The sequence below is a fragment of the Eublepharis macularius genome, chromosome 3, assembly GCF_028583425.1.
Source record: "Eublepharis macularius isolate TG4126 chromosome 3, MPM_Emac_v1.0, whole genome shotgun sequence".
Taxonomy (NCBI): Eukaryota; Metazoa; Chordata; class Lepidosauria; order Squamata; family Eublepharidae; genus Eublepharis; species Eublepharis macularius.
The window spans coordinates 15,270,320-15,342,408 of NC_072792.1; positions in this window are offsets into that span (position 1 = coordinate 15,270,320).

A 72,089-nucleotide genomic window follows, 5' to 3' on the forward strand; every position below is an offset into this window, starting at 1 on the left:
TGTGCCCACCCCCTTCCCCCTCCCTCCCCTGGGTTGCTGCTCCATGTTTGGAAGGAAGCCTGCTAATCAAGGAAAGCTGGACTTCCATTCATGTTTTGAGGGCGACAGAAGGAGGGCAAACACAGCTCATTTCCCTGACTCCGTTGCCCCGGGAATTAATTACTAGCACCAGAAAGTCTGCAATTGCGAACTGAAACTGGCCCATCCGATCAAGTGCCGAACTAGCAAACTCCCGACGGCTGGATCGGTTGCCATGGGAAGAACCGATCAGCTGAGTCACGATGGTGAAAATGCCAAAATCGGGGCATTTTTGAAATAGTAATTCAGATCGTGCCCATCTCTAGTCACCATGTTAACTGGGAAGCCAAGTTTTAAAAGACAGATCGGAAGGCTCTGTCAATTTCCCCTTTCTACAGACCCAGCAAAGATCACTGCTCAGAGGGTTTGTTTATTTCCTCTTCACCTCTGTCAGTTTCACCTCCCTTTTTAGGAGGCGAAGAGGAAATAAACAAACCCTCTGAGGAGTGATCTTTGATGGCTCTGTAGAGAAGGGAAATTGACAGAGCCTTCCGATCTGTCTTTTAAAACTCAGCTCCTCAGCTAACATTGCAACTTCCTTCATGTGAGCATCCTCGTGTATTTTGTCTCTTGTAGTTTAGCTCTCAGAATCTCCTTCCAAGAAACATAGACCTTGTTTCAACTGAGGTGTTAACTTTGTGTCAGGACAGTGAATGTTTGCACAGTGATTGGTTGAACAGCTACCCTTTTCTCCACTAAGCATTAGCCCTGTTTACAGATAACAGTGAATGCATGAAAAATCTATACACACTTGATGGTTCTCTGAATGTGTGTTGAGTAATTCTTATGTTATGGTCAATGCATGCACAGCTGAATATGTGATACAAGCCCCACATTTGTCTTGGTACTGGTCCTGTGTTTCATTAGTAAAGTGAACATGCATTCGATTGTTACAGATGTACGCACATAAAGTTTTGTGTTTATGTGATAAACTTTTGCAGCAAGAAATAACATTGTACATAGAGATTTACTCTGCCTCCCTTTTAGAATAATAATAATTTTAATGTTTTAATGTGTATTTTAAACCTTATGATGTATTTTTTATAATTTATATTTCAGAAATTTAATGTGTTTCCCATTTCTCTGGGAATGCTGTAACTTCATATCGATGATTCTTAATGATCATTGTCCGTAAACAAAATAAATCAATCAAAAGCAGTATGGATGTATAATGTGCAGATGATACCCAGCTCTATATCTTGCTATACAAATCCCCTGGTGATACTGTGTCACTGCTTGACAGCTGTGGTCAAATGGCTGAAAGCAAACAAATTAAAATTGAACCCAGACAAGACAGATGTGATGCTGGGTAGAAAAGCAGAGATCTTGAAGAATATTGAGCTTCCAACCTTCGATGGGGTCCAGTTGTCTCTAGCTGACTCAATGGCCAGGGGTTGTATTGGATCCTGCACTGCTGATAGAGAAGCAAGTAAATGCAGTGGCAAACAAAGGTCTTCTCTCAATGCAGACCAGCCCCTTACCTTGACACAGCCACCTGATTCGTGCCACAGACTAGACTATTGTAATTCACTCTACATAGGTTGCCCCTCAAAGTCAACTCAAAGATTCCAGCTTGTGCAAAACACTGCAGCTCATTTACTTTCAGGAGCTAGAAGGAGCATGTATATCAGTCCCATTTTGCAGTCACTTCATTGGCTTCCCATCTGTTACCTGGCTCAAGTCAAGATCATGACTATCACATTCAAAGCCCTTTGTGGCCTTGGCTCCATCATATCTGTGCAACCACCTCTCCTCCTATGTTCCACAATGGCAGCTTGCTCATTTGAACATGGCCTTCTGCAGATACACACCTGCCATTGGATTAGATGAACAGCTGCTGAACATGTTTCTCTGTGATGGCCCCCACCTTATGTAATGGCCTGCCTGAGAAAGTTAAGAAAACTCCAACTGTCTCAGATTTCTGCAAACTTTGCAAAACTGAATTATTCAGGAGGGCTTTCTACTTGGATTATAGGGCTATGTCATAAGAAACAGCTCAAAGAGATACCTTAGAAAGGGATAGGGACAGTAGACTATGCTATTGGGTACTATCCACTGATGTAGATACTTTCCTGCCGGGTAGTTCCATGTAGCTGAAGATTTCATATTAATTAATTACACTTTATTTAAGAAAGGTTTTGTTTCTGTGTTCAGCTTTATGCTAATTTTCAAGTTTTTCTGCTCCCATACCCTATTGTATCTGTTTTCATTGAATGTCCTAACTAGCAGTGTGTATAACAGAAAAACACAAGCTGAAAATTCACCTCGATATTCCTTTTTTGTTTTGTTAAAGCAGCTTCCAGAATGCTGAACGAAATCTAGGAAACTAAATTGTAACAGGACCCTCCCACTGAAAAGTTTGTGTTTTGCTTCATTTTTGTACCATGCAGCAGCAGGCAGATTCTGGGCTTGTCTTGCTGGGTGGCATCTTGTTTTCCTGAACAGCATTTACCAATCGGATCATGTTGTTAGTTAACTCTGCTGGCAGAAAGGGGGAATGAGCACAATGTGTGTGAGTGCATACTCTCCCCACCCTATCACTAACCGGGAAATGGCATTGTCCCTGCCAATCAGGTTCTTGCAAGGGACACCTCCCCATCATAGACTCACAGAATCATAGAATCAAAGGGTTGGAAGGGACCTCCAGGGTCATCTAGTCCAACCCCCTGCACAATGCAGGAAAATCACAGATACTTCCCTCCCACACTCCCAGTGACCTCTGCTCCATGCCCAGAAGATGGTAAAACACCATCAGGACTCCTAGCCAAACTGACATGGGGAAGATTGCTATCTGATCCCAAGATTGTGGTTGGTCAGCCTTACTTTGGATATGTAAGAAGGGGCCACGAGAATTAAGCAAAAGATGGCAAAAAACCTCCAGGATCCCTGGCCAACCTGGCCTGGAGAAAATGGCTTCCTGACCCCAAAGTGACAATTGGCATTACCCCCCCCACACACACACACACACAGTGACCCCTGCTTCATGCCCAGAAGCTTTGGAAATGTTTGGAAGGGGAGACTTCGATCAGAAACTGCGATTTGAGAGACACTTCCTTTGAAATAAGTACTATTGAATAACGTCAGACTTACGTTTGTATCGACCTGCAGGGGGTGCATCTTGGTTTGGTTTGTAGTGCTATCCAGGCACTGGTTAGGCTCCCTCCTAACTTGGAATCACTGTTCTGTTCATAGAATCATAGAATCACAGTATTGGAAGGGACTTCTAGGGTCATCTAGTCCCACCCCCTGTGAAATGCAGGAAATTCCCAAATACCACCCCCCCCAAACACACACAGTAACCCTTTCCCCATACCCAGAAGATGGCAAAACTCCATCAGAATCCCTAGCCAAACTGACCTGGGGAAAGTTGCTATCTGATCCCAAGGTTGTGATCGGCTTTACCCTGTGCATGTGAGAAGAGGCCACGAGAACTAAGCACTGATGTAACCCTCCCTGCCCTCCCTCTTATGATCTGCCCAGGTTCACCTGCCATTGTTCAATCAATTAAACTTGGTAAAAGCCCTGGAAGACTTCAATCATATGCTGCAATTCTAAAGAGACTTTCCTGGGAGTAAGTACTGCTAACTAACTTGGATCTCAGTAGGAAAGGTGGGCTAAACATTATTGTTGTTTTTAATAATAATAATATTGTCATTGTGATTAACAACAACAACAAACAACAACAACAATAATGCCGCCCTGACCTGGATAGTCCAGGTGACCCTGATCTCATCAGATCTCAGACGCTAAGCAGGGTTGGCCTTAGTTAGTAATTGGATGGGAGACCTCCAATGAAGACCAGGGTTGCAGAGGCAGGCAATGGCAAACCACCTCTGTTAGTCTCTTGCCATGTAAATCCTATCAGGGGTCGCCATAAGTCAGCTATGACTTGACAGCAATCACCACCACCAATAGCAATAATAGCAATAATACTATTAATAACAATACATTATAATGTGAACAGGGCAATAGTTGAAAGAAGAAGGGGCTCACATGTGTCATTTGCATGAACAAGGTCCGAGGCAAATCCGGTCTCTGTTCCATCCTTCCTCCAGTCACTTGAATTTGAGATCACAAAGGATGTGCTTCCACTATGCCACCATCCCTTGAACTTTCATTTTCAGACCAAATCTTCAACAATTAAAAACATAACAGGCAAACAAAGCTTTAAGAGATCACAAAGCCACATAAAGGAAAGCAAAGACGAAACTCTGGCTGGATGTTGCGTTGCAGATTATGCCGTGCTTTATTGTTTTGCTTTGCCATGTCTGGGTTGCAACTAATTATGGGCTGTTCAAGTGATAGGTTTTTCCCTGAATGTTTCCAAAGACAAGATCAGCACTTTCATATTCTTGTAGAAGCTATCTATTGTTTGGCTTTTCTACAATGGATTCTCCTCTGGTTTTAACCCTCAGTTCAAACCGTTTTCTTTTTATATTCAGGCTCTTTATGTGAGACAGAGTCTTCTAGATATTAAAGATGTTAGATTAATGCACGTCAAAAAAGGTATAAATAAGTAACAACTCATATTGAACTGTGCCAGTTTGGTGGTTTGTGACCGCAGGGAAGAAAAAATGTTTTGTAAAACTATAATTTTAAAAATGAATGTATGCATAGCAAAGCGGACTACGAACTTTTGTTTATGTTTGCTTGAATATCCTAAGAATATCCAGTGGCTGTGATTTATTTTTAAATAAGGCCCAATGAGTTACATTGTTGAAGGAAGTGGGAAGGGCATTATGATCAACCATAGTCAGTATATCAAGAACAAAAACTACAGAAAATCAAAGAGTCATCATCCCCCATATTGTAATGTCAAGAATTGTGAGCACACGTGTCTAAAAAAGGATGTAAAATGGTTTGACCCATTTTCAGAGCTCTGTGTCAGCCAGGTCTGTGACCGGCCTGCCATATTCAATGATTCCCTTTAATGTGGAGGATGGGGAGGGATAGATTGTAGGTCTGCTGTTCTCTTACTATTTTTCCTGTTGCTGTTCTGCACTCAGCTATCTTATCTCAAGGCGCTTGGGAACCGGCCGAATGACCTTGGTGCCTGACTCTCTTCCCCTTCCAGCTTTCCCATGAAAAACTGTGTGCCAAGATTAACAGGCATCTGCTGAAAAAATCGGGGAGGAGAAAGGAGGGTATAACTAGCCCTTTTGGCCCTCCCCTGGTATTCCTGGCAATTACCCTGTACTGTGCTCTAGAATGGTAGAAATCTTTTAATAAAGACCTTTAACTCATGGTCTGGTCTTATGAAGTTAAGCAGTCTACGAGATCCCCTGGCAGAGCCCAACATTCTGGGGTGTTCAAGGGTAGAAAATGCTTCCAGATAGGCTTTGTGTCAAGGAGGCTGAAACACATCAGAGACCTACAAATCTTGAGATTATTGACCACAACATTTGTGTTAATGGAGCCACATCTCTAAGCCCATGAGGGAAGGGATATCAGCTACGTACAAATCTAACAAATAGAGAATAGGCAGGGAGGAGATTTGCATACTAATTCACAATGAAATGTTATGCATTGAAATATTATGGCCAAATAGAAAATCAGAAACAGAGAAAATTAATATTGTGTTAGACAACATGGTACAGCCCGATCTTGTAAGATCTTGAAAGCTAAGCAGTATTGTGCCTCTAGCCCTTTCCAGATGTTCCATCCACATGTATTAGGACCCTGGCAACAGTACGTATCAGGAGAATACACCTCCCCCATTTCTCCTGATACACATAGTTGCCATGTTGTCTGAACAGGGTCAATGCACATACACACACAACCTAACACCCTGGAAAATCCAGTGTTTGCTTTGCAGATACAAAAGCTGTATGTGCTTGCAAAAAATATGATTTGTCCCTGTTTAGGTAACACAATGACTGTGGGTATTAGGGATCTTCACACAGTTGGCAAGCTTCGGGCTCACACGCACATAATGTCTGAAAAGTGCTTTTATGCAGAGGAAATCTGCAAAAACTATACCTGTAGTTTCAATGTTTGATTTTGGTTTAAATCACCTGGACGGCTTAGTATTTTAGGTTCCATACTTGCATATCAAGATATATTCTAGCATTTTTCTCTTCAAAATGTTGCTTGTGTTGTTACGGACAGACTAGCTGTAGGTTAGGTTTTCAAGCTACTCAGGAATACTGGCAAGAATTTGAGGAAAGATCTACCACGAGCACTGGAATGGTATGCAATCCAAAGGACCTGAAAGCTATTCAGTTATTTCAGTAATCAATACTCCAATATAATGTTGTTAAGAATCCAGAAATGTTATTATTATCCTTGCATTTAGAGGATGTTAATAGAAAAGACAGAGTATTATTGTATTATATGATAACAGCAACAAGAACGTTATATGCTCAATATTGGAAGAGAGAAGAAATACCAGAAATTGAAGAATGGACACAAAAATTGTTGTATATGGTGGAAATGGACAAATTAACAAGAAAACTGAGGGATCAAGATCCACAGGGATACTTTGAGGATTGGGGGAAAATGAGAACATATTTAGAGAAAAAATTGGATGTTAAAGGACAATTATGGTCTTTTGAAAGTTATTAAATAAGATAAGATATAGTTTAAATCTTTACCAGTAATAAAAAAGCGACAACTAGGATTTAGAAATAAGATTAGAAAATGGGGGTTGGAGTGCTGTTGGAAGTCAACACAGAAAAGGGGGAGGGGAGGGGGTGGGAAGCATATAACCATGGGAAACAAAGGAAAATGTAACTGTTATAATGTTAATTGTATGTTAACCCATCCAATAAAAATTATATTTAAAAAAAAGTTATTCCAGTAATCAGAATCAGGGTTTTCACCAGAAACCCCACAATGCTACTTCTGGAGTGAAGTATAGGTCTGTTGGGGTTGACTGGTTACCAAATAGTGAAGGGAGCAATGGACTTATGAGATTTTTATTTTATTGATTCCTTCCGTTCGTCCAGGAAGACAAAAACATGGCCTTGTCAGGTGCTGCCTTGAGTTGAGGAGCCTTGAATTTCCTCCTTAGAAGGTTTTCTGTATGACCCGGCATCCACAACTGTGCCACATATGTTAAGTCTTTTAGGGGGCAACCGTAAGGCTCCTAAAGGGCCCTGCTGCTCGCAAACGGCAGGAAAAGTTTATATGATCATTTCCCTGGGGAGATGGCCATTTAAACTGCCCCTTTAATACAACCCAAACGAACCAGTAGACCAGTTCGTGGAAGTTCGTGGAAACGAGCTTCCACGAACCACTGGTTCGCGAACTACGAACCTGCCCAGTTTGTGCATTTTTTTGGGTCGGAATTCAATTCGTGCCCATCTCTAATCCTGAATGCCCAGTCCTTGTCTCTCAAGAGACTGACTCTGCCTAGTCAGTTTCTTGGTTTTCCAAACCTTTCATTCAGGTTTCTGAGCCTGGTTAATTTTTTATTTGTATATTTAATTAAATGTATGTTCTGCTCTCCCCGCAAGTGGGCTCAGAGCGGATCACAGCAGTATCTCTCTGTATACTCTGAAGAAGTGGGCAGTTGTGAACAGGATGCAATTCAACATAGGTAAGTGCACAGTATTACATCTGGGCCACAAAAATGTGAAGCAGAAATACAGGATGGGGGATACACCTCTGTGTAGTAGTGTATGAGAAAGAAATATTGGGGAAAGAGTGGACTGTAAACTAAATATGAGCAGTCAGTGTGATGTGGTGGCAAAAAAGGCAAACTCAGTCTTGGGTTGTATCAAAAGGGCCATTGCATCGAAATTGCAGGAGGTCATAGCCCCTCTCTATACTGCCTTGGTCATGCCGCACCTGGAGTACTGTGTGCAGTTCTGAGGGCCTTACTTTAAAAAGGATATGGACAAAATTGAGAGGGTGCAGAAGAGAGTGATGGGGATGATCAGGGGTCTGGAGACTGAGGGCCAAGCTACACATGACGAATGACACTTGAACAGCAAGTGTATTTCTCCCTGTTCACTTGCCCTCCACTCAATCCACTTGCCGTTCAAGTGTCATTCGTCATGTGTAGCTTGGCCCTGAGCCTGCGAGGAAAAGCTGAGGAGAATGTTTAGTTTGGAGGAGATTGAGGGGGGACATGATTGTTCTCTATAGATATTTGAAAGGCTGTCATTTGGAGGAGGGCAAGAAGCTGTTCCAGTTGGCAGCAGAGGGTAGGACCCGAAGCAATGGGCTTAAATTACATGCAGAAAGGTCCCAGCTGGATATTAGGAAAAACTTTTTCACAGTCAGAGTAGTTCCAAGGTGGAATCAGCTGCCTAGTGAGGTGGTGAGCTCCCCTTCACAGGCGATTTTCAAGAAGAGGCTGGATGAATATTTGTCAGGGATGCTTTAGGCTTATCCTGCATTTGGCAGGGGTTTTCCCTTTCCTGTTTGTGCACTTCTAAGTTTGTAATGTTTGTACTTGTCTTAACAAACTATTGAGTATACTTCTGTGGTGTTATTTGGGGTTTCGGTGTTTCAACCTGAGTCTAATACTTTGGTCTACATGCCATAGCTACCCAAGTAATTTTTTTGTGAAAGTCAATCTGCAAAGTGGTCTACCTTGCAGGGCTGCTTCTTGTTGTTTAACATCCAGTAGGGCTTTGAGATTTATCTTTCAGCCTCAAGCTGAAGGTTAGCCAGAAGGACTGGTTGTGGCGACTGTTACCCGGGAAAGTGAGGATTCACTCCCCAGTTTTAAATTTGATTGATTGATTTGACTTATATTCCACTCTCCCCACGAATGGGCTAAGGTCAGATAACAACCCTATTTAAAACCAACAATAACCTCATAAATCTCCATTCAATTCAATCAAGCATCACCTTAAATGGCAGCTATAATTTTTTAACCCCGGCCTATACGCCACGGGGTGGAGGAAGATTACCAGATGACCAAGATGAACCAACTGGTAGGAACCAGTGCCTTTCCACTCTGTCCTGCTTGTGGATCTTTTCTTTTGTATGTTGGTTATCTGCACTATTTTAATTAAAAGATAAATGTTTTAATATATATATATATATATATATATATATATATATATATATATATATATATATATATATAATGGTTCTGAAATTTTAACAATTAAGGAAAAGAATAAGAAGGAAACAAGATAAATCAAAGTAAAGTAGAGCATCCAGCAACATATCCCTTAATGTAAAGTAGGTAAGCAAAATCTAATCTAATGCCATCACACTCTAAACTAAACACACTGTCTCAAAAGTGTGTGTGGACTAAACAGCTTAATTAAAAGAAAGCACATTTTAAACAACTTAGCCAGACTCAATTTAGATTTAATCTTTTTACAAGAAACTCATCTCCACTCAAAAAATGACAATGAACTGCCAGCAAAATGGATACAACACCAGTTTCATGCCAAAGGCACTTCAAAAGCAAGAGGTGTTGCTATCTTGTTAACCAAAAATATACAATTTACCTATAAGGCATCATCTACAATCATGGCACAGGTTGGAAAAGGGCTTCATAATGTTTGTTCAGTCCATAGTATTTTATGAGTTTAAGTAATAAGTTTAAGTAAAAAGTTTAATAAGATTAACTGTATAAATGACATAATAGAGCTCACAATTGATGTAATAAGGTGGAATATAAGAGATAAAAGAAATAGATAATAGATATCGACAAGTAAAATGATAACTGTCTCATGTTTGTATATATGTGTTAGAAAACAATAAAAATACTATTTTAAAAAAAAAGATTATAGTTACGCAAGGTCACGTTTTTTTTAACTCCAGCCCTTCCTCCAAAGAGCTCAGGGTGGCATATATGAATCTCTCAATCTCAGGGCCAAGCTACACATGACGAATGACACTTGAACAGCAAGTGTATTTCTCCCTGTTCACTTGCCCTCCACTCAATCCACTTGCCGTTCAAGTGTCATTCGTCATGTGTAGCTTGGCCCTCACTTCATCCTCAAAAAAAAACCCTGTGGGGAGGATTTGTTGGAGAGTGTATGACTGTCCCGAAGTCTAGCCCAACACTCTAACCTCTGGTTTTTTTTCCCAATGTGAAATTTCATGCTCTAAATAAAAATATAGGCCTTTAAATTGATATTTTCAAATATCCCTCAGTTCTAGTCTAGCCACTACACATTATGCTCCCAAACTGGAAAAAGCAGGGACATTCAGTCCTAACTGGACTGCATGGCAGATTTGCATGAAAAGCATTTGTGAGATCCATCTCAACAGAGGACTGGTGAAAACAGCAATCATAACTTGGAAACACAGAACAATTCATGACAATGGAGGAAAAACCCAAGAAAAGATATAATTGTGTGTAAATTACAGGGCACATATCTTGTTTATAGAACAGTGAATGTACCATGAGGATTGTAAAAACAGCAAGGAGGAGAAATCTCAAATGCTGTTATTCCATCACAATGGTTGGAGTCAAATCACCCTTTTTTGTGGGGGTAGGATTCATTTTTACAGTTCCCACTGAGTTGATTCGTTCTTTTCAATTCCCTATTCCCCTGGTTTGCCTACCTGCACTGTAGTTTTACAAAACAGGTGTGAGGGTTAACTGTTCAGGGATTTTTGAGGGCTTTTCATTCCACTGTATCTGTTGTTCTTTGCTTGCTGAAACTATATGTAAGCTAGTAGTTCACAATAAGAATTTGAGCTGTAAGTGAGGAAGTCCCTAGTTCAATTCTTGCTTCAGCTTTAAATAAGTCATCCAGCTCCATTCTTGAATATACTCATAATCAGGATATTAACATACTTTACAGAGTTGTTGTGTGGATTACAGAGATTATGGGTTGGACCCAGAGAGCTTCTTCTTCTTCTTCTTCTTCTTCTTCTTTTATTCTTAACTTGTAACATACAAACTATAATAATAACAATATTAAATACTCAAATCGCAACCAAATTGTAATACAGAGATAATCTTATCAATATATATAATTTTAAACTTTCATCCAATCATGAAATGAGAAACAGACCTTTATAACAGTAACCTTCTTGGTATAGTTTCCCAATAGTTGTGTTTACCAGAAACCCCACTTTTCCATCTCCATAATTTCTTGAAATCTCAATTTTGTTAGTAAAAGTTCGTTTTTAGCTAGAAAATCTAAAAAAGTTTCCCATTTTGTATAAAAGTTTGTATTTCTTGTTGGGTTGGCTTGAAGATACAGCTTCTCAGTTATTTTTTTTACATCAGTAGGAAATCCCAAATTTTGTTATACCAGGTGTTAATTGTAGGAATTGACTTTGACTTCCAGTGTGATGCCAGTGATGTTTTAGCTGCATTGAGTAATATTATAATTAGATCTTTTCTGATAGAAGGTATAATCAAGTCCTTCCAGATGCCGAAATTTAAAGGTATTCTGTAGGATGTTATATGCTCAATTTGATCTAATATTTTGTTCCAGAATTCTGTAATATAGCGACATTTCCACCAGCAGTGAAGATAGTCACTTACTTCCCCACATTGTATCCAACATAAAGGGTTAGTCCTAGAATATAGTTTGGATATCTTTTGTGGGGTGAGATACCAAAGGTTAATAATTTTATATGATTGAAGTTCAGCATTAATGATTTGTGAGTTGAACAAACCTGAGGACCATATCTGTTCCCAGTCAGTGATTGGGATGGTGGTTTCACAGTATTTTTGCCATTTTTTGTGTAAGGCATTGTTTACTGTGTCATTGGTACGCATCAATAAAGTATAAATCTTAGAAACTAAGCCTTTGCGTGTGAGTTCTTTCGTGTCAATAATTTGTTCAAAATCTGTTCCCAGAGAGCTTTTTCATCCAGTCCTGCCCAATTCCTCACCTTACTACAGCCACCATATCTGATGGCTTTTGAAGATCCAGGCCCCATGGATCTTTTTTTGTGGTCATAGAGGACCCCGCTTATGTTTTTCACCCACAGAAAAGTAGGTTGGATTCACCCAATGTATACAAAGCTCTCTGAACATTAATAAAAAATACAAATAGATGATAAAATTATTATATGACTTTAAAATATAGGGTAAAGTCACCTCATATATAAATAAAAAGTCACCCCATTAATATAGGGAGTAAAGTAAGAACTACCCAAAACAACTAAAGAAAAATATAAGCTTGTTTAAACAGAGCTGTATGGGAAAATCACACAAAGTTAAGAGTAGAGATGGGCACGAACTGGAAAAAAACTGAACCATGTGTTCATGGTTCATTAATTTTCATGGACCATGAACCATGAACTTTCACAAACCTGCCCCTGGTTCACAAACCAGTTTGTTTGATTCATGAAAATGTCACATCCAGGTCAGAAAATCATCACTTCCGGGTCAGCAGAAGGTCTGCAGGAAGTCCATCCCCTGTTGCCTAGGGAACTGATTGATTGGCACCAGGCTGTCTGCAGTGATGAACCAAAAAACAAACCAAACGAACCAGCCTAAAAGTTCGTGGTAGTTTGTCAGAAATGGGATCTGACGAACCATGGTTCATGAACCACGAACCGGCCTGGTTCATGCTTAATTTTGGTTCATATTTCGGTTCATGCCCATCTCTAGTTAAGAGTGCCAGTTCAATCTAAAGCAAACTGAATTTGGAATTCCTATTCCACAATCTAAGTTCCATGAAGTCTTTTCCTCATTATGTTCCATGAGTGCTGAGCTAGGGTCTTGGAAACCCAGATTCAAATCCTCATGGCTGACCCACAGCTTGCTCAGTGACCTTTGGCCAGTCATTCTTTCCCTTGGCCTAACCTAAATCCCAAAGTAGTCATTGTGAGGGTAAAATGGAGAGGAAAATGGTGTAAGCAGGGCATAAAAATCTAACTAAACAAAGCCTCTGAGGAATTCCATGGGAAACAAAAACAGTTCCTATAATCTTGGTAGGAGTTCCTTGGATGCTCCTTTGTTGACACCAAGGCAGGTTCCCATTCAGGTAAAATAGCTGAGATCTTGGGAAGTAAAAAATAAATGTGAGGAAAAACATTTTTATCATATTAGTGACTTTTCCTGTGGAAACTGATCACATCCATATATCTAAAGAACTTCAACTGTCAATAATGAAGTCTGAGGAATTCCTTGACCACACCATTCGAGCAGAAATGTTTTAAAGGGTCTATCATACTGAGTATTTACAGAAAAAAATAACACTGTGGCAGGCAAGTTGCTCAACAAAGGGAATACCTCAGAAGCTTTTTACAATCACATACTCAAACTTAACTAGCAGCTAATGGGATGGGGTATGAGGCCTTTTAAAATATTAAGGTTCTCAGCAGAATCCAGGAGGCCAGCCACATAGATTACTTTGCATGAAAGCTGATAACCCAGACACAAATTGTCCAATATCAATCCTTGTAAAATGGAACAAATATAATCTAGTTGTTTATCCAACTTTGTACCCTGACCTAATCAGAAGGCCTTGGCTGGATCACAGAAATGCAACTAATCTGATTACCTTTCATAGTCCAAGCTTTCTCCAAGCTCATGCCAGTGTTTTCCATCTCTTATATACCTGACATTGAGAAAGAAAGTTGGGAACAATTTAAAATACCTGGAATACTCTGCTGCGGAAGCTTGCTGCATGACTTTGGGCCATTCACACACATTCATCCTAACCTACTTCACAGGTTTGCTGTTGTAAAGTTAAAATGGAGGAGAGAGAACAACATAAGCCTCTTTGGCTTCCTATTGAGGAAAAAAGTGGGGTATCCTATATATAAAACCTGAGCCATATTGGTGACGACTCACTTTTTATCCTGGTGCAGGGGCATTGAGGGACCTGTGACAGGATAAAAGATGAGTTGACAGTGTCAAAGGCCTCTGAAGAGCTACGAAGCAAGCAGAGAGGCACTGTATAGCCCTACAGCTGCCACGGAGGTGGTGGGAAGGCTGCATCAGGGGGTGGGGCTCTCCACAGTCACTGCGGGGCCTTGGGAGGTCTGCAGCAGGCCTCTGTGACACCTGCAGCAGGCCTCTCAGGGGACACAGAGCTGGTGGAGAGGAGCATCACAACCCCACAGCTGCCGCGAAGGCTGTGAGGCCCCATAGGGCCATTGTAGGGCCTTGGGAGGTCCATGCCAGGCCTCCGTGCCGCCTGAGGCAGGCCTCTGAGGGGCCATGAGCCAGTGGGGAAGCACAGTGTGGGGCCCCCTCCACACTGCCTTCCTGCCACCTCTGCGGCAGCTGTGGCGACTTTGCTCTGCTGCTAGAGCCAATTGTATTTGTTTTCACAACAGACTCTACTGCTAGTAAATGAATAGATTAAATACATTTATGAATAAATAAAATATTCTAAAAACAGCTTGGCGGTTAGGTGAATTTCTGCTTCTTCACACTCTACTTTGAGCCTATGTGGGTAATACAACCAGTGTCTGCATTTCTGTTATATTCTGTTGCATTGCTCTTAGCTTGTCACAAAGCATCTAGGAATTTCAGCTCTGCATGCCTATGATTACTGACAGATCAGATTTTCTACCTGTCGACTGGCACTTGTCACATTATTGTGAAAAGTCATTTGTGCCAATGGAGTCCACTTCTACTCTTCTCTAGCAGTGCACCTGAACCCATCTCTCTCCATCCTTTTTTAACCTTTTCATCAGTATAGAATGAAGAGATAAAAGAGAAGGACCAAGTACTTTCAGGTACCACAAAGCCAATCAATTCTTTCCTTGATGTATGGCTTCCTTATGGATCTAGGGAATGCATCTGGCAAAAAAAGATATCGGCTTATTGTGTGTGTGATGCATGTGAACACATCCTGTGTTTTGTGCAAGCCTTCCCATATACAGTAGTGGTTACATACAAGCCCAGACTCAGAGGTAATCTAAAATAGACAAATAACACGAGGAGGAGCACTTGAAGGGAGTAGCAATATTAGCTAGGAAGCTGAGTTTTAAAAGAGATCGGAAGGCTTTGTCAATTTCCCCTCTCTACAGAGCCAGGGAGATCTCTGCTCAGAAGGTTTGTTTATTTCCTCTTCATCTCTTAGAAGGGGAGGTGAAACTGACAGACCCTTCGGGCGGCAAAGAGGAAATTAACAAACCCTAAATCAGGCTTCCACAACATGGTACCTGTGGGCACCATAGCTCCTGCCAACACCTCTCCTGGTGCCCACTAAGTGTTTTTTAGAAAGTGGGTACGACCAGGTAGGGCTTTTGCTCAGCAGGGCTTCTGATTGGCCATTAGAAATTGGAGATTTTTTAAAAAGTTGCTTCAGCAACTGCAGCCAACACAGCACAAGGATCTTCACTGTGTTATTGTGTAAGTTCATTTTGAAAGGTGTCCTATTAAATAGATCTTCTGCCTGAAATGTGTGAGAGTTACTATACAAATTATGCATAACCTCACTCTGTTACATTTTGTGGTTGACTCCATCTCCTGCAGAAGCCATTTTGTAGCTGCTCCCACCACCCTGTGTCAGAATTCCAAAGGTGCCAGCAGGCTTGAAAAAGTTGGGGAGCCCAGTCTAACAGTGAAACAGAGAGCAGAACCACAAGTGACAAAAGGCACAGATTGGACACTTGTCTGCTTCCCTCAAGTTTTGATGGGAAATGTAGGCAGCTTGGCGGAATGTTGGACAAGTGACAGTTGAAAAGTCCATTGGACAGCAGTCAGAGAGCGAAGCTGCGAGACCAGGATGCCTACATTTCCCATCAAAACTTGAGGGAAGCAGACAAGTGTCCAATCTGTGCCTTTTGTCACTTGTGGTTCTGCTCATAGTTACTGCTATCTAAGCCCAGTTACCTCAGTGGACTTAGAAGGGAGTATCTCTTCTTAGGATTTCACTGTAAGTAGTCCTTTCCTATGTTGAATAACTTTTTGGATCAACAATGTTCTTGCACCTGCATGTTTTGCAAAACCTAATGTAACTTTTTTGGCAGGTGTTTGATTCCTTCACATTTTTAGCTCACATCTGATGGACTTAAATTTTATTTTTTTCCCCATGTCATTTATAGTCCACCTTTCTCACTGAGACTCAAGGCAGATTACACAGTGTGAGATTAGTACAGTCAATATCAAGGATAGACATGGGCATGAACAGAAAAAAAATGAACATTGGTGTTCGTTGTTCGTTGCCATCCATGAATGTACAACGAATATTGACAAACATGATCATGTTCACGAACATGTTCGTTGTTCATTGTTAGTTGTTCGTGGGGGCCAGCAGGCTCTCCTCCAGCCATCAAGATCCCTACTGCACCACTCCCAGAAACCCTACCTGAGCAGGCAGCAGGAAATGTACCAATAATAAACAATAGCTTGGCCCCAGAGCCTGGCAGCAGCCCTGGAACTTGAAGGGGTGGATCCCTTTCCCACCACACACAAAGAAAATTCAAGCTCCAATGCACTCACTCTGTCTGTCTAACAGTAGCTGTCTCTCCCTGAAAGCCGGAGCTGGGAGCCCCCCTCCCCCCTGCTCTTTTCCTCTTGTAACAAATTTGGAGCTCCAGTCCACACTTGGAAGGAAGACCTGCCTATCAAGCTAAATTGGGCTTAGATTCGGGTTTCCAGGGCAACAGCAGGAGTTCAGACAGAGTTCAGACAATCCCTGCCTGAGTTGCCATGAGAATTGATTGCAGGTGCCAGACTGTCCGGCTTGATGAACAGCAATGAACAAGGCTTGCAACGACCACCTGTTCATTTTGAATGGGGCCTCGCGAACATCTTGTTCGCGAACAGCAGATTGGGCTGTTCATGGGTTTTATTTAGTCCGTATTGCAGTTTGTGCTCATTTCTCATCAAGGACATTTCCATAAACAACGCCATAGAGTAAAAGAAACTCAAGTTTACAAACACATAGCATTAGCAAGGATCCAATACAGAATAGAAGAAATGCAGAAACAGAGCATAAGCAATTCTGCAACTGACATTAGACAACATGAAGCACAGGTAGCTCATTGGAGCACATATTTAAAGCAACAGATAGTATGTAAGGCAACATAGTAGTAGGTTGGATTGTTTAACATGTTCACCATGAAATTTATTGCATCTCTACATACGTTCAGGCATGGATGAAAAAAACCCAAAAGTTTGTTGTGTGAATGGTGGGCTGCATCTAGTTTCTGCGCTCACGCTGTATAGGGTGAAGTCTATGACATTCATGGAATTGATCATCACGAGCCTATGATTACTGAACCAAGCAGCTTGGAGGTGCTCAGTGTACTATCTTGTATTATTTGCAGTGACTAAGGGCCAAGCTACAAGTGATGAATGACACTTGAACGGCAAGTGGATTGAGTGGAGCGCAAGTGGAGGGCAATTGAACAGGGAGGAATACACTTGCCATTCAAGTGTCATTCATCACTTGTAGCTTGGCCCTAAGCCTACTATTAATATGTTATCTAATATCCTATGATCTCAAGCAAGGGAGCATAATTTGATACACCAGGACTTTCTTTACAGCACTGTTTTAAGAGAGAAGGAAAGCAAATAAACTGGTAATGAGGTCTCTTGAAGCATGCTCAGTGAAAGAATGGATTTTTTTGTTTTGCTCTGGGCAACCGAGAAGTTGCAAAATTCAGGCTATTTCAGTCTTTTTTATCAGTTTGGTTTGGAACTTAGCATATTTCCCATTGATCATTTTAATTGGGGGCCTCGTTGATCTTCTAGCCAAGAGATGTAAACTTGCACAGTTGTGTTTTGTTTGGGGGAAAGAAAACATAGTTTCAAGTAGCATTCATTTGCTCATTACGGATAGCTACATAATAGTTGATGGCCAAATTGTATCCCTTGTTCAGTTTGCACTCAGGTCAGGTGGCTTTGTCTCTCCTCACCCTCATTTCTATTCTGATCAGGTACAACTTGTCTTTACAAGTGCATTAATTCTCCCCTGTTCTTGACTAGGGCCGTTTCCACACAGCTTAACTTGTTCTGGAAAACAGCGAAATATCGCACGAAATCACACGAGAAGATGCTGTTATCACGCGAGAAGCGATAACAGCGTCTTCTTGCACGATTTCTCATGCAATTTCACTGTTTTTCGGAACAAGGTAAGCTGTGTGGAAATGGCCTAGGCTAGAAGCACTATGGATACATGGTCTAGGCAGTCACTGAGAAGACCAAGCCATTGCATTGTCTTCTCTAGTTGGTGGTTGCGGGTGTAATGTAACAGTTGACATCAAAATAAGCTACTAGTACCAATAGATTCAAATGAGCTACAAGGCAGAACAGATGTCCAGTATCTGGTCTGGTGGGCAGTTGATTCTGATACAAAGAATTAACATTGCAATATTGGTTATCCTCCACATACTCTGGTTCTTTGATAATGAAGGTTCCTTATTAGAATGTTACCTCTTTTAACCTGTGGTCCAAATTAACCTTACCTTCTTCTGACAGATGTACAAAAATGGGCTATCTGCTACATACATTTGAGTAAATAAAGCAATTTATTATCAATCTAATTGACAATGTATTTTACTATTACTGGTATGTTTTGTATATATCTGTAACCTGATTATTTTAATAATTGTTTTAAAAAAACTATACAAAAATAAGTAAATGAAGCTGCTAAAGGACACTCCATTTTCTTTTTTTTAAAAGGCCAGTCCATATTCAACGTTTTTCAGGAATGGTGGTTTGGAGCCAGGCAGCTGATTTCATTGTTGATTCATTGGTTTAGCAGGGAGTCTTCTATAAGAAGCTCAGCCTAAATCAAATGACAAAGTGTACATAAGAGGAGACACAGAGTGGCGTTATAGAGCCAGATGGATCTTTATTGGCTCCTCCTGTCAGCTGATCCTCACTGAAGATGCAATACCCCCTCTGGCCACAATCACTAGTGGCACTGCAGCACATCACAGATCAAGCCAGCACTTCCCTCTGATTGATAGCTACCATGGGAGTTCAGAGAATAAGATGCCTGAACAATGTTATAAGTTTTAAGACTATGACATTATACATTGTGTGACATTAACTGTAAAATATAACCCCTTTGAAATGGCATAATACCTGTTTGGCACCATCAATTGTGAGCAGTGCATGTGTCTTTAAATAACCCAGTTTCTTCACAATAGAATATCAACAGAGAAAAAAATACAACTCAAACTTCTGTGTGCATTCTGGTCACTCGAATGAGTATCCCAGTCATTACTGCTGTGCTCTGCACAGTTTTTGGGTTTTAAAATTAGATACATTTTGCAAAGTATAACAGCCTGTGCGGTGAACATGCAAGACGCACAGGTGTGTCTCCACCTTCTGTCCCTGGACAACCTTTATTTCCAAACCCAGCTCAGCAGCTTTTTAAAACAAGTTAAAAACCAGAGGAATTTAGGGGGATGGGGAGGTCTTTCCGTCCTCAGTGATTCTTCATGGGTCACCCATTTGTCTGTTCTTCTAATAGCAAACATGTTGACTTATGCTTATCAGTAGAGCAGCACAATAGATCCACACACAGACGGGGTGTGTGTACCCTCAGAAGATTGCCTGGATACACAAAAAAAATATTAATTTGTAAAGAAATAAAAAGAAGAAAGCCCCCCCCCCCCCCCCGCAATTTGCCTCGTTTAAACTTACTCATGAGGTATGGAACCTTGAGAAGTCCCAGTCTCTATCCACCCCCCTCTTCTCTAGTCACCCTTAGGACTCCTCCTTAAAGTCCACCTCAGGCCATTCTCCCCAAGGACTTTGGTGCTTCCTGTCATGTATGCCAGCATACCTGCCAATATTGTGTTATGCATTTTGTGTGATCATAACTGTTTGCTAAGGTTGTATTCTGTATAAATCATCTGAGAGTGTGTAAACCGCTAACTTACAATGCACTGAGCCACGAGGGGGGGGGGGGCTGTCTGTTATCTATCAAAAGTATTAACTTTCATTTCTGTAGCAAGTATCCTTGGAAGCAAGCTGCGGGCAGCGAGCAATGTATCTTTCCTCAGAGACAACGCTGATTTCATTCTGTACTCTATCTAGCCTAAACTAATCAGTTCCCATGTAACTCTTTGGGGTTTCATGCCAGAATGTCAACGGACCCAAAGGGTGGGAAGTTTCCCTATAATTAGTAGTGTCCATTTTGAATAGTCACTTCTGCCAATTGCCACCTTTGTGTGAACACCCTGAACTGTATGGCTCTCTAATTAAGTTGCTTCAACTGGAATGCCTGTGTGTTAACTGTAGAGAACTTGAAGGGACCTAACTGCCAAAGACTGACACTTCCTCTCTGAATAATTTGGCCCTAATGAATGACCCAGTCACCAGACAATGAGCAATGGACTGGCCTCAGCTAGTTCCTCACCTTAATTTAGGGCTGGGCGAGTTGTGCAGGTTTTCAAAGAGTTGTGTCTGGGTTCCCTGTAGCCATACAGCCCCTGTGTGGAATGGCTATTATGAAATAAAGGCGAGCCCAAACAGCCTCAGAATGTCTCCACAGGTCAAAATAGCAGGTGAGGGAGGTCCCCCCCCCCGTTTTTTTCTGTTCCATGTGGAGTGTTCTGTGTACGTGGAGCATTAAAAAAGGGGAGGAATAGTGGTTAAGTGGATGGGTTGAGAATCAGCGCTTTGCCAGTTTGAATCCCATTGTCACCATAAGCTCAGCAGATGGCCTTGGGTAAGCCACTCCTCACAGCTGCAGCTCCCCTGCTATATTGTGGGGATTATAACAATAACATTAACATTAACTTTGTTCACTGCTCTCAGTGGGGCACTCATCTGTGCAGAAGACCAGAGTATAGACACACTTATTATTATTTAACTTGTAGAACTTGCTGCCATAGGAGGTGGTGGTGTCCACTCCTAGGCTGAAGATTAGACAAATTCATGAAGAAAAGTTCTGTTCTTAGCCATGATGGCTGAAGGAGACCTTCATATTCAGAGGCAGTAGGCATCTGAATGCCAATTGCTGTGGGGTCAAGTAGACAGAAGAGGTTTCAGCCTCTGCGACTCTTGGGCCTTGTGGTTGACCACAGAGGGGGAAAAGGGTGCCGAACTAGGTGCCTGTTGCTAATTCCATTGAAATTTACCTTATTTTCTTCAAAAGTCCCAAACTAGATTTTCACAAAATTAGGTGGTAGGAGAAACAGTGAATAGCAAGCAAATCAGCCAAAACTCTTAAGCTGGGTCAAGAGGTCAGAAAACATTCCTCATTTCTCAATAGGAGGCCTTAGTATCGTGGACTTTCCTGTTACTTAAGTCTAAAGTCGACCCTCAGCATTTCAGTTTTGCAAAGAAGAAACACATGGAGAAGGGAAACTGAACAATAAGACCTGTCAAGTTGCATTTTGTGTCAAGAGGTATGCTTGGTGATGACACCTGGGCTTAAGTGCTGTCTGCTCGCATCAGTCGGATCGTGCTCTGCTTGAGAATCAGATTAACTGCTGAGGTCAGAATTGCATTTGTAAGCTCCAACAGACATCTGCCATAGGTACAGAGATGTCTCTTCCAAACAAAAGCAGCCCCAACAGAGGAAGTTAATTTTTTCCTTTTTTTTTTTAAAGAAAGCAAACAAAAAACAGCTCTGGGAGCATAATCACCTAAGAATTGCTTAGCTGGATCAGACCGAGATTTAGCTTGTCAATCTTGCAGTCTTCAAATCCCAACATCAGCTAGCAAGACACATTGTTATTTTTTAACACGGCACTTTGGTGAACCATGCTTGCAATCAAGGCCCTTCCTTCACCCTGCATGGCCCTCATGCTATTGGATTGCATTGTTTTACGCTGTAAAGGGCTATCCAGAAACTCTGGCTGGTACAAAGCCAGTCCTGATTCGAGCCTCTCCAAAATGAAGATAATAACATAATAATATAATAACATTCGATGTATATACCACCCTTCTGGATGACTTAACACCCACTTAGAGTGGTTTACAAAGTATGTCATTATTATCCCCATGACAACAATCACCCTGTGAGGTGGATGGGGCTGAGAGAGCTCCGAGAAGCTGTGACTGATCCAAGGTCACCCAGCTGGCTTCAAGTGGAGGAGTATGGAATCCAACCTGGTTGTCCAGGGCTGAATCCACATTACCTCTGTGCGTCCCGGTGTTGCACTAAACGTTTGCTAAACACCCGGAAGTATAGCGTCTTTCTAGCAAGATTCAGAAATCGCGCTTGAAAGACGCTAGACTTCCGGGTGTTTCGCGAACATTTAGTGCAACATCGGGACGCGCGGAGGTAATGTGGATTCAGCCCAGATTAGAGTCCTGCCACTCTTAACCACTACAGCAAACTGGCTCTCGGAGACAAAATAAACCTGTTAAAATAAATAAAATAAAAGATGCTGCAGACCTGAGCCTGCATGTAGGTTGTGAATGTTTATAGTTCAAGTGATCTCAGAATACCTCTGACAAACTACATATATGTAAGTAGTTTCAGGTGGGTAGCCATGCTGGTTTGTATTAAAAGAGCAAGTTTTGAGAGTCTTTAAGGTGCTACTGGACCCAAATTTTGTTCTTCTACATATATATAAGTTTACCAGATCCCAGGTGGGCCCTAGAGATCTTCTGGAGCTACAACTGATCTCTAGAAAACAGATATCAATTATCTAGAGAAAATGGTTGCTTCGGATAGTGGATTTTAAGGCAATATATCCCACTGAGCTCCTCCTCTTTCCCAAACCAAACCCTTCCCAGGCTCCACCCCCAAATCTCCAGGAATTTTTCAGCCCAGAATTGGCAACTCTACACACATGTGAGAGTGTCAGAGGCTTTTCAGAGCTTGTAGTGTCCTAGCTTGGAAAAGGCTATCTTTGCCTGCCTCACCCCCGTAACTCTTTTTCATGGCACCCTGGGAGATTTGTGAGGTGGGTGGTTGAAGACACATTGCGCAACACTGCAACATCTCTTCCTGTCATGGTACCTGGAAGTGAGGTCACAGCATCATGTAAACTCTAGGAAATTCCCAAATCTCTATGTTTTTTTACTCCTTTTGCTCCCACTTCTCCACCAAGCAGGTGGGCAACCTGGGCTCCAGAAACTCTCAGAGTTTCTCTCTCTATTGGTTGTTACAAATGTGAACTGTATATGTTGAAACTTTCTCACTCCTGCAGTTTCTGGCCATTTGAACCTCTCAGCTTTCGCAGTCAGCTTTCCTTTTCCATAGATATTTATTTTAATTTTGTCAGTCAGTCAGTCAGTCATGGCCCACGAGCCAAACAGAAGCAGGAAAAAACACGATTATCTTATCAATTTCATGTAATTGTATGCCACTTTTTTGCCTCCAGTCAATCATCTGATAGTTCTACAATCCATTAAAATTTCAGCTGTTAGGTGGGTTGCCAACAGACCTGGAGAAAAAAATGTCCTTTTAATAGAAACTTAATGTATAGAAATGGGAAGCTGAAGCTATATGCAATGAAGATAATAATGTCACAGGGAAAATAACATCCAATTAAGACTCTATTAAAGGGAGCAGACACTTTTGTCTCCATGAGGTTGGCAGCCACAGTCCTGATTCCTCTGTCATTCTCCATTCGAATGCGCTTTTCCTAGTCCTACTACCTATTCCTTTCCTAGGCCCCTAGTTTCTCTCTTTGCCTTACCCCCCACCCCCCGTTTTCCTCTCTATTACCTGATAACATCAGAATCAATGGTCCTGTGATATCAGGGCAGCTTAGCCAATTGAGACTTTATCATTGCCATTATTCCCTCACCTAGAAAGCCCAAGTGAGCCTGATCTCATCAGATCTCAGAAGCTAAACAGGGTCAGCCTTGGTTAGTAATTGGATGGGAGACCTCCAACGAAGACGAAGGTTGCAGAGGCAGGCAATGGCTACCCACCTCAGTTAGTCCCCTGCCATGAAAACCCCACCAGGGCTCACCATAAGTCAACTTTGACTCGAGGGCACTCTCCACCACCCCCATTGCCGTTATAGAACACCTGGATATGTTACTGCGGAGAAATGTCTTACAACCCAGGATTTGTGTCAAGGTAACGATGATTGTGCCTGCACACTATATGCACTCAGAGTGCCTTCCCTTAGATCAACAGCTAAGAATGGAAAAGCTAGGGAAAGGAGTCAGCTTCATGGGCACAGGGCAACTCAGGGACATAAATATGTAGGTGTCTTTTGCCAGAGGACAACAAAGGGTTCCAGCAGATATCTTGGCCAGAGAGTCTCGCAAGAGAAGGGTTAGAGAAAAGATTATAAAATCTCTGGCTAGGGAGAAGAAGCTCTTCTCTTCAGGTCTACTCCATTAAAATCTTAAACTCTGTCTAGTTAACATGAGGGGTTAAACCATGGACACCACTTTGGACATGTGTTGCTGAACAAAGGGAAGAAGCCCCCGACCCAAGAGAATAAGGTAATGAAGAATTTCTAGATGCGCGAACTCCACGGAAGAGGAGCCTCTCCTGAATTTGCCACTATTAGGGAACATACTCAAGTATGGAAAGAGGATTTGCAGCTTTTCATTTTTATTCTTGCTCATGTTACTGTGTAAATAGACCGTGTGTGTGTGCTGCTTTTACAACTTTATTAAACTTTTACAACCTGAATCCTGGTAGCCTGATTTCTGGACATTTGCCATGTCTAATTTAGTCACATTTATTCAAGAGAAGAAAGGGGAGGGGTGGCTATAACCCTTAATCCCAGAACATGCAGGCATGCAAGCAAATCACCCACAAATGCAAAGCAGGAGATGAGAGAAAGAGGCGGTGCCTCTAAGTGGCACTGTGGTAAAGAGTGCTGAAGTGCTAGTTCTTCAGCAAGAGATACTCTTTAAGACAAAAAAGTTGGCAGCGGAGAGACCCAGAGAGAAGTAGATAACTGGGGGGGGGGGCGGCGGGAGGAAGGAAAGCACATTGTTCCAAACTCCCATATGGGATGAACCGTGGCTACCAAAAGCAGGGCCTCCTCACAGTTTTCAATCCAGATGTGTGAATCGTTTCTTCCTCTCCTACTTATCCAACGTATTTATTTCTCCTCGCTGCTGCAGAACGCCACAACGTATTTTCATCATTCTGAAAGTTTCCTATATAATTAAATATTGAATCCAGCTTCTCAAGTTCTTCTATATTTCTGCCTCTCATTTACATTTCAGTAGTTCAGAGGAGGATTTTTACTTTGTTCTTAATTAATTGTTGTGGAATCTGCTCAGCAGGGAAGCCAAAAAAAGCTTTCACGCGCCAAGTCAGAAAAGCAAATTTTGAAGCTGTTTGTATGATATCAGCAATGCTGTCTCGTTTCATTTCTGGGCCTGCAACTATTCAAAGCTCCTGGGTGCCCTCCTTCTTCCCTGGAAATGCATCGATTCCTGTATCGTCTACATATGGAGACTTTTATTTTTGAAGATGCCATTTGCTATTTTTTTTCAATCAGGTAAACTGGCATAGCAGACGTGGCTCGAAGGTGGTGGCAGCAGCGAGAGTGTCAGAAACCAGGCACGGCTTTAGTCAAGCTCAAGTTTGCTTTGTTGCCGTCTCTCACAGCAGCATACAGATCACGCAAAGCCCCTTTAATTCTTGGCCTTCCCCACTGCCAGAAACTTTATTGACAGAGGCAGCTTCATCCTCTAAACACTGGGAGGGGGGGAGTGCACTAAGAGCCAAGCTACAGGTGATGCCTTACACAGGTTGGACACTTGTCAGCTTCCCTCAAGTTTTGAGGGGAAATGTAGGCATCCTGGTCTTGCAACTGTAATGGAGAGCCAAGCTGTAAAACCAGGACGCTTACACTTCCCATCAAAACTTGAGGGAAGCTGACAAGCGTCCAACCTGTGTAAGGCATCACTTGTAGCTTGGCTCTTAGGCATACGGGGCTTCATAACAGCAGAGGCTTTGAAAGACCGGGCTTCTCAATTTGACTGAGCAGCTTGGTGGTTGAAGAACTACACCAAATAGTCATTTGCTAGCTAAAGAATTCCAGTCAAGGCATTTAGTACATCTGAACAAGAAGTGGTGTGTTAAAAAGGAACAAGGAGAAAAACCGCAAGCAGGACTTCCGCTCGCTAGAAGATGCAGATATTACCAGGACTAGATTTTCATATGTTTATGTTAAAGTTTTCTTCTTCTTCCTTATCTAGTTTATCCATAGCATGATCCACACAGGTAAGCCGGTGTAGATGAGCTGCCACTGAAGTGTGCTGCTCCCAATGTAGTCCCAACACTATTCACAGCACAACAATCAGAACTTCGCATTGGCATGGCGGCGGAATAACTTGCCATGTGAATCAGCCTCCACATAGCATAGCTTCTTGCAGTCATGAATTGGACCTAAATCTTGAAGGCCAGCAACATTCTTCAAGCAGGTTTCACAAATGAAAGATGCAAGTGGAATGTGAAGCAAATTTGGAGGCCCTTCCTCAGCCAAAACCCAAATTCCATTTGAGAGATGAAAGAAATTTGGGGGTTACTTTTCAGGTTTCGAGGTTTTTTTGAGAAGTCAGATGAAGTCCCAGTAAGTCATCCAACCTTTCTCAGAGAGATTTTACACATTCTAGTCTGGAGTCCATGGGGTGGGCTGGAGTATACATTTACTTATTTATGTACTGCATTGCAGTGATCCAATCTAAACCTAACTAGTGCTAGCGCCACAGTCAGGCCCTGCGCCACCGTTCAGGCCATGAGGTGGGGGCTGTGGGAACTGTGGGGCTGGAGGGGGCACCAGAGGGGCCCCGGGGGGGGGAGGCGTGTGTCCCAGCCCCGCACTGCCACCACCACCACCAGCCAGCCCTGTGCCGCCGCTGCCGCTGCCACCGCCCGCTCCCAGGCAGGCACAGCAGACATGGGTCAGGGACGACAGGCGACCGGGGCAGCATGCGGTGCGCGGGTGGCCTCCTCGCTCTGCCCCAGCCACCCACTGGTGCACTGCGTGATGATGTCATCATGCAGTCCAGGGGCGTGCATGCGAGGCTGGCCTCCAGCGCCACAAACCCTGGTGTCGGGGCTGGCCACAGTGGCAGCATCTTTTCTGCCCAGAAAAGGCCACAGTTGGCTAACCAGTCATAACTGGTATAAGGCACTCCTGGCCACATCTCCTGTATGAAGATACAAAGATCTCTTTAATTGCACCCCAGGAAATTAGGCATCTTGAGGAACAGAGGGCCATAAAGCTCTCAAATTGCCAAGTGAGGAGAGAGGAGGTTCCAACCATTTGCTTCACTGTCAAACTGCGCCAGAAGGATGTATGTATGTATGTATGTATGTCATGTTTGACTCTGAATGTGACCTTTGATGTGCCATTTGTGAATCCCATTCATGAACCTCCTTCATGAAAGGACTGGAGGAAGTACTCTGGGACCCACAAGGGTTTTCTTTCCAGGAATGGTGGGGGAGGAAAATCCTTCCATAAGGCGGAGGAGTTCATTTAGGACAAGGAGTGGGCAAGATGGGGGGCACTTTGCCTGCACTTCCTACTCTTGCAAAAATGTGTACCCATCCCACAGCTTGGATGAGATGCCAAGGAAACAACTGAGAGCCAGTTTGGTGTAGTGGTTAAGAGTGGCAGGACTCTAATCTGGAGAGCTGGGTTTGATTCCCCACTCCTCCGCTTGAGGCCAGCTGGGGGACCTTGGGCTAGTCACAGTTCTCTGGAGCTCTCTCAGCCCCACCCACCTCACAGGGTGTTTTGTTGTGGGGATGATAATGACATGCTTTGTAAACCGCTCTGAGAGGGCATTAAGTTGTCCTGAAGGGTGGTATATAAATCAAATGTTGTTGTTGTTGTTATATAATGAATCTGTCATGTCCTCCCTGCCCAGCTGACCGGAGAGACTTTTGCTCTCTTTCTCTCTCTCTGGTACAGTGGCTCCACCTGGGAAGCCGTGCTCAAATTTCTCTCCCAGCCACCTTGTAAAGTAGGACATTGGAGTTTCCTCTTGCTTGCCACTACCCCTGCCTTCCCCCCCTCATATCTTGGGAGTCCCTCCTTGTGCCAGAGAAGTTGCCCAGGGGAACAACTGCCCCCAAGGAGGATTGTGGTAGCCCTGGCTTTATTTACTTTATTTGCTACAGCCACAACTCTAGAGTAAAATGCAGACAAAGTCTAATGGTTGCAGCCTCATGAAAATAAAGCGAGAATAAGTACTAGTTAAAAGCAACACACAGTTTCTGGACATCAGCCCTGACAGGAACTGGTGGGTGGGAGCCACACACGTGCGCATGCATGCACACACACAAACACAGAAAGGAAGAGCAGCCTTCGAGGGGGCATCCCGCATGGAATCTTGGACAAGTTGCCCAATCCCCACTCAAGGTTCTGGACACTGAAATCTCAGGAACTCCTTTTGCCCACCCTAAAGGTGACTGCCAGTCAAATGGTGCATCTGTTTTGGGGCAGGGACGGCATGGAACTTCCCTTCTGAGAATGCAAGCTATCCCCCAGGCTGCCCCACCAGCATATCCAGGAGCCAGGCACCATAAAAATGGCACCAGACTCTTCCCTTCACAGCAGACTCTCTAATCAGGGCCAAGCTACAAGTGACGAATGACACTTGAACGGCAAGTGTATTTCTCCCTGTTCACTTGCCCTCCACTCAATCCACTTGCCGTTCAAGTGTCATTCGTCACTTGTAGCTTGGCCCTCAGACTACTTAGAATGTTTCATCATCCTTTGATTAATCCTGTCTAGCCTTTGGGTTATTCCCTACATTTCTGTGCTCTTTAGCACACCTAGGTGTAGAACAAGACAGATATTTTTCTTTTTAAGAAGAAGGCTGTGTCAAAGTTTCCTCTCCACATGCCTAGTTGTTCGTTCGTGTTCACTACTCTTCGTGTGCTCAGAGGCTCATCAGTGCCAAACTGCTGGTGAAAGGGAAGACTGAAAATCAGTTTGGTGACGGCAGGGCCAAAGGGCAGCTAGCCAGGGAGAGGGGAAAATGTAACCAAAAGGATAAAGACCAGGTTTATCCCCCAGAGGTTGTTCCCCCATGAAGTATACCCATTATTTTAAATTACTGTACCTACCTGTAACTAGTACACAGATTTAAGATGGCTCTTTCTTGTATCTTGATGGCATCCTTCAGAGAATAACCTAATCATTCTTTCAGGTGGATAGGGCATGTAAATAGCTCATTCCCATTTCTGGTTGTTGAACTTGTACCCTACTGTAATTCTTGAAACATAAAATGACAGTGCTGTACATCTTCTACAGCATTCCTAATTTTATAATCAGAAAGCCTGCTGCTGCAGCCCCCAATGTTATTTTTATACTTTTACTTGTGAAACAGAACCGCTCGCATGCACAAAAGCAAATAAACTGTTGCATTTCTCCTCGGTGTTGTAAAAAAAAAAAACTGGGGCCATCTGTAGCTCATCCTTTTCTTGGTCAATAATAGATGAACGAAGCCCTGAATACTGAATGGATAATCCATCAAAGACAACCAAGGGCATAATGCTTTCTCAAAGCAATTTCACAATCAAGGCAGAAATTGCACTCATTTGACCGCCTACCTTGTTTTATTTCCCGAAGCCGAAGTTGTCACATACAACAGTGTTAGTCTCCTGAGGGACGTGGTTGCTGTAATCCTGGCTCCTTAATTAGAAGAATGGGAGAGTAAGAATTAATGACATTTCATGTGACATTGAGCAAATTTCAGGAAGGCTGGTGCACTCTCTTCCATGAAGCCTAAAATCATGCAGTAATTGGAACAAGGCAAGCAAAAATGAAAACACAATCTTGATTTCATTTAAAGGAACAGAATTTTTAACCAAACATAGTCTCGAGAAAATTGAATTTACTGCCCTGGCAGCAAAAGCTAATAGGGTCAAGTGGAGAAATGGAAAATTGTATTGTGACACTGTGCATAGTGGCTTTCTTATCTGTCAAATTAACCAATATACAGCTTGGTGTTTTGCAGTCAAAACCAGAAATCTCAACTCTTCAACTTACTCAAGAAGTCTGCAGAACTCCCTGGCTGAGTTCAAGCATCACGTAAAATCAAGTCATAATTGATCTAACTGTAGTTGGTGTGATTATAGTGAGCCATTACACTAACCATGGTTGGAGTTCATCAAACCAGGATCTAAAACGATGGCTTGAAGTTGGTTTATTAACCATGCTTAGACTTAAGTATGTTTCATGTCAATATCGATTTTCTGGCTTACTCCCTTTGCCAACCTTCTTAGGGTGGAAATACACATTGCGAAGTACCTAGGGACATTCAAGTAAAGCTCATTTCATGTGTCTGCCTTCCAACTTTCCATGCACTCTCTCACACAGTCACACTGCAATTCGCTCCACGTGAATACATTCACACGTTCAATATCAGTTCCTCTTCAACTGCTAAAAGTATCCCTGTTTTCCCCACCTCTTACCACCATTCATTGAAATGCAGATCTTGACACTTTCTCACATCTTAAAGAAAGGCAAATTGGCAAGTCAACGGAGCCTACAGTACTTGTTTTTGCAGCAAAAATAGAGCTGAATGCAATCACACAAAGGGAGCTTCCATGAAAGAAGCATGCACCTGCACCAAGCAAAAACAGCCTGCATGTGAATTGAGGACCACACATAAAATCCTGCATTTGAGCATCCCCAGGTCTATTTTCATTCTCAATGACAGACTGAAAGCAATGAAACAAGCATTTTGTCAAAACAAAGCAGGATATGAGTGACCATCTGCAAGCTGAATCCTGGTTTCACAAATTCACCATAGTTAAGCCAAGCTTTTGTCTTCCATCAGAACTGAGTCCCTATCTCTTGAGCTTCAAGTCCCTCCTGCACTACACTGCTGAAATTACAGTTCTCTGTAAAGAATAATCAGTATGTATTAGGGGCAAAAGAGATGTTTGTAAAGAACACGTGGAGACAGGGCAATGTTTTTCTCCCACTTTCACAGTATTAGAAACTCTAGCAGAAGTTGTGGTCACTAGTGGACTGACGAAGGAACACATTTCCTTCATACAATGCATAAATAATGTTCAATATTCGTTAGCGCAAAAATGTACCTGTGGCTTCACTAAATGGTATAAATAAACTCGGGGAGCCAATGTGGTATACTGGTGTCAGACGACTACAATTTGGAGGAATGGGATTTGCTTCACTGTAAAATTCATGGGGTGACCTTAGGACTGTCTCTCTCTCTTAGCCTTACCTTCCTCACTGTGTGTCAGACAGGCAAGCCGGCCTGCCTGCCATACCTGTGAATGTGTATTTACTGGGGAGGGGGAGGGGTAGTAGTGTAGCGGCTTTCTGGCTTCACTGTGTCTTTGCTACACTTTGTTTGGGTTGAACAGTGTTACCAGTACAGCTGAGACTGAGAGCAAAGCTACAAGTGACTTTCTTCACATGGAGAACACTAGATTTTTCTCGCAAGGTTGCCTGGGAAGTGAAGTCTGAGTGGTCCTTCCCCTCTCTGTTAGAATTGCTGCCTGAAGAGCCACAAGAGGGCTTCGTTTGGGGGTGGGCAGCTGCTACTTTCTCCCAGGGCATCATGCAGGCTGCCTGCTCCCAGGGAGCTGCTCTGGAGAAAGCCGCTGCATTGGTGAAGCTTCAGCCACAGCAACAGTGGAAGGATCTGCTGCAGATTCTTCCGCTGTCGCTGCGGCTGAAGCTTCACCGATGCGGCCACTTCTAGAGCAGCTTCCCAGGAGCAGGCAGCCTGCAGGACGCCCTGGGAGAAAGTAGCAGCTGCCCGCCCCCAAACGAAGCCCTCTTGTGGCTCTTCAGGCAGCGATTCTAACAGAGAGGGGAAGGACCACTCGGACTTCACTTCCCAGATAACCTTGTGAGAAAAATCTAGTGTTTTCCACGTGAAGAAAGTCACTTGTAGTCACACTCTGAGTGTCTGGGAACCAACCGACCTTGAGAAACTGGGCTCTGCATCTTTTCTAGGACTTTCATGTTTCGCAACTCTGCGCCAACTTGAACTGGGGAGAGGAGTCTGAAGGAATAACTTTTCTGGGAGGACTTTGCTTTGGCATTCCAGGCAATTACTATGGCCAGTGTACTTCTAGGGAGCAAATCTCTCATACAGACTCATACAGCTGTGTCTGATAAAGCAGAGAGTCTGAGAGAATCCCCTAGCCAGGCCTGACACTGTGAGGATAAAATAAGGAAAGAATAACTGTGTATTCCACTCTGAACCCCTCAGAACAAAGACAGGATAAAAATAGACAAGCAGAGAGATAAAGATATTAGCTAATCCATAACGGCTAGCAGGATCATCAATGTTTAGAGGCAGTATATCTTTGAATGAAGACAATGGAATACAGCTGTGGCTTTCATGCCTTCTTTTGTTGAGCTTTTCAGAGATGTGTAGCTAGTCCCATTCGAAACAGATTTGTCTAAACCAGCAAAAATTTTATTCTCTTTTATTTTATTTATCTCTTTTTAAAAATATTAGTTACTAAATTTATACCTTACAAAAGATTGGAGGGGGGGTGAGAATATTTACAACTAGATTGCAAGGTAGAAATCACTCCATCCAATCAGGTTGATGAATTTCTCTAGATATTTAAAATCCAAGTCTTCAAGTCAGCTTGTATTTCATTTTTATAAATCTTGCTGTTCTTTTAATAATGAGCAGGGAAAAAAGGTAAATATTCTGGTTCCAGTCCAACCGGCCATCATGCACTTACATTTCCCTAGTCGGGACCTGAAAACCATATCCAAGAGCATACTCAACCCAGGTCAGTTTGTATTAAGGTACGGATTATTGGAAGTGGACTGGGGAGAGGAAGATGTGTATCTTGTTAAGCAAGTCGAGGGCTGCACAACTGCTTCAGTTCTACATAATGTAAGAAATTCATATGCAGGCTTCCTGTCAACAACATAAAATAGAGTTGCCAGGCCTGAGTTGGCGTCCCCCAGGAAATTTGGGGGCAAAACAATGCATCACTGATGTGGAGACATCACTTCCAAGTGATCGCCACAAAGTGGCATCATCACCACCCCTGTTGCACTGCTCTAGGAATTTTCCCAATCTCTATGGTAAAGACAATAGAAACTGGGGAAATTCCTACAGCATCATGAATATGGCAAATGGAAATGATGTCACTATATCTGTGATGTAACACCCCCCCCCCCCATTTTCTACAACTGTGATAGCAAAGGAGATCCGGAAGGGACTGGAGGTTTCTCCCACAACTGGCTAACTTTTAAGTCTTCTATAAAACCAATAGGAGTTTTTTTTTTAAATTATATACACACACAAGTTAGGAGGAAGGATTTAACTTTTAAGAAGTGAGGTGCAGAGACTCCAAGTTTGCCCCCCTAGTTGGAATGAGAGACAGACACCAAACTTTGGGTTTAAAAATTGGGCTGCTTTTTTAAATGACAACAGCAAACAACAACTGCGGCAAGGGCCTAACTAGCGGTACAGGTCAGGCCCTGGGGTCACTCCTGGACCCCGCCCTGTCCTGTCTGGGCGAGCACCCGCTGCCCCGGGTGCGAGCCATCCATCAAATGGCTGGGACCCTGCCTGGCCAGGCGGAGTGGTTCACCCCTGTAAAGCTCCCCCACCCGGGCATACGGCAGCGGGGGGAGACTGGCTTGCCCAGGGGTTCCCCACCCAGGGCGTCTGACCTCGCAGCTGGGCCGTACAGCAGCCAGCCGCTCCTGAAAGACCCCAGTTCCCCACCAATGGGGAGGTGCCAAGGGTGCTCACCGGTGCACTACAGATTTTCCCTGACTGAAATCCTGCTCCCGGGACACAACTCAAACCCCCCACCAAGTAACCCCACCTGTCTCCCAGTGCGAGATAGGCAAAAAAACTCCCCCCCCCCAAATGCCAATCTGGGAAAGGGAGATAAAAAATTCCTACCTGGCCCCAACATTGGCGACCGGCTAGTCCCACACTGAAATAGGGTGAGGAAGGTGGGCCGAGCACGAGGTCAGACTGCACTTTGGAGGGGCGGAGCGGCAGGCAAATCCTGTAGAGCTCTGCCCTCCAGCAGCTAAGCCCACTGCCTCCATCCTGCCAGGGAGGCAAATGGCTGCCACCAGCCTAAGTGGTTTCATCCACTGGCTGGGATGGCAGGATAAGAGGAGGGAAACAATTTTTCAATCTGAGCAGTCAAAGCCTGTTCTTCCTCATTCCTCTCATTAACATTTTTTTTCTCCTCTATGAAATCCTCTTTCAATCACCTAGATGTGGCACAATATTTCCAGGATCCAAAAAACCTTGCATCTAGTTCCTAAGGCTTAGGGGAGACTTTGAAATTTTATCATTCAAATATGTGATCCTCCACTGGCATTCTGAAATGGTACGGTGCCAGAAGATCTGTACCATTTCCCCCCCCCCCCTTTGAAAGAGCTGATAGCTCTCATACTGGATTTATACAAAACATAATACAGGATGAATTGTCGGAAGGTTATTGTCAGTCTGTGGTCAGCTTCACAATTCCTTCGCTTCTGAGTTCACTCCCATACATGCAGGCATTTTGTTTCAGCCTTAATAAATATTTTAATGCAACTGTTTGTGATATCTTTTATTGATTGTGGCAGATCAGGCCAGAAATAAAGATGCAGAACATGATCATCTCAGCAAATGGGTTAGAACAGTCCAGAGAGGCTCCTTTGAGATTCCTTTTTCCACCTGCAAATAACATAACAGAAGGACCTTAATGGCTGATCATAATGAACACAAACCAAGAAGGAAATGACAGTCTCCTTTTCTGGTCTCCAGAGCATGCAGAAACCACAAAAAAAACATTTGACTGTCTTCGCACCGAATTGATCGGTCTGCACAGAATGAAAATGAAAATGGACAAAGCGGAATCTACCAAGAACCCTCTTCCTCTCTGTCATTCCTTCTTTTTCTCTTGCATGCCCACTTATATAATATGGCTTTAGGGTTTGGGGAGCCCACAGGCAAGATGCCTTCAGTGGGTCCCTTCGAGCTGGAAGATATGGGAAAAGGCAAGCCATGAATTCTACATCCTTCCTCAGTGTTATGTGCAAAGTCAATTAATCGATTCAATTACCTTTATTGGCATACAATAAAAGGGAAAGAAGAAATTGATTAGATAAATAAAAACAATATGACAGAGAATAAGGGATCCCCACTGGTCAGACCCCACAGTAATATCACACTAAGTAAAAAGGAAAATGTACAATAAATACTAGGTATTATAAACTCGTGCTCTTATCTTGCAAACATGTGCTAGGAACTTGGCAACAGAAGCAGTGGTTTCGAGGGACTTGTCAGTTAGCAAGAAATTAGTTTCATTAGCTATCATGGTCTTTGCTGAAAGCAAAAGGGGGTGGATCAGGTAGGAACGCAGAAAGAAGTACTGAGGACAGCGAAGGAGGATATGTTGCAGAGTCAGGTTCATTGTAGGAGCAAGTACAAATTCTTTCTTTATAGGGAATACCTTTGTATCTACCTGTTGAGCCAGCCGAGGGAAAGAGGTTGAACCTGGCTAACATGAAGGCTTTGCGATGGGAGGGAATTACCAGATTGGAGAGATACTGAGCCATGGAATCATGTGAAAGAGGAAGGCCAAAAGAACATGGGGAACGTACTCCAGAGCAGCCAGCATTGATTACTTGGGCTTCGATGTCCCAAATTCTCCTTCAGATTACCCAGAAAATGGCCATTTCCCCAGAATTGGCCAAAGAATCCAGGTCAATACCAAGGGATTTGATTTTAGACATTATGGAAAGTGACCATTTCGAGATATGGGGATCTGCAGGAAGGAGAGTGATAAGACTGTTGGGGAGGGGGGTGACTGAAATGAAGGTGAAGCCAGTACTTAATAACAGCAATCCACGCCCGAGATTCAATAAGATGAAGACCCAATTCAGCACGAAGAGTATAGTATGCTACAGAATTGGGGAAGCCAAGGATCTTGCAAAGAAAGATAGCATTAATACACTCCACCTCATGGTTAAAGTTCAGAATCCACACAGGAATCCCATCTAGCAGGCATGAGATGACAGTAGCCTGAAAAATCCGGAGAGCAGCCGGAATGAATTGGTTGCCTCTTTGGTGGAAAAAGCGTGATATAGCTGCGATCTTATTCCTGGCCAAAATAAGAGAGTGGTCCCAATGGCCAGCAGCCAAATAAGGCCAGCAGCTGATTGTCATACAAACAAATAAGTGCAAAGTCAGAATTTTGGTGCTGTGGAGATTGTCTCCTTCATAGGACACCGATATTCCTCCTATTTACGCACCCAGCATCAGAATTTGATTGTCCCCAACCCCAATTTCCCACCTCCAAAGAATTGAGGAGTCAGTTCCAAAGAATTGAGGAGTCAGTTTGGTGTAGTGGTTAAGAGTGGTAGGACTCTGATCTGGAGAGCCAGGTTTGATTCCCCACTCCTCCGTTTGAAGCCAGATGGGTGACTTTGGGTCAGTCAAAGCTCTTCCAGAGCTCTCTCAGCCCCATCAATCAAATGTTGTTGCTGTTGTTGTTGTTGTTGAGGAGTAGGGATAAAAAAGGCCTCCACATAGTGATGCTCCAGAATTTTCCTCTGGTCTCATAGTAAAGATCAGAGAGACTAGGGAAGGCTGACTAAAGCATCACCGGTGTCAGTCCCTGGCAGGGGGGTCCCTCAAGCCCGTCTGTAGTGAACACATGTTGGTTCCATAAGAAGTAGCTTTATTAGAATCAGTCAAGCAAGCCTTTATTGGCATATATAACATATAAAATTTTAAATACAGAGACTCCATACAAAATGAGATTAAAATACAGATAGGAGCAGGGCAACAGTGCAGCGAAACCAGTACAGAATATTACTTGTCAGGGCGTACAGCCATGGCACTGTAGAGAAACTTTGCTACTATTTCAGTTATTTCCTCATCTGGGTTGTCAAGCAGAAACTGAACCTTAAAATCATCAGAAAACTCTGGAAGTTGGGCTAATATAGGATGTAGAAGTTCCCGGCATGACACCAGATAAAAAGGGCACTGGAGAAGAACATGGGAGACAGTTTCAACACAGTCCATCAAACAAGGACAACACCTGCTATAATAAGGAATTCCATGAAATCTGCCAGATAAAATGGCGGAAGGGAGAACATTAAATCTGGCCAGAGAAAAGGCTCTACGTAAATTGAGTTATTAGAATCCATATAGTTTAGGTCTGCACTCCATCACGGAGTTTGACAGAAGTGGCAATTCAAATCAGGCAATCCCTGTTATACTCCATTTTCCTGCGCTTCAGACAACAGTTAGAGTTTTGGCATGCAAGCTTACACAAGTTCAGTGAGAATCAACTTAGTTATGACTATGAATCAGATAGACAAAAACTTATTCCCAGCATTTGGGGTTAGTAGCTGAAACTGGCATTTAGACACTTCAAGGTGGATAGTAAAAGGTGGATAGTAAAACGTGGATCGTAAGACAGAAAACACGTTTTTGAGAAAACATCTTACATTGCCAAAATAGGCCTGGCTTGCAACACATTCTGGGTACATAATGGAGGAACTGTGGCACACCACTGACTCCTTGGGATTACAACGATCTTCTGCATGTGCCACTACGGACCTGTTTCAGATTTCATGCATTCTAATGCTTAGTTTTCTACTGTTATTAAGTACAATCTGTCATATTGAATGAATATTAATTTGCCCCAATCCAATGCAAATGCAGTTATCGTATCATCAACTCTCATGTTTTGTTAGCACAAATGAGCACAAATATGATCCAACACTAATTTAATTTGAAGGGAACTTGTGGAGGGAGGTTCAGAAGCTGTCAGAGCTGAATTCTCTGCTTTAGCATTGTGTGTACAGGATTGGCTTTTTGATTGAACTGTCATCAAGTTTACCAAGGAGCTTTCGAAAAGATAAATAGCATTTCTACATGAGATGAAGGAATGAAATCAGCATTTGCTATTCTACCACACTGAAAACTTTTCCTACTTCGTTAAAGACCAAAACTTTTCAAAGGCTGTAGCTAATTAAGATCGTAACCAGACTTTTAAATTAAACAGCTGAATTCCCATTCAGTTTCAGAAAAATTACAATTCTGGGAAGAATCAGTGGAAATCTGCAATGCTTTCCTTAAATTAGAGGAAATATTTTGGTGTTTTTCAGTGTCACAGAATAAGCAAATGTCAGAAGTGTGTGTCTAGTTCTGTGAGTCAAACTGAGAATCTGATTTTTTTTCCCTCAAATGCCATGTGTAGGGATGTCCCCTGGAAGTCCGCTAGTGGGAGGAAATAGGAGGGGAAAACAAATGTGTGCTGGGTTTGCACTGGCACACACATGTCATTTGCAGTGAAAACCAGAAATGACATAATGAATGCTCTAGCATTTTGCAAAAACTCTGTGGTAGCTACCATGACTTAAATTTGCTGGTGCAAACACACCAGACCGCACCCTCTACTTCCTCCCAGGGGGTTGGTGCCTCAGCATTTTAAAAATAGTTTGTGAAACAGCATGGAGATCTGCCATTCAAAGGGCAAAACACTAAATTATACTGGACATGACAAAACCTAGGGACCATCTAAAGGAGGATTTGGGGGGAGGGGGGAATCACAACTATAATGTGTTCTAACAATATTTGTTCTCAAGAAATATTAATAGTTTTATGCCAAGCCATTTACTGCGCTCTGTTGCAAAATTTGTTCCAAATCCCAATGAACATTTCCACTGATCTTCATGCAAATAATTCAGGAGAGGAGCAGAAAATACTTATTTGTGCTATTTTTGTACTGTCCTTCCTCCAAATTACTTACAGCATCATTTTATTCTATATAAAAAAAAGTTCTGATGTATGTGATAATAGCACATACATCAAATCGTGCTGATCTTAATGATGAGACTGAATTAAAGCTGAAAGGACATCCAGTTGCTGATGTGAACAGATGCAAAAGGAAAGTCCAGTGATGTACGACACACATAATAGGAACACGGGATATGAGAAGTATGAATCAGGGTAAATTGGAAATTGTAAAATGAGAAATAGAATATTTAAATATTGTCATCTTGGGTGTGAATGAACTAAAGCAGAATGGATTACGGCATTGTCAGTCAGAACGTTACAAATTATTTTACTCCAGAAATGACGAACTCAAGAGAAAAGGTACTGAGGTGAGAAGCAGATGCAATCAGGAGCCATAACTTGAAGACTGAGGGCCAAGCTACACATGACGAAAGACACTTGCCTGGCAAGTGGATTGAGTGGAGGGCAAGTGAACAGGGAGAAATACACTTGCCGTTCAAGTGTCATTTGTCACTTGTAGCTTGGCCCTGACTGAATAATACAAATTAGACTTCATGGAAAGCCTAACCATCATTCAAGTATCTACCCCAACTACAGATGCTGAAGAGGAAGAAATTGAAAACGTATATGCAAGTGTCCAGGAAGAAACTGATCATGCACCTAAACAAGATGCACTGACGATCATCTGTGAATAGAATGCAAGGGTAGGAAGCAAAGCAGAATATTGTTGGAAAATTTGGACTGGGATAATGAAGTGAAACAGGAGAGCAACTCATAGAAATTTGTGAAGCCAACAATTTGTTCACTGCAAACACATGCTTCAGGCAACCCAACAGATGATGGTGTATGTGGACATCACCAGATGGCAAATATAGAAATCAAATAGATTACATAATTGGAAGGAGAAGAGGCTGTATCCTGTCTGTTAAAATAAGGCCAGCAGCTGATTGTCATACAAACAAATAGCTGATAACAAAAATTAGAATAAAGCTGAAAAGAAATACAGAAAGAATTAGAGTGCCGAAATATAATCTGAATAAGATTCATGGAGGATTTAAAGACCATGTAAAGAACAGATTTGGACTATTAAGTTCAAAAGAACTGTGGGCTGAAACCAGAGAAATTATTATTAAGGAAGAATGCACAAAAACTATTCTTGTAGCAAGAAAAGAAAAGAAAAGAAAAGAAAAGAAAAGAAAAGAAAAGAAAAGAAAAGAAAAGAAAAGAAAAGAAAAGAAAAGAAAAGAAAAGAAAAGAAAAGAAAAGAAAAGAAAAGAAAAGAAAAAGTCTTAGTAGGTGACTGATGAAATTTTTGAAATTGCTAAAGATAAATGAAAAAACAGAAGTAAAAGGTGACAAATTGAATCAGAATTCTGAACACAACATTTCGGTAATTTACGTGCAGAAATGAAGAGAGCTATTATAATAACCAGTTCAAAGAAATAGAAGAGAACAACAACAACAACAACAACAACAACAACAACAACAACAAAAGGAAGCACAAGAGGTCTGCAGCAGGATCCAGGATGCTTGTTGGTTTGTTTATTAAAACATTTTTACCCTGCTTTCAAGAAATCAACAGGGAAGAAATCAAAGGGAAATTCAAACCTTAGAAACAGATGCTGAAAGATCAGTTTGGAAATACAGGACAAAATAAAGATGGAAACAATACCCTGATGAACCATACAGAAGAGATGAAAAGATGACCGATCCCTACAGAGAAGAATCTTTTGATGAAGAACGTGCAATTTTAGAAAGTGAAGTGAAAGCTGCACTCAAAACAATTGGGAGAAACAAATCATCGGAAGCAGATGGGATATCAATAGAGCTGTTTCAAGCTACAGAAACTGAATCCATCAAAATCTTAACAAGAATATGCCAGCTAATATGGGAAACAGAACTATGGCCCATGAGGTGGAAAAGTTCAATCTATGTACCAATTACGAAAAAAGGAGCCATCAAAGATGGGAGCAACTATCGGACCACTGCATTAATTTCCCACGTAAGCAGTGACACTGAGGTTTTTACAACGAAGACATGCATACTTTATATGGAAAAAGGAATACCAGATGTTCAAACTGGATTCAGAAAAGGAAGAGGCACTAGCTATGGACTGTTTCAAAAGAAATGGGCATGCCACAACATTTGATTGTTTTGTTGTGTACTCAGGGCAAGAGGCTACTGTTAGGACAGAATATCAGGAAACAGAAAGCTTTCCAATTGGCAAAGTATCAGACAAGGATGTATATTATCTCTCTCTGTTCCATCCATACGCAGAACATATCATAAGGAAAGCTGGATGAGATTTAGATGAAAGTGGAGTGAAAATAGGTGGAAGTTACATTAGTAATTTGTGATATGCAGATGATGCTACATTACTGGCAGAAAACAGAGAAGACTTTCAATGACTTCTAATGAAGGTTAAAGGAAAAAGTGTCAAAGCAGGATTACAGCTGAACGTAACAAGTCAAATTGACTATCGAGGGATTACACAATTTTAAGGTTGACAATGAAGAAACTGAAATTATTAAAGATTTTCTATTCCTTGGTTCAGTCATCAGCCAAATGGGAGCCTGCAACCAAGAAATCAGAAGGTGATTTAGACTTGGAAGGGCAGCCCACGAAGCAACGTGAAAAGATCCTTAAGGCTAAGCGTGTGTTACTGGGGATCAAGATCAAGACGAGAAAGAAGGCTAGTAGGGGGAAAAAATGATTTCTTTGAAATGTAGTGCTAGAAGAGGGTTTTATGGATTCCATGGACTGCCAAAAAGACAGATAAATGGTTCATGAATACAGCTAGAACTACAGGAGAACAGTTGCTGGATATGGCTAAGAATGTTATAGATGATGCCTTTACACACACAAACAGGGCTAGCCCAACCCATAACTATACATGCCACAAAGGGAGGCATAGAATAGAACAACCTTGCAGTGGGGCACAAAACAAAGGAGTAACATAGTTGTATGGCCTTGTGCGGATTAGAAGAGCTGTCTAACTCATACCAGTATATACAGCATATTAAGGCCCAGGAACAGAAGGCATCTGAGAATGGCAGGAATGTCTAACTTCACAGAAATTGGTAATATTACTCAAGGTCAGATGTATTGGTAAAAGGGGCAAACAATTTTCATTTTGTATGAGAAACCTGTAATCGCTAATTTTACATAGTGTTTGTTAAGATAAGAGGTAGCAAGAATTAACTAACTATTGTCATATGTTTTAAGAAGATGCTTCAAATATGGATAACCTTGTTTGAAATATGAAGTCATCATAAGTAGACATGGGCACAAACCAAACAAATTTAATGAACCAGCGGTCCGTGGTTCAGTGCTGCCAATGAACCCGAACTAACGAACCGAAATGAACATTTCCCACTGATGAACTGGTTCGAGGTTCATGGTTCATGGGTGTCAGAATGGCCCCCATTGGACATAGAGAGCCCATATTCCCAGGGAGTGTTTAGCAGACTCTCCTCCAGCCAGCATCCAAGTTTGGTCAAGATTGCAGTAGGGATCTTGGAGTTATACCCTCTCCAATCCAAGGCCCCCAGGAAACTCCCATTCGATACAATTAGAGCCACCAGTTGACGTTGGCCCAGTGTACAAGGGGTTGGCCGTCAGAACTGCCTATCAGGGTTTGCAGGGATGAGATTGGAGTGCCCATGGCTACAGAACACCCCCTCCCCCGTCCCTCCCCCAGGTGTCTTCTCCCATGTAACCAATTGTAACCAATTTGCAGCTCCATCGTTGGAAGGAAGACCTGTCAATCAAGGTAAGCTGGGCTTCGATTCGGGTTTCCAGGGCAACAGAAGGAGTGCAGACAGAGTTCAGGCATTCCCCCAGCTCCGTTTCCAAGGGAATTGATTGATAGTGCCTGACTGTCTGGCTTCATGAACCACGGGTGAACTCAATGAACTGCCTTTCAACTAATGCTAGTTGGTTGGCCATGGGCCCTCACAAACCACCGGTTCACAAACAGACGATCAGGTGGTTCGTGGGTTTTTTGGTTCGTAATGCAGTTCGTGCCCATGTCTAATCATCCATGTCTAATCATAAGACAAGAAGTTAGCTAAGAATGTGAGTCTTTGAATTTGGACAGATGGCTGTTGTAAGGAGATGGTTCTGAAGCCAAATAAAGATGACAAGCTAAATTGATTGAGTGCTTCTTCCCAGATGGAGCTTCTTGCTTGTGACTTTTGAATCTTTGGGTAAAACCCTGAGAGGTAGGTTAGGCTGAGAACGTGCAGCTGGATCAAAGTCACCCAGTGAGTTTCCACAGCAGAGTGGTGATTCAAACCTACTCTGAAACTCTACCCACTCTACTCCACTGCCTTTTGTTGGGGGAGTGGGGCTGCTGTTGACCAATACTGAGCAGCCAGGCCTGGGTAAGCCATGCAGGTCTGGTGGTATCAAGTCTTCCCGTCTTTGCTTCATGACCTGGCCCTAATGAATTCTCCCTTAAAGGCCAAAACACCCCTGTCCCTTCTCTCTGCCTTTAAGTGACAGGAATCAAGTTTGGAATACTAGCTAAACTGCTATGGTGGCCCAATAATAGCCACTGCAGGCATCTGGTTAAACTACCAGAGTTCCTTTTATCATTTCTTTTTTAAAAAAACAAAAACAAAACAGTATTATGACAGACCCCTCTTCATTCCCCCACTCTGAGGCAGATTTTCCCACCAATATCCAAGTTTGCCTGCCTTGGCTGAACAGCCCCAAGCGGTATGTCTCTATTGTTCTTTTGTGTCCCACCTTAATAAGCAGTTATAATTTTGGCCTTTTAGCCCAGTTCATAAACTTGATGGGGGGAAAGCAGGAGCCCTCTTCCTCTGTGTTTGAAATAGCACTGGAGACTGTATAACATTCAAAATATTGAACAGGCAGGGATGGAATAAGAACAGACAGGAAATGAAAGAGCTGTAGTAAAATATTTGGTAGAACAGACTACTCTTTAAGTAACAGGCAAAATAATTTTCTTGCAGCTTAGTTTCTATGTTCTTAATTCTTGACCGTGAGAGGTGTTCTGTTTAACACTTTGGCTACAGTAACAAAGTTTCTTCACAGAGTTCCCTTTTATCAACTCAGGTTTCCTTACATTAGTTCCAAACTATTTTCCTTCACAATCGACCTGGGGTCCTCCTCACAGCCAACCCCCCCCCCCTAGAAACTGGACAGGTATTAATCTTCTTCACCTAAGACAATATAATCCTTCTTCACTTGGCTCCACTTACTACTCAATCACTCTTTGCCAAAAATACACCCCCAGTTCTATTGTGGTTGTGTAAATGAGTTTCAGCTTGTGTTGGCTTTTATATTTGAAATTCTTAACTATAATTCTCCCTCAAAACAATGATGTTACAGTTAGGGCAAAAATCTCATTCCTGAGGGGAACCTGCCTGACCTTCCCTGTCAGACTCTCTCATACACTCCCTCAAAATCCTGTCAGCAACCAGCTCTCATCCTGGAGGCTGGATCTAACTGGTCAATCAGAGGGGAGGGAACAACCTATCAATCAAGCTCATATTCCAGACAATTTTAACTCCTTTCCTTCCCTTCCCGTGCAATCCTAAGGGGAGTTACTCTAATCTAAGCTAATTGAAATCAATGGGCTTAACCTGATGTAACTCTTCTTAGGATTGCACTATTGGGGAACCTTTTTTAAAGTGCATTCTTTAAGTATCCACAGATCAGGGCAACTTTGCTATTAGTATATAAGATAGAAATAAACACACACACGCACACAAACTTGAACTTACAAAAAAGACATTTTACTTGTTTGTCTCCATAGTATTGCCACCCATTCCCCACTCTTGGCTTCAAAAAACACATTGACCAAGTGTTCTAAACTTATTTACAATCTGCCACATCGCCACTGGGGAACTGTCATTCAAGCCATGGAATACTGTGCATATACAATATGACGAATGTCATCGACTTCTCAGCTGAAACAGCAGTACGTACAATTGAGATTTAGCTGGTTTTAAAAATTATGCACAATCTACTGATGATGGCTTGATATGTACATCATTTAAACAAAAGAGAAACCCAGCAGGGCTGCACCAATCTGTCGTTCATACACGCCAGTAAATGGAGTAAGAATGGAAATGATCTATGGCAATTTTATCAGGTTGGTTGGCATCAACAGAGCAGGCCATAAAATGGATGAGGTGGATCCAACCAGCTTTCCACTCAATCTCACCCCACTGCCTTCTTTACTATAGTCCCTGTGTCATATGTCTTTTATACATGGAGATCTCACAATCTACAGCATAACTTTTTAGGGTAATTGAAGGGGAGCTTTCGTCCCTTTTCCATCACAGAAGTGCCAGTTTGGTGTAGTGGTTTAAGAGTGGCAGGATTCTAATCTGGAGAGCCAGGTTTGATTCCCCACTTCTCTGCTTGAAGCCAGCTGGGTGACCTTGGGTCAGTCACAGCTCTCTCAGATCTCTCTCAGCCCCACCTACCTCACAGGGTGATTGTCACAAGGATTATTTATTTATTTATTTTATTCGATTTGTGTCCCACCCTCCCCACAAATGGGCTCAGGGTGGCTAACAACATTAAAAAAAATACATTAAAATCACAAAAAACATAAAATCAACAATTTTTAAAAAATCATTAAAATAGTCCAGGAGCAGGCTATTTAGACAAATATTGGGAGTCCATATATGGGCATAGCAGATGGCCGAGGGCAGCCCCAGAAGAAGTGGTGGTCTTAGATGGAAGAAGGAGGACACCCGCTGGCACTCAGCCAAAGGCCCAGTGGAACATCTCTGTTTTACAGGCCCTGCAAAACTGTAACAGGTCCTGCAGGGCCCGAATCTCCAGTGGGAGAGTGTTCCACCAGGCCGGGGCCAGGGCAGAAAAATCCCTGCCCCTGATTGAGGCCAGACGGATGTCCTGGTTGAGGCCAGACAGATAATAGTAACACACTTTGTAAAGTGCTCTGAGTGGGTATAAGTTGTCCTGAAGAGCAGTATATAAAGCGAACGTTATTTTTGATGGATCCACTGGTTTCAAGAAGCAAGGTCATTCTAATGAACTCCATAGAGTCAGGGGCTATCAACACTCACCTGATGGGATGAATGAGGTTAACTAAAACAACATCCCATAGGGTCCATTTCAGACTATTGAAGCTAAAAAAGCATGGAATGGGGGCAGGACAAAGACAAATTGCCACAACTATAATTGCTAATTAAAAGTTTGTTTGGTCATGCTGACATCTTTCTTAGCCTCTATAAAGACTATAGCTTAACAACTAAGTAGTCTGTGTTACCATCTGTTACAGCTGTTGCACATACTTTTTTCTATTTAGCTTGCATATTTCTGAGTTTTGCACATAAACATCCCTTTTTACCCAAATCAGTGTCCATGAGGGCTGGCACGTGAAGACTGTCCTTTACATGTGTAGATTTTGGGATAGAATTATTTGAGTCCCCCACCTCTTTGTGGCTAACCTGAAATGGAAGTTGGTGATGGAATGTTGAAGGATTGACAGTTGGAGTAAACTGATGACTAAGGGGGAGTTGGAGTCTGGCTTCTGACCAGAGAGGGTCAGCCAGGGAGTAGAGATGGGCATGGTTCACAAACTGGTTCATTTGGTTCGTGAAAACGTAACATCCAGGTCAGAAAATCATCACTTCCGGGTCAGCAGAAAGTCAATTCTGGGCCAGCAGAGGTTCACTTCCAGGTCAGCAGAAAGTCTGCAGTAAGTTCATCCCCTGTTGCCTAGGAAACCAATTGATTGGCACCAGGCTGTCTACAGTGACAAACCAAAAAATGAACCAAACGAACCAGCCTAAAGTTTGTGGTGGTTCATCAGAAATGGGATCTGATTAACTGTGGTTTGCGAACCACAAACTGTCTTGGTTCGTGCTTAATTTTGGTTCATATTTCGGTTTGTGCCCATCTCTGTGTGAGGAATGAAGGGGAAGGTGTGCCCTTTAAGGAAAAAATCATTACGTTTGAAGTAATGTCTGAAGTTGTCTGAGTAAGCTGTGCCATAATTGCGGCTTAACTGCCAGTCAGATTGTCACCGTACATTTGTCCAGCAATGCACAGGGTGCTCATTTGCTCTTTTTGTGTTGATAGCTTTATATTTTAATACAGTTTACACAAGGAACGATAGGAAACTTGGTAATTAACTCATCCAAAACCATGCCAATTGGAGTCTGACAAGTTTATTTACATTGAAGTGAAACTGCTCATAAATGTGAACTGGTACAGTCTAAAACCCTTGCTTGAAGAAATTAATACTAAGGAACAATTTAATATACAATCTGCCACACTGCACAAGTGTTTTTAATACATACAAGCTAGAAGAAATGTAAAGGCATTCTTTTAATTTATAAGCTATATTTACAATGTGCCTTTTTTAAAATGGTAAGAAGAGCATATTGAGCACTTCTGCTCACATTTCAGTATGATGGAGGCCAGTGGCAACTCTCGCTTTCTGCCCCTGTGTAACTTATTGTAGCAATGTAAATGTTCCAAAGTGTCAGTCTGCACTATAGCACTAGATGTTTAATCTTGTAGCAAATAATATAGTTTGGCATTTCTGTAGTGCAGAACAGCGTCCACAGTAGAACATCTTTACTACAGATTTCTTTAAAATAACCTGAATACTGCCAACATCAGATTTCCTACATGACCTCCAAGAGGAACATGTTCCTAAACCATTCTTTTTAAATATTGTCTATCTACATAGGTAAACTATTGATACAATTGACTCAGGGTTGTATTTTTGTAAGTATCGTCTATTGAAATGTTGATCTTAATGGTATGTCTGAAAGCTTGTATATGCTGTTAGTCATAGGGCCAAGCTACACATGACAAATGACACTTGAACGGAAAGTGGATTGAGTGGAGGGCAAGTGAACAGGGAGAAATACACTTGCTGTTCAAGTGTCATTCGTCATGTGTAGCTTGGCCCTCAGTTTGTTCATCATAAAGAAATACTTCTTTACATGGAGGGGATGTAAGCCAGGTGAGGATGTTATGGGGGAAGGCTATTTGGCTGTAAGATTGGCCTGCCGGTAATGGAGAAGGGAGAAGCTAAGAGATGGGAGAGGGCAGAAAGATACAGATGGTCAATTTAAGAAAGAGAGGCAGAATGGAAGAGGGAAGATCATCCTCTTCCTGCCTGGATGAGGTCCAATGTTTTCATGCTCACGGAAATGGAAGACTTGGAAGCAGAACCAACTACAAAAATGGCGGGCTTGACAAGTAACATGTTAACCTCCATGTGGGACCTGGAGTTATAACTGATCTTCAGACTGCAGACATCAGTTCCTCTAGTGAAAATGGCTGCTTTGGAGGGTGGGCTGTATGTCATCCAATCTACTTAGACCCCACTTCTCCCCAAACCTCACTTTCTCCAGGCTCCACATCCACCCTAGATCTGGCAATTTTATTGGCAAAGCCTTTTATGAACCCGGTTTTACCTAGGTGTGAAAAGGGAAGCAGAACTAGTGGGTGAAACGGATGCCTAGAGAAATGGATGCCTACAACGATTTTCTTTTTTTCTTCTTAAAATGTGTTTACGTTTTTATTTATTTGTACAAAACAAAACAAAAATCATGTGAGCAAGTCTCTATATAAGTCTCTATAAAATGTCTCAAAACATCTAAAAATAAGTATGTATGCAATTTGACCATACCTCTGGGCAGCGCCAGCTGCTCAAGGAGGGGTCGTGCATTGCTCCCCTGGATGGAGGGAGAGCAGTGCACATTCCCGGGCATCCGGGTTTGTGCTGGGGGCAGAGGTAGCAGCCTTGTCAGGTGGCTCCGCTTACCCAGCCTCAGTCGGTGTAACTGGGCCCACCCTCCTCCCCCTGTTCTTGGTGCAGGATTTGCCAGTTGCTGTATTCAGGGCCAGGTAGGATTTTTTTTCCCCTTTTTTCCCAATTCAAGCTGGGATGAGGGTTTTTTCGCCTACCTTGCACCAGGTCATGGGTTGAGGGAATTGGCTTAGGGTGGTGCCTGTTAGTGGTGTCACTGGCGGGATAGAGTTTGTGAGAGGCAGCAGGCTGGTGAGCACCCTTGGCACTTCCCTATTTGAAGGGAAGAGGGGTCTGCTAGGAGCGGCTGGTACTGCTTGTGACGGCTGCCAGCGCATGGGCAGACTGCCTGGGGAACCCCTTCCCTCACTGCTGTATGGCTGAGGCTTAGGAGCTTGATAAGGGGGAACCAATTTGCCTGGCTCGCCGGGTTTTCTAGCCATCCCCAGTAATGGCTCGCACCCAGGGCTTCGGGGCTGACCCAGGTAGGTCAAGGCGGAGGTCCAGGGGTGACCCTGTGGCTTGACCTGTACTGCTTTCCCCTTGCCGCAGTCATAGCCTAATGATTAATGTTGAGGTTAATTTAATAAAAGTGGCCCTTAGATCCAACACCTGTATCTGTCTCTTCATTCCGACTAGGGGGGCAATTGCAGTCTATACACAATATGTTCAACTGTTGGTAAGTCTATAAGGTCATCACTTCAGTGAGTTATAGGAAATGGGCTTTTGTCTTTCCAAAGCTGTTATTTAAACCTTTTAATGACTGTAAGGCCATGGAGGGTCCATTTCCATTGACCACCATTTTTGTTCCACGGGACAAGAAAATAGTACATAAACATCCTCAAAAATAAATGACTATTCAAATACAAAATTAATATGAGCAATGATTTTCTCCCCAAAGGACCTAATAACTGGACATGCCCAAATCATGTGCTTAAGAGATGCATCATGTAGCAATGCCAAAAACTGGACACTGTACTTATTCCTTTACTTAAAAGGTGCTGTCGTATCCAATTATACCCTAAACTTAAATTTTTGCCGAATGCATCACTGGTTAAGATCCACAGAAGCAACAAGTAAAAGACTTAAAAGTCTTGTCTGATTGCTCTGGGATATGCTCTGAAATTAATAACATTAAACTGATGAATAATGATGTTAATAGTACATTGAGGAAAATGTCGAAGGAATAGCAGAAGGTGAGGCAAGAAGAAGCATGGGGTGGGGAGTTTAGATCTTGATTCCCTCCCCCTCCCAAAGACCCCTCGCTGCCTTACACTGAATCACAGATCTAAGTATTTTCTACTCAGGGCCAAGCTAGACGTGCAGGTTTCTGCGGTTAAAAAGTAAATGGACATTCTAGCTCACTGTTCCATTCATCATCGATACTCTGCATATTGCGTTTTTTACCCAACATCAAATATTTATAAACAAATATTGTAGGTTTCATTTTCTGTGTTGATTCAATACAAGTTTCCAGGCGTGAGAGAGATTCTGAAACACTCAAAGCTGCAGGACCTTATTTGAACATCAACAAATGTTGCAATTGTAAATACTGCCTTTCAGCAGAAGCTGGCAAATCATATCTAGACCTCAGCTGAGAACACGGCAAAAAGTCCTCATCGTAGCCTATCAATTGATCTAAAACCTTAAAGCAAGTCACATCAATCAACTGCATCAGTTACAATCAACAAAACAATTAAAAATCAAATACAATCCAAATAAAACATACAAACAATACAAAATACCACACTAATCCCAGCTGTAGATTATATAAACCTACATATAAACATCACCTTTACTGGTAATACTGGGTCTATGGCTGAGATGTCAGCCATCTGTCTTTCTTGAATGCCTGTGCCCTTTCCATGCCCACTATATCATGCCACCTGGATGTGATTTGCAGATCCATCACACTTCATTAGAGCCTTTTTGGTTTTGATGGTAGACACCTTTAATTATTGGTTGTTATGTGATTTATTCTGGTTTTAAAGCATATTTGAACGTGTATGATTTATTGTTGTGACCCATCCTCGCCTGCTTGTGAGGAGGGTGGGATATAAATGGAATAAAATAAATAAAAATAAAGTAAAAATCCCCCTGTCTATCCAAACCATCCATAAGAAAGATATCGTCCTGATTTTTAAATCTGGATTGGCCCATAATGAAAATAGGACAAACGGATATTGTTGTGATATTATGCACCACACTTCTATAACAGCAGAATTTGCAGGAGGAAAAGGATCCTAACACATTCCATTTAAAGAGTGGCTTCAAAGAATCCTCCAAGTGAGCCCAAAATGGATAATCTAACTGAGAGGTCCCAATAATTTTTACTTCTGGTGATTCCTAGAGCTACCCTTTCTTGTTCTGGGTTGTGCCCAGAAGTGACATAATGACATCAGCAACATTGCTTTTTTTTCTTCTGCCGCTTGTCATGAGTCAGCCACGGCTGAGTGATAGTGAGGACTCCTCAGGGGAAGAGGAGCTCCGTGCAGCCGGTCTTGAACAGTCAGAAGCTAAGGGACTCCTCAGAGGAAGGGGAGCTAACAGAAGCTGACCAGCAGGGATCGGCCAGCACCACCAACATCTGAGGCAGGACCAGCTCCCTCTAGCTCTGATCCAGCAGGGGAAACCCAGTTAGCCGACCCCAGCCCACCAGGTTCACCTCCATCCTTTGAGTGCTGTAGATGGAAGCTGAGAACTGCGGGAAAGGAGGCAAAGCGCATGCCTCCTGGCCAGATGCCAGCTGCTTGTTGAGAGTGATGAGGAGTGAGCACAGGATAGCTTCCGAGCAGCTGGCTGCAAGCCCAGCCTCTCTATAAAAGCCTGCCACAGACAGCCAGGAGGCATGGAAGCAACATGTCAGAATCCTGTTCCTGCTGCCACCATGCTGCTGAAACTTGTCCTGTCTTTGCTTTGCCGTGTGACCACTGGACCATGCCTTAACTCTGCTTCTGGATAGCCCTTGCTCTGACTGGCAACTGATCTATGGACCTCTTGACTTGGCTTTCGGATTCTGGACTTCAGACTTGAAACTCTCACCTGGCTTGGAACTTGTGCACCAACCTCGGACTGGACTCAGACTGTCCTGCCTGTGCTTACCTGGCCCATGATGACACCATTGCTCGAAGCAGTAGCATTCAATTGATCAATCGATCATTCGTTCATTCGTTCGTTCGTTCGTTCGTTCGTTCGTTCGTTCGATCGATCGATCGATCGATCGATCGATCGATTGATCGATCGATCGATCAATCATTTATAGTTCGCCTTTCTCACTGAGACTCAAGGCAGATTACATAGTGTGAGATTACTGCAATCACTATAAAGGACATTCCCATAAAGTATCAAGGACATTTCCATAAATAATGCCACGGGTAAATAAATACTAGTTTACAAAGATGTATCATTAGAAAGGATCCAATACAGAATTGAAGAAATGCTGAAACAGAATATAATCAGTTCTAGGACTGACATTAGACAACATGAAGCACAGGTACCATATAGGAGTACATTTAGGAGACTTCTCGCCATAGTGAAAAGCTTAGGAGCAAAATATACTTGTCTGGTAACATCCCAAGTCCGTGCAATTCATAGCACTGCAACAATTCCACCTTCCCACTCCTAGTTTCTAAATATATGTTTCTGCTGTGTGATGTTTCACTTCTTGCATTAGCCCAATAAAGTTTATGCTTCTATAAATCAGTGCATCCATTTTGTTTTTATAAAAACTAGTGCTCAAGGAAAATGTTGATGCTGTTGTGATTGAAGCAAGTGTTTCAGTTCCAGTCACAAAACAGTTAAACTGTTTGTGTTACTTACTTAATTAGTAAACTTACTTTGCATGTAACCATTAGGACTTCGAGTGAAGATTCCCGCCACAGAAAGGGGAGCCTCTATGAATAATGATGTAGAATTAGGATTTCCTGTTGGGCAACTTGTTAATTGGGGAGGCAATTAAGTGATGCTATATACTGAAGTTTTATTACTCTTTGTTCACTCTCTTTTTTACTCTCTCAGAGCAGAACCACAAGTGACAAAAGGCACAGGTTGGACACTTGTCTGCTTCCCTCAAGTTTTGATGGGAAATGTAGGCATCCTGGTCTCGCAGCTTCGCTCTCCGACTGCTGTCCAATGGACTTTTCAACTGTCACTTGTCCAACATTCCGCCAAGCTGCCTACATTTCCCGCCAAAACTTGAGGGAAGCTGACAAGTGGCCAATCTGTGCCTTTTGTCACTTGTAGTTCCGCTCTTACTCTCTTGTGTACCATGTCTATCTAGTCTTATCTAGCAAGATGCAGTCTATTAGCAATTTATTATTTTCTTCCAAAGTAACCCTAATTTTATCCTCTTAGTATTTTTACAGAGCTACACTGGAGTCTGTGTCAACTCTCATTACTTCCAATGCACAATTCTGCATAATCTCTGCTAATTTTCCTACAGATACTACCACTTGTTCCTGGGGAAACACTTGTGCTGAAGAAGGAGGAGGTGGACAGCAGGAAAGTTTTGTAATAATTTCACAGCACCCAATTACAAAACAGTTCAGAAATTTATTGGGAAAGAGGGCATGACTGGTCTGAGCCCTGCTAGGCCATAACAAGCCAGAGCCAACAACCAACATATAATACATGAAAGTGAAACGAAAGCAAAGGGATCTTTTTTGCTCCTGTTTCTCCACTGAATGAGGATGGGGGCTGGATTGTGAGGAGGCAGGAAGTTGCTCACCATTTGCCAGCCTCCAGGTAGTAGCTGGAGATCTCCCAGGATTGTAACTGATCTCCAGGCCACAGAGATGAGTTCACCTGGAGAAAATGGCTGTTTTTGGGGTGGATTCTATGGAATTATACCATGCTGAGGTCTTTACCTCTCCAAACCCAGCCTTCTCCTGGTTTCACCCCCCAAATCTCCAGGAATTTTCCAACTTGGAGCTGGCAACCCTACTCATCATAGTAGACACCGTGCTGTGAACTGGTAATTAACAATACAACGTTGACTTGTAACAGGACTTGATAATTGAATATAACGTGTGCATGGGCAGATATACAACCACAAAATAAAAACCATTCACAATATACAGGAATTATTCTTCCCACAATATCAGTCCTCAATCTTAAGTAATTCTGGTTGTTGTGGATTTTCCGGGCTGTATAGCTGTGGTCTTGGCATTGTAGTTCCTGACATTTCGCCAGCAGCTGTGACTGGCATTTTCAGAGGTATAGAACCAAAAGACAGAGATTTCTCAGTGTGTGTGGAAAAGATGTTGGCAGGTAATTTATATCTACTCAGGAACTTGGGGTTGGGCTGAGTCATCCTTTAAGAGTTTCCCAGGGTGTGGAATGCTAATAGAGGGAGGTAATTCTGTTGATGAACATACAACCTACGCACATCTGGTTGTGGCATGTGGTTCAATGCCTTCCTCAGAGTCATGTTTCACAAGTTGCTGTGTAACAAATAGCATAATCTACAGGAATAGTCTTTATATACTTGTATACAAAACACATATTTTACAAAAGATAACTCACCCTGCACACAGCAAACATACGACTTACAAGCCTGCCTTTGAATTGAATTAGAGCATCCCACTTCTTTCCTTTCACGCTTATCCTTTCAGAAATTTATTGGGAAAGAGGGAATGACTGGTCTGGGCCCTACTAGGCCATAACAAGCCAGAGCCAACAACCAACATATAATATGTGAAAGTGAAACTAAAGTGCAGGCTTTTGCCTCAAGGGATCATTTTTGCTCCGGTTTCTCCACTGAAAGGGGTTGGAGGCTGGATTGTGAGGAGGCAGAAAGTTGCTCACCATAGTAGACAGGTAAACCTAATCCCCAGCTTCTAGCATTGGTAAGAAAACTTTCAGTATATATAAAACAAGTGATTCATACCAATTGTTTTAGCTAATATAAGTCAGACCTTCAAGACATGTCACATTTTTATTTTCCTTCCCAAATTGGTAAAAGAAGATTAAGTTCTAGGATGGAAATTAAAGCAAGAGTTGTTTGCACACTGACTGATTGTGGTTATGATTCCCTAATAAAATAACGAAGTATTGAAATAAAGTTGCTAATTAATAACATAAAAAATACCTGTTCTGCTATTAAACCAAAGTAAACAAGCAACCAGATGCTTTACTCGTGTGCCAATTAACATTTGGAACGATTTTTCTTTCCAGATGAGTATTCCAGAATAAAAATTAATTACTTCAGGGCCTGGATCCCATTCTATTTTAGACTGTGCCAGTTTTCCTAGCGTCATCAATTGGAATATTGTCAAGATTCCGTGAATGCTGTGGAGAGTCGCAGGGTACATATGCATCATGTGTCTGTAATGTATTTGTGCATAGGACTACAACAGGATGCGGGGGGGGGGCTCTGCCTGTGTTTTAATTTTATTTATTTATTACGTTTATAGTCCCCCTTTCTCAAGAAGATTTAAGGTGGACTCCTGTTTGCCCGCCAAGCATCTGATAAAGCCACAGGAATCCCACCCTCAAAACATGGTTAGGACTGAAAGCATCAGTTGTGAGTGTGTTTATCCACTGATGGTGATGTCCTGAACAATGTTTAAACCCCTCATCCCTCTACTTTGTAGCAAAGTCCAGCAGGGTATAGTGGCTGAATATTAGGGCTGCCACTCAGTGAAAGAAATCCTGCTTGATTGTCAAATTTAGGATGGATTCAGGTTAATGTGATTGATTCATCCATTCTATTTGCATATGCTTTTCACAGGCATTTGCATTCCATAAATTCATGTTTTTGAGCCCAAAAGAAAAATGATAAATCTAAAAATTGGCACTGTGGTCAAGAGCCAAGGGAAGATTTAAGCATGGGGGCACTGATCCCTCAGAGCCCCCATGCTTACTGTTACGGCTGTTGAGAGACGTGAAATCTGCTTGCTGATCACAGCAAAGTGGCATCTTGCATAGCATTTTGAGAGAGAGCCAGTTTGGTGTAGTGGTCAAGACTGGCAGGATTCTAATCTGGAGAGCCAGGTTTGATTCCCCACTCCTCTGCTTGAAGCCAGCTGGGTGACCTTGGGCCAGTAACAGCCCTCTCAGACTTCTCTCAGCCTTACCTACCTCACAGGGTGTCTGTTGTGGGTAGAGGAAGGGAAGGCAATTGTAAGCTTCTCTGACAGCTAAACTACAAGAGATGAATTACACAAAGACACTCATGTGAAGCTTGAAGTCAGCTGGGTGATTTTGGGTCAATCAGAGCTCTCTCAGCCCCACTTACCTAACAAGGTGTCTGTTGTGAGGAGAGGAAAGGAAGGTGGTGGCTAGACATGGGTACGAGCTGCCTTATGAACCAAAAAAACCCCACGAACCGCCTGATCGTCTGTTCGCAAACTGACAGTTCATGAGGGTCCACAGCCAATGAACCAGTGTTCATTGGGAGCCCGGTTCATTGTGTTCGCCCGCAGTTCATGAAGCCAGACAGTCAGGCACCATCAATCAATTCCCTTGGAAATGGAGCTGGGGGAATGCCTGAACTCTATCTGTGCTCCTTCTGTCACCCTGGAAACCTGAACTGAAGCCCAGCTTACCTTGATCAGCAGGTCTTCCTTCCAACCACGGAGCTGCAAATTCGTTACAATTGGTTACATGGGAGAAGACACCCGGGGGGGGAGGGAGGGGGAAGGGAGGTGTTCTGTAGCCATGGGCACTCCAATCTCATCCCTGCAAACCCTGATAGGCAGTTCTGACGGCCAACCCATTGTATACTGGGCCAACGTCAACTGGTGGCTCTAATTGTATCAAATGGGATTTTCCTGGGGGCCTCGGATTGGAGAGGGTATAACTCCAAGATCCCTCTTGCAATCTTGACCAAACTTGGTTGTTGGCTGGAGGAGAGCCTGCTAAACACTCCCAGGGAATATAGGCTCTCTAAGCCCAACAGGGGCTGTTCTGACACCCACGAACCATGAAACTCGAACCAATTCATCAGCGGGAAATGTTTGTTTTGGTTCATTAGTTCAGGTTCGTCAGCGGCACCGAACCACGAACCACTGGTTCATTATTTTTTTGGGGTTCATGCCCATGTCTAGTGGTGGCTCTGAGACTCCTTCAAGTATTGAAGGGCAGGGTATAAAACAACTCCTCTTCATTTGCAGTTCTAGAGAGGACTCTTTCAATGCCTCGGCCCTGAATTATTCTTCACTAGATGATACCTCCTGGTGTTTTCTTCTCCTTCCTCTCTTGGTTTACCACCCATGGTTTTGTCCTTGACAGTGGTAAAGTTGCAACTCATTTCCTTTTTTCCTGTCACACGATCCTATTGTCACACCTGCCATCTTACATTATTTCCTGTCATTTGTTTGCAGCTTCCTGGTCCCCATGCTGCTACCCGGGGGGGGGGTTAATAGTGTGTCCCAAGTCTGTGTCCCAAGTTAATAGTGTGTCCCAAGAACAGGAAGAACAGGAAGAAAAGCAACCACAGTCCAGTGGCCCATTCAACAAATACTTGCAGTTCACTGCTGTCGCAACAAATTACGGAAACTTTTTTCATAGGCTGCTGGATTCTTTGTTGCTTTTCTTCTTCTTCTTCAGTCCTCCAAGAAACTGAAGGCAGCAATGCCAGAAACTTACCTTACTGAGGAGAGGGTCCTTGCCAGTGACACCTTGACCTCACTCTCATGCATGCAGAAATTATATTAGTATATTGCCAGGGATGCTCTAGTATTTTTCAAAATCTCTATGATTTTACCCCAGATTCTTTGTGGAGTGCTAGGATGCCCCTTGTTACTTCCAGTTTAAACCAGAAGTCATGTCAGCATACGAGACCTTCTTTCACCTAGCAGTGACTCTTCATCTGAAGACCCCATTCAGCATTTTGTGGTAATTCTTTCTGATTTATAGATGGGGAAACTGAGTCCAGCACTAACTGGGCTGAGATAGAAACTGAGATAGAAACTGTCTGTGTTCTGAACCCAAAGGCCAACATTCCATCTACTAAAGCTATACCTTCTCCATGTATTTTTAATTACTTTTAATCAGGGCTTATTTCGAGGGGGAACGCGCCAGAATGCAGTTCCAGCAGTTCCCCAAAGAGGTCACATGGCAGGTGGCCCCACCCACCTGACTCTCGGCCATTTTGGACCCATTTCAGCCTGGATTGGGGCCAAAACGGCCAGGATCGGGCCTCTGACAGGTGGTGGATCACTCTCGCACTCATCAGCAGCCCGATCCTGACAATTTTGGGCCCCCTTTCAGCCATTTTCAGCCCCTTTTTGCCATTTTGGGCCCAATTTCGGCCCTGAATGGCCAGGATTGGGTCCAAAACAGCCAGAATAGGTGATATCAGGGGGTGTGGCACATGCAAATAAGTTATACTAATGACACACTTCCAGTGATGGCAAGAGGCGTAGTATATGCTAATAAATTATGCTAATGAGTTCCTCCAGCTCTTTTTCTACGATATGACCCCTGCTTTTAATTGTTTCTGATGTTATCAGAATTATCAGAATTATCAATTAATCCTATTGTTGTCAATGGTGGGTGTTGTCATTCAAACAGGGCCCAAATCACAGGCTTAGCGGTGAAGGGGTGGGCTACAGATTATAACTAGCCAATCTGTTAGGCAAATTGGGATTTATTTCTTAATAAACATGGCCAGAACCAGGTTGTACTTATTCGTATCTGCGGGCTGGGGGGAGCACTCTTTGCTGTCTGCTTATACTGTGTTTCATATTTGAAGTATTGTTTACCATCTAAAATATTGATTGTTGATGTAAATAATATCGTCCCTTTCAGTGCATAACAAGCCTTTCAAATGAGGCTTACATTCAAAACCACAGATATTATTCATACAACTTGAAAAATTTATTTTTCTTTGTTTCTTTTTTGTCTTCCTACAGGCTCTGACACATTCATTAAATAATGTCCCCAATCTTAACTCATTTGGGCATGTCCCTAATTCTTTCTAGCTGTCATAGTATTTATCAAAATGTATAGATTAAATATATGTTCAGTGTAATGTTGGTTGGATCATTTATTCATGTTAAGTGGTGGCCGTTGCAGCTGAATTTAGCATCTGTGGTTACATTTACGGCACAGAAGCAAAGTGATTACTGTATTATGAGGCAACCACACTTGGGGGTATTACAAAACATGAAATACAACTGAATTGAGGAAGTTCTCCTAATTTTCCAGGGCTGCGATTGTCTCACAGGAGTTTGCAGTTTGCAGTTACCAGATGTTTCACAATATCAGTGACTCTGGAATAGCATCACTGTTGTAACAAGAAGCTTTTACAGCAGAGGAAAAAGACTAGCATTTTCTCTGCTGGAAGGAGATGAAATTGGCAATTTAGAACAGCGGTTTTAACTGAGCAATGTGGTTTACATCGATTAATCTAACTCATTAGAATATTAACTAACCAATCACAGCAAAGGCCTAGAATACTTCTAATGTATGCCATATGTCTGTAGCTTAATAAAATGTTTTCTTTCATTTAAGGAACAGCAGAGGCCGTAGAAGAACCCAGGGACCTTTGCCTAAACAAAAAGAGCAGCTCTGTATACCTGGAGATGGCTCTGTTCTTCAGATAGTGGCTGCTTTCACACACGTTGGATAATGCACTTTCAATGCTCTTTGATGATAATTTGGAACTGGGTTTTCATGCGTGAAACACAAACAGTCTTTCCACACACATTGGATAATGTACTTCCAATCCTCTTTATAGATCATTTGGAATGGATTTTTTTGTGTGCCGAACAAAAATTCCACCTCAAACAACTGATAAAGTGCATTGAAAGTGCATTATCCAACGTGTGTGGAATCAGCCAAAATCCACTTCTAAAGAATTGCTAAAGTGCATTGAAAGTGCATTATTCAACGTGTGTGGAAATATCAGAAGGATATTTTACTGCATAAACCACTTAGTTTTAACAATATGAGCCTCAGTGTTATGAGACATTGTAAAATGACATGGCATACATCTAGGGATGCCAGTCCCCCAGTGGGCAGGGGTCCTGCCTCTCCCAGCCTCTGCCTCCCACTGCCACTAACCAGGCCCTGGAGAATGGGCCCAAGAGTACTGCCCACTGGCGTGATGATATCACTCCCGGAAGTGACATCATCACATGGCACCAGGGGTACTTGTGCACTTTGTGCGTATGCAAGGAGTCTAAAAAGGTAAGTGCCATTACCCTCACTCACCAGGTTAGGAAATCTGTCAACCCTACATACACCAGTATGTACAAACTCAGAGAGAGAGAGAGAAGATTGCAATGTAAAATAATGTTGCCAATATCCAAAGGCAGCTTGGAGATTGTCTGGAATTATACCTGATCTCCAACCTCCTGAGATCATTTCACTTGGAGGAAATGGCTCCTTTGGATGATGAAGTCTATGAGACCATGCTAGGGTTGCCTAGCAAGCGAGCAGGGCTAGGGGAGAAGACGTGAGGAGCGCATGCAATGTCTGCAACATTTCCAATATTGCTACAACAAAAGGCAGCTCTAAGAATTGCTTCAAAATTTTATGGTGAAACCATAGAGTTTCTGGGGATTCCTAGAGGTAGAAGATGGATGATGTTGCTGCTGTTGTTGTTTAATTCAGAGAGTGGTGGGCAATTGGACTGGTCAGCAGGAGACCTCCCACTGTGGCAAACCTATAATATACCCTGCTGAGGTCTCTCCCCAAACCCTGCCCTCCCCAAGCTCTACCCCAAAATATTCAGGAATTGGCAACCTTAATGTATAATATTTCTGCCTCTTACAGCCTACCGTTGTCCTTGTGAGAGAAACCATGGGCATTTTTTTAAACCCACACCTTCATATGAAATAAAAATGGTAGGCTCAGTTGGGGTCAGATAAAAATGGTCTGCAGCTACATTTACAACAAGCAGCAGTTTCCGTCCTTCCGTCCTGCATCCACCAGTATCCTAGCTTAGACCAGCCTCTCTCTTTCTCTTTTCTATCCTGAGTGGAGTTCCAAAATAAAAGGACCTTTTTTTTTTAACTAAAGTAAATAGGCTCTGCGTAAGTTTATTATCTCACCAGCAGGCAGTTCCATGCCTAGCTGCACTGACTGAACGATTCTCCTAACTCTGTCAAGGGGACTAAGAAAATTCACATTTCAAATCTGGAAAAGAGAAAACCATAGACACTCAAAATGGTATCAGGCCACTGTTTGAATTCTCAGGAGATGCTGGCATAAACTCTCTAGCCTGGGAACTTCTTTCTTTCTTTCTTTCTTTCTTTCTTTCTTTCTTTCTTTCTTTCTTTCTTTCTTTCTTTCTTTCTTTCTTTCTTTCTTTCTTTCTTTCTTTCTTTCCTTCCTTCCTTCCTTCCTTCCTTCCTTCCTTCCTTCCTTCCTTCCTTCCTTCCTTCCTTCCTTCCTTCCTTTTTCTTGCTTTCTCCTGAATAGGGACCCAAAGCACCTTACATTTTTTTCCATTCCTCCTCCATTTTATCCCCACAACAACAAACCTATGTGGTTGGTTAGGCTTAGGGTGTGTGACTGGTCTAAGGTCACCCAGCAAGCTTCCATGGCAGAGGGATTCAAAACTGAGTTTTCCCGATTTTAATCCAACACTTTCATTTGCACAGTGGCTCTCTTGTCTTCCTTTCGTTTATTGGTTCTGGGAGAGTGGGGAACAAACTGTTTCCACTCGTGTTTCTCAGGCCCCTGCTAGGTCCTTCAGAAGTTGTAGGTCTGAGCTCCTTGGCCTGGGAAGTTCCCCCCACTCCATTCTTTAAGGCTGTGCAATTCTGGACCAGAAGAATATGAATGCCTGGTAACTTGGTTGATCATCTGAGACCCTGTTCTATGTGCCCTTCAGAAGCAAGGTCACTAAAGCTAGGGTTATTGTGTAATGAGGGGAAAGCTCTCTGTGTATGTAACACATGTTTGTAGTTTTAACATTCAGGGCAGGAGTCATTCCTTTCTCTGATATATTTAGACTCTCCCAAAGACCAGGTTTTCCTGCAGTGGAGAGGCTTAAGACTGCCTGTATATTATGCCGTCTCAGCCTTTTGACCTTTTCAACAGTAAAGTGCTTCTTTTTCTCTTGTAAGAATCTCTGGCGTACAAACCTGTCTGCACCTTTGGGCTTTTCACTACTTTAGACCTAATACCAGATTATAGAGGAGATAAGGGTAGGTGCTTCATGGTTATTCATGTTGTGTACATGCTCAGAGACATACATTATTTCACACAGGTGAGTTGAAGTCATGTGACTTGCAATAAACCTAAAGAACACATTCCAGGCTGACTAAAACTAGCATTTATCTTTTTCCTGCTCCTGCTCTACTCATAGCCCCACCCACACCTGATTCAAATCTCCCATTGCAGACAAGGAGCCACATTGAAAACAGGGTAAAGCTCATTCGTGTTCTCACTCTTGACTATGGATGTCAAAGAGAAGAGAAACACATGAGAAAGAAGCAAAAGGCCCAGAAAGAAAAGGTGATAGGGCAGAACACAAGAGTTATCTTTGGTCAGGAAGGGGTTAACTGATTCTGCTCCGTCTGACTTGCAGCTTCCCCTCCACATTCCTTCCCAAGCAATCAGAAGAAAAGAAAATCAAACCTTTCCCCTTATATCTCTGCACCAAAAAAGGGATCAGATATTTACTTTAAAAAAAATGAAAGCTTGGGATTCAAGAAAGGACCACAGCATATTTCTGAGGGGATATCGCCTCCAAATATCCCCCCTTGCTAGGAACTGGCTTCATTTGTGATCCACTCTCTTCTTTAATGAATTAGCATAACGTTCTTATATGCCTTGAATTCCCTCAGTTGCCTCCTCTCACATACTAGTAGTACAAGTTTCCTCCTGTGTCAGTGTGGGATTCCAGGGATTTCTTTTCTCATGGTTTTAGGATTTTCTCTGTGCCTGCTTCTAGCCCCACAGTAAGATTCAAAATGAGGTTCAGTCAGAGATATTAAATAAATTGTCAATGAGTGGAACATGCTTATTTATAACAGAACAGGCACTCTGTAAAATGACTTAGAACCAAGCTACACAACCCACTCTACATATATATGTTTTTTAACTACTTGAGTCTGGATTTCCAGACACAAGGGGAGGAGGGACTCCTATCTTCCCCCCACAAACACACACACCTTTTTCCTGAGCAGAAAACACTCTGGTAGGGCATTATTTGCATAACTTTGGAGCGGCTGGTTACACTACTAACTCCCCACTGGAGATGTTTTGGCTCAAGCAAAAGGCAGGGGGAGGCAGGAGTCCATCCCCTCACTCTTCTATCCTAAGCCAAATTTGGCACCTGCAAGCTTTAAAAGAGACATTTCTCACAGCTGCTGTGTGGCAGTGGGAAAAGCGAGGCAGGATGGGGGAACATGGACTCATGTCATTTAAAAGGTAGTTTGGCCCTTCAAGTAACACAAATACTTTGTTAGCCCTGTTCTGGATCAAATTGTGTGATAGACAGAGCCAATTTATAATGAAAAGCGTGCACATGTTGTAACGGACGTAAAGGAAAAGCAGAACAGAGCAAACATGCACGACTTTCAAATAGAAATAAAACACGGTAAACATGGCAACAGAAATCTAATCCTGTAGCTTTGAACACACTCCATGCGATGGAGAAAATGGATAGAGGGAGATTTTGCTCACTCTCCCATAATGATAGAACTTGGAAGTATCCTGTGAAATTGTTGGGAAACAGATTCAGGAGAGGCAAAAGAAAATACTTTATTCAATGAGTCTGAAATGTGGTCGGGAATGAGAGGGGAACAAGCACTGACAATGGATGTTTTTACACGCTTTAAAATAGTGCAATACTCATGGAAGGATGCCAGCTTCCTCGCATAATTTTTGACACCATCCATTTAAAATATGCCATGATTGCACCATCATCACTAGGGGTATGCACCAAAAAAAGATTCACATTTCCTGCTTGGGGTTTACTTAAGAGGGAAAAAACCCCGAAGCCCGAAGTGGCAAGCCACTTTGGCTTTGGGTATTTTAACTGCTTTGGGATTATTCGGTAAGATTCGGCCAGTGTTTCCAATGGGATGCACCATTCCCGGCTACCTGGGGATCTGAGGGGGGGGCATTTTCTTACAAAATAATTCCAAATGATCAGGAGACCCTCTACTAACCTTCCTCTAATGTCCACCCACGTTTCAGGGAGATTGAACATCAAGGGGCTATGTTATGACCCCCCCCAAAGAAGGTCATGTTATGCCCCCCCCAAAAGGTGCTCCTATCCACCGCCAATCTCCATTATTCCCCCTGGGGAAAATGGTGGGAGTTCACAGGTAGCTGGGGGTGGCATTTTGTAAGCAAAATGTACCAAACCTGCACGAAGACCCTCTGCTAACCCTCCTCTCATGAACATCCAAGTTTCAGGGAGATTGGACTTCAGGGGGCCATGTTATGCCTCCCCCCAAAAGGTGCCCCTATCCAACCACGATCTCCATTATTCCCTATGGGAAAAATGGGGGAGGGATTCCTAGGTGGCTGGGTGTGGCATTTTTGCAAGAAAAGTGCATCATATTTGCAGGACACGTACACCTACCTGTCCTCTCATGACTACCAAAGTTTCCAGGAGATTGGACTTCTGGGGGCCATATTATAGCCCCCAAAGAAGGTGCCCCTATCTTCCAATTTAAATCTTTGCAGCATTTTAAAAAAGACACTCTATTTCCAGCGAATCTCCATTGGCTGGAAGGAGAACTGCTGCAGGATTAGCCACTCTCAAATTCACCGCTCTATCCCCAGATCCCCCTCCCTCCTCCCTTTTCTGACTCACTTTACTCCAACCCCCTTCCCCCACCCCATCGGCCATAGGGAATAACGGAGATTGATGGTGGATAGGGGCACCTTCTTTAGAGGACCATAACGTTGCCCCTGAAGTCTAATCTCCCTAAAACTTGGGTCATCACGAGATGACAGGTAGTTGTATGTCCCCTGTAAATTTGGTGCATATTGCTTGCAAAATACCACCTCCAGCCACCTAGGAATTCCTCTCCTATTTTTCCCTATACAGAATAATGGAGATTGGCACTGGATAGGGGCACCTTTTTGGGGGGCATAACATGGCCCCCCGAAGTCCAATTTCCCTGAAACTTGGGTGATTGTGAGAGTAGGGTTAGGAGAGAGTCCTCTACAGATTTGGTGCATTTTACTTGCAAAATGCCACCCCCAGGCACCTAGAATCCCCACTTGCTGCAGAAGCACTGTTTCCCTTTGCTGTTCTTCAGGAATAAAACCAACAAGGTGAAAACACAAGAGTGGGGTACAAGGCAATAAAGAAATACACAATAAAGTCAAGCCAAGAGTATAAAACTCTTAACATAATCAAGAATCCAAAAGGATTAAATAAATAAATAATCATACATAAAGGATCATTCAATACAAATACAAATATATAAATCACACGATAATCATGGCGCAACACAATACAAAAAGGAAGACATCCAATAGGTAAGCTCCCAACCAATTGATGGAACAGTCCAATATTGTATATTAATGATTATCTCAATTCTTTTTTTAGGTGGAGCCGGTGAAGGTGGGGAGCAAGCTGCAGAGCCCACAACGCCCGACACAAAGTGCCGGCTTGAATCCGCTGTTTTGTATCAACAACCTCTTCAGGGACGAGATATTTCTACCAAGCAATAATCAATGATTAATAATTCTCAGCACCATCCACTAAAGTCAAACTCTGAATAGTCAAAAACAATTACATCCGGTGTCCTCAAGAAGTGGGTTTTAGTTGGTTCTTTAGGAATGACAAGGGAAAAACTGCTTCTACACTATCCGAAGCTTACCGAAGCATTCTGAAATTCCTTGGTAAGCTTTGCTTCAGCATTCTTGAATCGCTTCAATACAAATACAAATATATAAATCACACAATAATCATGGCGCAACACAATACAAAAAGGAAGACATCCAATAGGTAAGCTCCCAACCAATTGATGGAACAGTCCAATATTGTATATTAATGATTATCTCAATTCTTTTTTTAGGTGGAGCCGGTGAAGGTGGGGAGCAAGCTGCAGAGCCCACAACGCCCGACACAAAGTGCCGGCTTGAATCCGCTGTTTTGTATCAACAACCTCTTCAGGGGCGAGATATTTCTACCAAGCAATAATCAATGATTAATCATTCTCAGCACCATCCACTGTAGTCAAACTCTGAATAGACAAAAACAGTTACATCGGGTGTCCTCACAAAGTGGGGCTTAGTTGGTTCTTTAGAAATGGCAAGGAAAAAACTGCTTCCATACTACCCGAAGCTTACCGAAGCATTCTGAAATGCTTTGGTAAGCTTTGCTTCACCATTGCGGAATCACTTCAGCAATGCTGAGGCTGATTCAGGAATGCCAAAACTGAATCGGGCCCGATTTGGGTTAAAAACCCAGATCCCGAACCCGAAGTGCAAATCCCTAATCATCACTGCCTTGCCCCGGTGTACCTCTTGGTTGAAGAGTGGGATCTGTAGCCACACCCTATGGAAAACAAAAAAGTTGTTGCCCAAAAGAAAAGGTACTAAAGAGGAGCAAAAACAAGTGGGCTATTTTCACACATCTTACTGTCCATGCAAAACTCCTGGAACGACAGTGTCTTCCTGGTGCAATTTCCTGTCTTGACTCCGGTTTGTGACACAATTTGGCAAGTAAGATGTGTGAAAACGGCTGTGTAATCATTACTCATATAAAAGGCTGTGCCAATTTCTGCTAATCCTCCCCTCAATCTGCATGTCCCCAGTAAGCTGTCCCTGAAGGTCCACTCTCTCTTTCTCTGGTTGAGTAGGGCAGGCTGGCGCATCAGGGTGAGGATTTGGGAGATCCCTGTAAAAAAGTGCCAGTATTTAGTACTGATGATGAGTACTGTCGCACACACTCACAAAAAGTCCTGGATGTAATAATGAAAACAAATGAATGATAATGAATATAACAACTCATTTTTTAAAAATAAAACTTGATATTCAGATAAAGTGGGTAGTTGAGGACGATTGCAAAGGAGGAAAGCTCCTTGCCGTGGAGTGGTTTCTTCTTTCTCAGTATGAGATCATCAAACAAACAGCCACCCCTTCCCTGGATACCCTCCCATAAGGAACTGAGATCTCTCTTCACTTTCTACGCTGCCCAGTCATGTCAATAGGAATCCTCGCTCTCGCCTACTACACCACTAGCTACAATATGTAACTGGGCTCTCACCCTGGAGCTAGCAGTGCTGGACTAGGATCTGAGAGTGGTGGTGGAGGAGAGTGCCCTCAAGTCATAGCTGACTTATGGCAACCCCTGGTGGGGTTTTCATGGCAAGAGACTAACGGAGGCAGTTTGCCATTGCCTGCCTCTGCAACACTGGCCTTTGTTGGAGGTCTCTCATCCAATTACTAACCAAGGCTGATCCTGCTTAGCTTCTGAGATCTGATGGGATCAGGCTCTCCTGGGCTATCCGGGTCAGGGCATTCAGCTATGTACAATAGAGCACAAGTGAGGCAACTTATGGTCCTAGCTAATGCTGGTTTTACTGGCAAATTCATTTCTCCTTCACCTTAGCATGGAAGAGAAGAGCAGGTGCCGATCCCCTTGGAATGTAGTAATTATCCCCAGTCTAGTGAGCCATAATTACTGTATTCCCTGGGGAGCAGAGCAGCCAAAACTGATTATAGCAGAATAAAACCTGTCTAAGTAGAGTCAAGATTTCCTTTTTCAATCTGTGGAAGTCCACTAAATCTCTGCTGCAGCTGTTTCCATCTTTTACTCCCTTTTCATTATGAATGTAGTTGCCTTGTAAGTAGATATCACTGTTAACCTCTTATAGATGTGTTTAACCACAGTGGGATTCTTCGGGATGAAAGAATGATGAATGCCATCTTCAGATGCAGTATCAAATGTATTTGTTTGAAGAAGAACATCTGTTTCATTTTATACTCCCCCCTTCCCCTGCCCAAACTCACCCACATCATATATTATGTTTATTAGATTCAGGCTTGCCAGGGAACCTATTTATAATTTCTTATTTTTAATTTTGTTTAGGTTTTATTGAAATGTCTGAATCACATGAAAGTTTGGGTGTTGTCATCTTCTGCCTCCACCCCCCCCCAAGTTTTAGGGATTGATTTATTACATTAATGAATAGGTCCAGTTTTACTTTAATGAATAGAGTGAGAGTCAGTCTGGGGTAGTGGCTAAGAGCAGCAGGACTCTAATCTGGAGAACCGGGTTTGATTCCCCACTTTTGAAGCCAGCTGGGTGACCTTGGGTCAGTCACATCTTCTAGAAGCTTTCTCCTCCCCATCCACCTCACAGGGTGATTTTTTGGGGGATAATAAAAACATATGTTGTAAACCACTCTGAATGGGTGTTGAGTAGAAATGGGCACGGATCAGGAAAATTCCAAACCATGCGGTTTCTGGTTCACCACGTTTCACAAACCACGAACCACAAACTTTCACGAACTTGCCCCGGTTCATTTGCTCTGTGAAAACATCACTTTCGGGTCAGCAGAAGGTCTGCAGACAGCCAATTCCCCCCTGCCCTGTTGCCTAGGAAACTGATTGATCAGCACTAGGCTGCCTGCAGTGACAAACCAAAATACAAATCAAACGAACTGGGCTAAAATTTGTCACGGTTCATGAAAAATGAGCTCCCACAAACTGCTGGTTTGCAAACCATGAACCAGCCTCATTCGTGATGAACTTGGGTTGGTATTTCAGTTCATGCTCATCTCTAGTGTTAAGTCATCCTGAAGAGTTGTATATAAATCAAACGTTATTCTTGCTCTTGTTGTTGTTACGAATATGAATTTGGTGATGTGCACTCTTTCTAAACAGTGAAGTAGAAAGAAGGACCAAATTTTGATGGCAAAAAGCATCTTCCATCAAAAGGATACATGGTGAACTCCTTCTTCACTTTCTGATTCCCCATAACTAATTTCACCTCATGTAGGAGTTGCATCTATTTCAATGAGAATGTATTTGTTAGATTAAATATACTAACAGATGAGAAAGAGTACAATAGCAAGCTCAGTGACCTCCCAATGCATTGCTTGCTAATGTGTTAAAAGAACCTTGTGATTATTTGGTTGTACAAAATAGCTAGTTACAAGTAAAGCAAGCTAGGAACTTGAGATGGCACATTAGAACAAATTTCACAATTACACAATTTTTAAAAATGTTTTATCACATTTATATTCCATTCTTCTTTCTTGGGCCTTGACCTGGATAGCCCAGGTGAGCTTGATCTCGTCAGATCTCTAAAGCTAAGCAGGGCCGGCCTCGGTGAATAACTGGATGGGAGACCTTCCACAAAGACCAGAGTTGCAGAGGCAGGCAATGGCAAGCCACTTCTGTTAGTCTCTCACCATGAAAACCCCGCCAGAGGTTGCCATAAGTCACCTCTGACTTGAAGGCACTCTCCACCACCCACTTCTTCCATAGATCCTTGATGGGGCCACAGCTTACTGCTGGAACATCTGCTTTGCATGCAGAAAGGGCCACGTTCTGTCCCTGGCACCTGGAATTAAAAGGACCAAGTGATGTGAAAAACTTCTTCCTGAGACCCTGCTGGTTGGAGGAAACAATACTGACTTTGTAAAACCAGTCATTGGACTCAGCATAAGTCATGGGTGAGTTCTGGCCAGCTTCTTAGTGTTGGAATTAAGTTGGAGTAAGGAGGACTTTTCACAGAACATCTACAGAACTTGTGACCAGCCACTCCAAATCTCATCCACCGGGGTGCATTGTGGCATGCCACATGCTTGATATCCCCCACGTACACACTATTTTTCTAGTCTTAGGCACAGGGTCAAGCTACGCGTGACGAATGACACTTGAACGGCAAGTGTATTTCTCCCTGTTCACTTGCCCTCCACTCAATCCACTTGCCGTTCAAGTGTCATTCGTCATGTGTAGCTTGGCCCACAGACTAAGAACCAAGTGTATTAAGCTAGTGAATGGCATTCAGCTTGATGGGTAGCTGTGCAAACCTGACTGCTCTCCAAGCTAAGATCAATAAAGAGCACCCTTCTTACCACCCTGTTTGTACGCTAGGAAAAGAAGGATACCTTTGGGAGTCATTATGAAAGAGACCTAGACTTGTACATGGAACCTTTCACTGACAGAATGCCAAGAGCCTCACTGCTCTAGCTCAGTTGCAGGTACGATCCACTTGTACCCTGACCCGGATAACCCAGGTAAGCCTGATCTCATCAGATCTCAGAAGCTAAGCAGGATCAGTCTTGGTTTGTAATTGGATGGGAGACCTCCATTAATTTTGTCTTCTTGATGTTCAGTTGTAATCCTGCTTCGGCACTTTCTCCTTTAACCTTCATCAGTAGTCGTTTCAAGTCTTCGCTATTTTCTGCTAGTAACGTGGTGTCATCTGCATATCTCAAATTGTTAATGTTCCTCCCACCGATTTTCACTCCACCTTCTAGATCTAATCCAGCTTTCGTTATGATATATTCTGCATAGAGGTTGAACAGGAAGGGAGATAATATGAATCCTTGTCTGACACCCTTGCCAATTGGAAACCATTCTGTTTCTCCATATTCTATCCTGGCAGTAGCCTCTTGTCCAGAGTACAGATTGTGCATCAAAACAATCAGATGTTGTGGCACCCCCATTTCTTTTAAGACTCTCCATAGCTTTTCATGATCTACACAGTCAAAAGCTTTGCTGTAATCTATAAAACACAGGCTGATTTTCTCCTGAAATTCCCAAGTACATTCCATTAGCCATCGTAAATTTGCAATGTGATCTCTGGTGCCTCGTCCTTTTCTGAATACAGCTTGAACATCTGGCATTTCTCGTTCCATATATGGTAAGAGTCTTTGCTGTGTGTGGATGCTGCTCAATATATTAGATGTTACTATTTTATTTAATTAAAAATACTATTCAGTTTTTTTTAATTGATTTTTTTTTTCAGTTTTAACTTTAGGAGTGACCCTGAATGCCATTTTGGTTGAAAGGTAGAGCAGATATTTTCAAGACTGTACACCACTTTGTCTCTGCAAAAGATGAGCTTGCTGCCTGCTGTTTTGCCTCCCAACACTGTTGTAGATCCTGGAAGTTTTAAAATGGAATCCCTGGAGTTGAGGCACTTAGAGTCGAACCAAATGATACGAATTACATGAGACCGAGCAAGTGTCAGGAGTCCTGTCTTACCCCAAATGTCCGTGTCCAGCATTCTATCGATGAGCACGCATCCTGGTCCAGGCACGCATTCAAAATTTTCTGCTCCAGTGTAGTTGTGACGGTGCGTGTATGCGGTCACGATCAGTAACTCAGCAATACAGAGCATCCTTCTTTGCTATATCTTCCGCTTCCTATCTGTGCAAAGTGGAGATGCATGATGGGATATCTTGGAGGTACATGGAGAAAACCCATGCCACCATGAACACAGGTTCGATGGAGGTCCTGCAGTCCTGGTGCGTGCAGTTGAAAACAATGTTGGAACACGTGTAAGTAAGTTTTTGTGTCATTCGCATGTAATTCGTATCGTGATTCGGCTCTAAGTTTGTTGGTCCAATGAAGGAACTATAAGCAGTTGCTACTGTTGCAGTCACAAACAACCCGTAATACTCCTGACTGCAAAGTCACATGGCACTAGAAAGCCAATCCAATGCCACTGCCTAACATAAAGACTGCCAGTCCTTCTTCCATCCATCAGTCTACACATCAGGTCAATGAGGGAGTCTGTACTCCCAAACCACCAGCTTTGGGCCAGCCTGCCTACCATATGGCTGCTATTTTAGACATTGTAAACTATAAGTAAAACAAAGAGGACATTTAATTCAGTCAGTCATTTATTATTACAACAAAACCCAGTAAAACAAAACAAATCTGGGATAAAAAATAAGTTATTACATCAGGGCATCACAATAAGATCAGAGCATTAGTGCTGGAAGAATTGATGAAATTAAAAAAGTGAAGATAAAAGAGAGTTAAGAAAAAATGGCAAAAGCAATTATACCACATTTTCAGCTAAAAGGAGTCTGCATTTCCTAATGACTAAAGAACAAAATCTGGCCACAGCATAAGTCACTGAGCTCGGAGTGTCTTCTAAAAGGAAGTTGTGCAGGATTTCTGGTCTAAAGTCAAGATAGGACTGCAAGGGATTAAATTTAGACAAGAGAGTCAGTATAAGACAAGCCCTTTCCTCTTGATATAGTTTGCAGAATAAGAGAACATGAGTGACCAATTCCGCCATGTTGGTCATGCGTTCATGCATTGGCACATGAGCAAATATACCCTGCAATACGGCAGAAGGAAGTGCCTCAAATCAGGCTCTGGAGAAAGCCCATCTGTAAGGCTCAGTCATGAGTGATATTGGAAAGGTAATGAGCAGCAGTAAAACTGGGGCTGGATTTTAGACATTTGAAGTTCTTGGGCAACAGAGCTTCTTCATTTTGTAATTCAATATCAAGAAGTCTCTGTGTAATGGAAGTTCTTGGTGCATTTAATTATATATTAGGTTCTCAGAGGAGTTCAGAATGGTCAAGTGTGAAGACTTTTCTCCTGCAACAACTAGAAAGTATTTTTATACCAGCAGCCTCATTAACTTTAGTCATAGATCTTCTGAAGAAGGACTGATAATGGGTTGTTATTTTTATACATTTATTGGAGAATTCCCAATCAAAGTCTGAGATGGAAACAATAAAGAAGGAGAGAAAACTTAGCCAACAGCTAACTTCAGAAAAACCATTTCAAATCTGGGAACGATTGAGATCTTGAAATCAAAATGCATTTAGGAAGCTATACATGAGGTTTATTTATTCTGTTACTAAAATGCAAGGTTGTTCCATGAATATTTTAGAAATTTCATAGGATCCATCAGACATTTTGAAGACAGTAAGTAAAACTGTAGGGGAAGAGCAGACACTAAAAGTA